We start from the raw sequence: 72,089 nt of genomic DNA on the forward strand, positions 1-72,089 counted from the left end.
CACGGCAAGTCCGGAGAAGGGATCTCGCCAATAACCGCTGAACTGGATAGCCTACTGTGGTGGGGGAGCTACGTCTACCTGTCTATCAGGACCTGCAGCACGACATGCAGCGTCCACAAATAAAAAGGACATCAGTACGAATAAAGTACTGAGTATGTGAGGCAAGAAAGCATAAGTAAGAACAGTAATGTAAACAGGGATAGAGAATATACAACCTGTGACATCTGGGTACCTCTGAGGGCTACTGACATGAAATACATGATACATACATATATATATACATAAACGTTTAAAACATACGCCTTTGTGGGCATCACTATCATCATATCGTATCCGGCCATAATAGGCTCGGTAAAACGTACCCGGCCATCATAGGGCTCGGTAGAATCATACCCGGCCACGTGGAGCTTGGTAAAACCCAACTGATCAGTGGTTGCACAATAGGTGCCGTACCCGGCCGACTATAGCGCGGCTCGGTAGAGTAAAATAGATACATATATATGATGCATGCTGGACTCATTAGAATCACATTTTGAACCTTTCGGAGTGACATAAGGTTGGTATCCTTCGTACACGTTATTAGGATTAACTCTTCATCAAGAATCTTATAAGAATCAGAAGTACCAACAACATTGATAATATAAGAATAAGAGAAGTAACATCAATATCAATCGTTTCATAAGAAGGGCAGCAATGTAAGTACTACTAGCTTCTAAGAGTAGAGTATCTTTGGGAGCTCGTTCATTACATTATGTACAATCGGAGTCGTGCAAAAGAATGAAGGGGATAGCCTCACGTACCTTGTATATACTGCCCAACCTCAAGCTATGCAAATGTCACGACTCCTTAGTCTACAATAAGACAAATGACACAATAATTATCATTTAAGCGTCGTAACTATTATGTATCGACCACAACCTATTTTACGATGAAACGGACAGCACCTCCCCTATTTATATGACTTCCCACAAGTCAATACAATCACCAAACAGCCCAAACAACATCATTAATAATCATATTGAGCCTCCAAAACAGTCCACCAACCAACAACATTACTACCAAGCCTTTCGATATATATTTCACAAGTTCTAGCTTCAACGACTTAGCTGCAACTTGGATAATCTTAAATATATATAGAGTAAGAGGTTCCTTACCTTTAAACAGAAAGAACAACTCCAATTTGACCTTAATTTTCCACGAAATATCCCTTCAATTCTGCCACAAGAACAAGGAAGCGAAACTAGCAATTAATTCGGGTTTTTCGGCACTAGAATTACTTTAGAAGACTTGAAATCACCTAGGGTTGATATTAAAAACTTGAAGGTGTATTTACAGGACATAAAACACTTAAAACAACCTCCCACACGAGCTGGAACAACACAAAAATCAGCAACAACAAGAAGAACAAGAAACTTACTAGCGCCACGGGATTCCCGACATTTGATTTGTGTTGTTTGCCCTTTGTTTGGGTCTTGGATCATGAGAGAACCTTGAGAGACTGTTTTTAGGGTTATAAGGTCTTAATATACTGAAAAATAATGACTTAAAACGGGGTTGAGGTATCTTATATATGTTCATATGTCTTAAACCGCCTTTGTGAGCCCCATAGAGAGCAGCTTGGCGTACTCTCGCGAAAATGCGAATATCTCTCTATTCCGAGATCGTATCGATGAACGGTTTAATGCGTTGGAAACTAGACTCATAGATCTTCAATTTGATAGGTAGATCAACCCATAATTCCAGGCACATTGGGAGAAAATTGCAGTAACATTTGACCTAAAGTTTAAGTAAAATTATAAACCTAAGTTGCGACAACTTTTATCGACTTTTGTTTCATAACTCGCTTGACTTCAAGACTTATGATGCGGATATTATATGATTCAAATACATTAAAACAATACCTCTTGGGACAACTAATCACCTCTAGTGTTACCCGAAAATACGGGTTACAACATCCTTGATTCGTTTAACTTCAAATACTTGTTAACCACTCTTATACACCCTTGTATCGTTTAAGACCAATAGGATTAACTTCTTATCATCTCAAAGATAATCTCTTCTTGGATTTACGTCGACTAACTTACGGCGTGATCTATGGTATGCGAATTTGGGTTGTAACACCCTCTCCCCCTTAGGAACATTCGTCCTCGAATGTAAGGGTTTATGGGGTGTCTAACTCATTGTGGATTCCGACGGAGATTTCCGGCTGAGTTTCCCCTATAAAATGGACACTAGCCAAACTTGCAAGCAGTTAAACCTAACCTATGGCCTTACAAGACTATACAAAGCATTATGGATATGTACATTATCTGCATATTACCATTTTGTATTAAAAAAAAGAGTATTCACAAGCTATTGCTTACCTCATAGAGCCGTTTCACCTTATAATGCGTCCTTCTTTCCCCCGGCATCCTCGTTATCTTCACTCTGGAATAGGTAAGGGTATTTAGACTTCATCTCCTCTTCTGCTTCCCATGTCATTTCTTCTATATTCTTGTTCCTCCATAATACTTTCACGGAAGCTACATCCTTTGTTCTCAGCTTGCGGACTTGTCGATCTAATATAGCCACTGGCACTTCATCATATGATAGATCCTTTGTAACTTGTACATCTTTGATAGGGACGACCCGAGAAGGGTCTCCAATACATTTCCTCAACATAGATACATGGAATACCGGGTGGACAAATTCCAATTCAGATGGCAATTCTAACTCGTAAGCAACCTGTCCAATTCGTCGAAGAATTTTGTACGGCCCAATATACCGCGGACTCAACTTACCCTTCTTCCCAAAACGCATAACACCCTTCATCGGCGAGATCTTCAGGAAAACCCAATCACCAACCTCAAATTCCAGATCACGACGTCGGACGTCGGAATAAGACTTTTGCCTGCTTTGTGCCGTCCTCAGTCGCTCTTGTATCACTTTCACCTTCTCAATGGCTTGGTGAATCAAATCTAGCCCATATAATTCTGTCTCACCGACTTTGAACCATCCAACTGGTGATCTACATCTCCTCCCGTACAGTACCTCATACGGGGCCATTTTAATACTGGAATGGTAGCTATTATTGTAGGCAAATTCTATAAGAGCCAGATGGTCATCCCAATTCCCCTTGAAATCTAGAACACATGCTCGTAGCATATCTTCAAGCGTCTGGATGGTACGTTCAGCCTGCCCGTCAGTCTGCGGATAGAATGCAGTGCTGAGATTTACTTGTGTGCCTAAACCCTTCTGAAAAGACCTCCAAAAGTTAGCCATAAATTGAGCTCCTCGGTCTGATATAATAGATACCGGCACACCATGAAGCCTAACAATCTCCTTGATATACAACTTCGCATAATCTTCAGCCGTGTAAGTTGTCTTAACTGGCAGAAAATGGGCAGATTTTGTAAGTCGATCAACTATCACCCAGATGGAGTCAAACTTATGATAAGAGCGAGGTAATCCAATAATGAAGTCCATATTAATCACCTCCCATTTCCAGGTCGGAATCTCTGTATTCTGAATCAATCCACTAGGTTTCTGATGCTCGATCTTTACTTGTTGACAATTAGGACACTGGGCTACAAATTCTGCAATAGACTTCTTCATGTTATCCCACCAATACTGCTCCTTAACTTCATGATACATCTTTGTTGAGCCAGGATGGATAGAATATCGGGACTGGTGAATCTCAATCATAATCTTCTCTCGCAACCCTGCCACACTAGGTACACATAATCGGCCATGGTATCTCAGTGTCCCATCTCCTCCGATCTTGAAAGCTGTAATCTTACACTGCTGAATTCCCTCTCTCAATCTTACTAAGGTAGGATCTTCATATTGCCGTGCTTTTACCTCGGCTACCAAAGATGATTTTGCTGTATTCTGTACAGTAACACCTCCGTCATCAGAGTCCAACAATCTGATTCTCATATTGGCCAGCTGGTGAAGCTCTTTGGTCAACCCTTGTCTACCTGCCTCAATATGTATTAAGCTTCCCATTGACTTACGGCTGAGAGCGTCTGCCACAACATTAGCTTTACCGGGATGGTACAATATCTCGACATCGTAGTCTTTCAGTAATTCAAGCCACCTACGCTGCCTCAAATTCAACTCCTTCTGCTTGAAGATGTATTGTAAACTCTTGTGATCTGTGTAGATGTCAACATGGACGCCGTATAAGTAGTGCCGCCATATCTTCAAAGCATATATTACTGCAGCCAATTCCAAATCATGAGTCGGGTAATTCTTTTCATGCTTCTTCAATTGTCTTGATGCATAAGCAATCACCTTCCCACGTTGCATCAATACGCACCCCAAACCTATACCTGAGGCATCACAATATACCACATAACCTTCTGTTCCTTCTGGGAGAGTGAGCACTGGCGCGGATGTCAATCGATTCTTTAGCTCCTGAAAACTATGTTCACAAGCATCAGACCACTGGAACTTGGTAGCTTTCTGTGTTAACTTAGTCAATGGTGCTGATATAGAGGAAAACCCTTCTACAAACCGCCTATAATATCCTGCTAGCCCCAGGAAGCTGCGGACTTCTGACGGTGTTGTAGGTCTCGGCCAATTCTTCACTGCATCGATCTTCTGAGTGTCGACACTAATACCCTCATCAGATATCACTTGGCCAAGGAATGCTACTGAGTTCAGCCAGAATTCATATTTAGAGAGCTTAGCATATAAGTTATGATCCTGAAGGGTCTGTAATACTATTCGCAAGTGGCCCGCATGTTCCGCCTCCGAACGAGAATACACCAGAATGTCATCAATGAATACGATCACAAACACATCAAAATAGGGCCTGAATACACTATTCATGAGATCCATAAAAGCTGTTGGGGCATTTGTTAGCCCGAACGACATCACCAAGAACTCAAAATGCCCATATCTTGTCCGGAAGGCCGTCTTTGGAATATCCTTCTCCTTAACCCTCACCTGATGATACCCTGAACGCAAGTCAATCTTGGAGAAATACTTGGCACCCTGGAGTTGGTCAAACAGGTCATCAATTCTTGGAAGTGGATACTTGTTCTTTATTGTAAACTTATTCAACTGTCGATAATCGATACACATCCTTAACGACCCATCTTTCTTCCGCACGAACAAGACTGGCGCACCCCAAGGTGAAGTGCTAGGCCTAATGAAACCCTTATCCAGCAAGTCCTTCAACTGTGCCTTCAACTCTCACAACTCTGCCGGGGCCATCCTGTATGGAGGGATAGAGATCGGTTGAGTGTCAGGCAATGCATCAATGCTAAACTCAATCTCCCTTTCAGGAGGAAGGCCTGGGAGTTCATCTGGGAAAACATCTGGAAATTCATTGACCATGGGGATTAATTGTAGAGTAGGCGGCTTCGCCTCCGCATCCCTAACGCGAACAAGATGATAAATGTAACTTTTTGAGATCATCTTCCTTGCCTTAAGATAGGAAATAAACCTACCTTTCGGCGTAGCAATGTTCCCCTTCCATTCAATGGCGGGTTCACAAGGAAACTGAAACTTAACCATCTTCGTACGACAGTCAACATTTGCATAGCATGAGGCCAACCAGTCCATTCCCATTATCACATCGAAATCAACCATTTCTAACTCAAATAAATTTGCCGAGGTTTGACGACTACAAATCATCACGGTGCAACCTTTATATACCCTTCTAACAATCACAGAATCTCCTATCGGAGTGGATACCGCAAGTGGTTTACTTATCAATTCAGGTTCAATGCCAAACTTATTAGCCACAAAGGGTGTAACATATGATAAGGTAGATCCTGGATCAATTAGCGCATATACATCATAAGAAAACACAGACAATATACCTGTAACAACATCCGGAGATGACTCGAGATCTTGTCGACCTACTAGAGCATAGGTTCGATTTTGAGCACCACTCGAACTCGGCACTGAACCTCTACCTCTACCACGACCTGTCGACTGTTGAAAACCTTGTGCTGGAGGTCGAACTGATGAGGAAGAACCAGACACAGATCCAGTCGGTTGAGCCATACCACCACCTCCTCTGTTAGGACAATCCCACATCATATGGCCACGCTGTTCGCAAGAATAGCACGCATCGGAACCTCGACGGCACAGTCCAAAGTGGGCCTTGCCGCACTGATCACAACGAGGTGTTGGGGGTCTCGTCTGACTAGTCTCTATGAAATTGTGAGCCTGATGCCCTCAAACTCTGACCTGAACCAGAATAGGTAAATTGATCATACCGAGGCCTCTGAAACTTTGGAGGAGCACTAGCTACAGGTGGCGCCGAACTCCTCGAAGATTGGGGCCTGATACTACCTCTGAACTCATCAGAATACCCTGCAAATCTCGCCCTCTTGTGCTGGCCCCTATCCTGCTCCCTATCTGCCCTTTGCTGGCGCTTACGATCCTCTAGGGTCTGGGCATAAGCCTGAATACGTGAAATATCCATGCCCTCTACCAAGGAGGCTGTTGTGCACTCATTTATCAGATGTGGTCCCAACCCGTTCATGAACAGATGCACCCTATCACTCATCTCGGCCACCATATGGGGAGCATACCTTGTTAAAGAATCAAACTGTATACTATACTCTCGTACACTCATATTACCGTGTCGAAGGTTCAAGAACTTATCAGCTCTAGCTCGTCGTATCTCAACTGGCAAGTAGTGACGAAGAAAGGCCTCAAAAAATTCCTTCCACACGGCTGGAGGAGCGTTCGGACCCTAGATCTCTCCCAACTATCATACCAGAAAACCGCTAAATCCAGTAACCGATAAGAAGCCAACTCTACTGCCTCCGTATCACTAGCATGCATAACCCGCAATGTACAATGAACCTGATCAATAAATGTTTGCGGGTCCTCCTTGGGGCTTGATCCGGTAAACACTGGAGGGTCTAGATTAATAAAATCACGAACTCCTGCACTAACCGGTTTATCAGCAGCACCGGTATTCTGCCTCTGAGCCTGAGCAGCTACTAAGCTACTCAACAACTGCACTGCACTGCGCATATCGTGGTCTGTAGTGCCAGACGGAGGAACTGGATGTACTGGGTGCCTCCTAATATCCTCTGGAGGAGACAGAGAGGTATGAGACGGCATCTCACTCTGAGGCTCACTTTGGCCTGCTATGGCTGGAGGCACCTGAATGTTACCCTCTCCTACAGCTGTATCAAGCCGTTTACTAATCGCTTGCTTCCTAGTCGAAGGCATCGCTAAAAGAAAACAAGGTGAATATTAGATATGAACACTTACGACTCAACTCTACGCACGATCTAGATTCAGGAAGAAGGTAACAACCCTAGATGTCACGTAGCCTCCTGATTATAAATGTGGCGCGCTACACATCCATAATCAAAACTCTACTAGACACGGCTCATAGACAACCCCTAGGACAGACTTGCTCTGATACCAAGTTTGTCACGACCCAACTGGAGGGTCATGACTAGCACCCGGGCCATACTTGCCGAGCACCAACGTACATTTTATCTAACCTTCCTTATTATCTTTAAGGGCCGACAAGATCAATATAAATAGTAGACATGGATCATGAACATCCAACAATGAAAGATAATGTCATGAACATACATAACATGGGACGACAAGACTGTCAAGAAACTATATATAAGGTACGAGCTATCATGATGCCATGAAAGACTATACAACAAAAATCAGCCGAAAAGGCATTCTAAACCATACATAAGTCGACACCTGTCTATGAGCCTCTAAAGGAACATAAGTGCTACAACATTGCCGGAACAGGGCCCCGACATACCCATAATGTCTATAACAAAAATGCATACCAAGACCACGGCAAGTCCGGAGAAGGGATCTCGCCAATAACCGCTGAACTGGACAGCCTACTGTGGTGGGGGAGCTACGTCTACCTGTCTATCAGGACCTGCAGCACGACATGCAGCGTCCACAAATAAAAAGGACGTCAGTACGAATAAAGTACTGAGTATGTGAGGCAAGAAAGCATAAGTAAGAACAGTAATGTAAACAGGGATAGAGAATATACAACCTGTGACATCTGGGTACCTCTGAGGGCTACTGACATGAAATACATGATACATACATATATATACATAAACTTTTAAAACATACGCCTTTGTGGGCATCACCATCATCATATCGTACCCGGCCATAATAGGCTCGGTAAAATGTACCCGGCCATCATAGGGCTCGGTAGAATCGTACCCGGCCACGTGGAGCTCGGTAAAACCCAACTGATTAGTGGTTGCACAATAAGTGCCGTACCCGGCCGACTATAGCGCAGCTCGGTAGAGTAAAATAGATACATATATATGATGCATGCTGGACTCATTGGAATCACATTTTGAACCTTTCGGAGTGACATAAGGTTGGTATCCTTCGTACACGTTATTAGGATTAACTCTTCATCAAGAATCTTATAAGAATCAGGAACTACCAACAACATTGATAATATAAGAATAAGAGAAGTAACATCAATATCAATCGTTTCATAAGAAGGGCAGCAATGTAAGTACTGCTAGCTTCTAAGAGTAGAGTATCTTTGGGAGCTCGTTCATTACATTATGTACAATCGGAGTCGTGCAAAAGAATGAAGGGGATAGCCTCACATACCTTGTATATACTGCCCAACCTCAAGCTATGCAAATGTCACGACTCCTTAGTCTACAATAAGACAAATGACACTATCATTATCGTTTAAGCGTCGTAACTATTATGTATCGACCACAACCTATTTTACGATGAAACAGACAACACCTCCCCTATTTATATGACTTCCCACAAGTCAATACAATCACCAAACAGCCCAAACAACATCATTAATAATCATATTGAGCCTCCAAAATAGTCCACCAACCAACAACATTACTACCAAGCCTTTCGATATATATTTCACAAGTTCTAGCTTCAACGACTTAGCTGCAACTTGGATAATCTTAAATATATATAGAGTAAGAGGTTACTTACCTTTAAACAGAAAGAACAACTCCAATTTGACCTTAATTTTCCACGAAATATCCCTTCAATTCTGCCACAAGAACAAGGAAGCGAAACTAGCAATTAATTCGGGTTTTTCGGCACTAGAATTACTTTAGAAGACTTGAAATCACCTAGGGTTGATATTAAAAACTTGAAGGTGTATTTACAGGACATAAAACACTTAAAACAACCTCCCACACGAGATGGAACAACACAAAAATCAGCAACCACAAGAAGAACAAGAAACTTACTAGCGCCACGGGATTCCCGACATTTGATTTGTGTTGTTTGCCCTTTGTTTGGGTCTTGGATCATGAGAGAACCTTGAGAGACTGTTTTTAGGGTTATAAGGTCTGAATATACTGAAAATTAATGACTTAAAACGGGGTTGAGGTATCTTATACATGTCCATATGTCTTAAACCGCCTTTTTTGGCCCCATAGAGAGCAGCTTGGCGCACTCTCGCAAAAATGCAAATATCTCTCTATTCCGAGATCGTATCGACGAACGGTTTAATGCGTTGGAAACTAGACTCATAGATCTTAAATTTGATAGGTAGATCACCCCATAATTCATAGAACATTGGGAGAAAAATGCAGTAACATTTGACCTAAAGTTTAAGTAAAATTATAAACCTAAGTTGCGACAACTTTTATCGACTTTTGTTTCCTAACTCGCTTGACTTCAAGACTTATGATGCGGATATTATATGATTCAAATACATTAAAACAAGACCTCTTGGGACAATTAATCAACTCTAGTGTTACCCGAAAATACGGGTTACAACATCCTTGATTCGTTTAACTTCAAATACTTGTTAACCACTCTTATACACCCTTGTATTGTTTAAGACCAATAGGATTAACTTCTTATCATCTCAAAGATAATCTCTTCTTGGATTTACGATGACTAACTTACGGCGTGATCTATGGTATGCGAATTTGGGTTGTAACAGAAATTGACATCAAAAAAGCCCCAGAAAACTGCCTCACTCCACGACCAATCTGCGGTCTGTAGAGTGGTTCTGCGGCCGCAGAACGGGGCACAAAAATGCCTACTTCTGCCCAACATTTTCCTTTAAATCACCAGGCACTATTCAATCCAAAAAGTCCGAACCTCCCTTCGTAAAAGTCTAAGGATGACTGTGCGACCAAAGTGCGGCCCGCGAAACGGTTATATGATCGCAGAAATAGCCGCGAAATCGACATAAAAAATGCCCCAGAAAACTGCCTCACTTTGCGACCATTCTACGGTCCGCAGAGAGGTTCTGCGGCCGCAGAACGGGCCACTGAAATGCCTACTTCTGCCCAACATTTTCCTTTAAATCACCAAGCACTATTCAATCCAAAAAGTCTAAAACTCCCTTTGCAAAAGTCTAAGGATGACTATGCGACCAAAGTGCAGCCCGCGAAACGGTTACGCGATCGCAAAAATAGCCTCGAAATCGACATAAAAAAGGGCCCTGAAAACAACCTCACTCTACGACCATTCTGCGGTCCGAAGAGTGGTTCTGCGGCCGCAGAACGGGGCACAAAAATGCCTACTTCTACCCAACATTTTCCATTAAATCACCAAGCGCTATTCAATTCAAAAAGTCCGAACCTCCCTTCGTAAAAGTCTAAGGATGACTGTGCGACCAATGTGCGGCCCGCGAAACGGTTATGCGATCGCAGAAATAGCCGCGAAATCGACATCAAAAACTCCCCAAAAAACTGCCTCACTCTGCGACCATTCTGCGGTCCGAAGAGAGGTTCTGCGGTCGCAAAACGGGGCACAGAAATGCCTACTTCTGCCCAACATTTTCCTTTAAATCACCAGGCACTATTCAATCCAAAAAGTCCGAACCTCCCTTCGCAAATGTCTAAGGATGACTGTGCGACCAAAAGTGCGGCCCGCGAAATGGTTATGCGATCGCTGAAATTGACCACGAAATCGACATCAAAAAAGCCCCAGAAAACTGCCTCACTCCGCGACCAATCTGCGGACTATAGAGTGGTTCTGCGGCCGCAGAACGGGGCACAAAAATGCCTACTTCTGCCCAACATTTTCCTTTAAATCACCAGGCACTATTCAATCGTAAAAAAGTCTGAACCTCCTTTCGTAAAAGTCTAAGGATGACAGTGCGACCAAAGTGCGGCCCGCGAAACGGTTATGCGATCGCAGAAATAGCCGCGAAATTGACATCAAAAATGCCCCAGAAAAATGCCTCACTTTGCGACCATTCTACGGTCCGCAGAGAGGTTATGCGGCCGCAGAACGGGCCACTGAAATGCCTACTTCTGCCCAACATTTTCCTTTAAATCACCAGGCACTATTCAATCCAAAAAGTCTGAAACTCCCTTTGCAAAAGTCTAAGGATGACTATGCAACGAAAGTGCGGCCCGCGAAATGGTCACGCAATCGCAAAAATAGCCTCGAAATCGACATAAAAAATGCCCTTGAAAACTACCTCATTCTACGACCATTCTGCGGTCCGAATAGTGGTTCTGCGGCCGCAGTACGGGGCACAGAAATGCCTACTTCTGCCCAACATTTTCCTTTATATCACCAGGCACTATTAAATCCAAAAAGTCCGAACCTCCCATCGTAAAAGTCTAAGGATGACTGTGCGACCAAAAGTGCGGCCCGTAAAACGGTTATGCGATCGTAGAAATTGACCACGAAATCGACATCAAAAAAGCCCGGGAAAACTACCTCACTCCGCGACCAATCTGCGGTCCGTAGAGTGGTTCTGCGGCCGCAGAACGGGGCACAAAAATCCCTACTTCTACCAAACATTTTCCTTTAAATCACCAGGCACTATTCAATCCAAAAAGTCCGAACCTCCCTTCGCAAAAGTCAAAGATGACTGTGCGACCAAAAGTGCGGCCCGCGAAACGGTTATGCGATCGTAGAAATTGACCACGAAATTGACATCAAAAAAGCCCCATAAAACTGCCTCACTCCGCGACCAATCTACGGTCCGTAGAGTGGTTCTGCGGCCGCAGAACGGGGCACAAAAATGCCTACTTCTACACAACATTTTCTTTTAAATCACCAGACACTATTCAATCCAAAAAGTTCGAACCTCCCTTCGTAAAAGTCTAAGGATGACTGTGCGACCAAAGTGTGGCCCACAAAACAGTTATGCGATCGCAGAAATTGGCCCGAAATCGACATCAAAAATGCCCTAGAAAACTGCCTCACTCTGCGACCATTCTGCGGTCCGTAGAGTGGTTCTGCGGCCACACAACGGGGCACAGAAATGCCTACTCCTGCCCAACATTTTCCTTTAAATCACCACGCACTATTCAATCCAAAAAGTCCGAACCTCCCTTCGTAAAAGTCTAAGGATGACTGTGCAACCAAAGTGCAGCCCGCGAAACAGTTATGCGATCGCAAAAATAGCCGCGAAATCGACATAAAAAATGCCCCAGAAAACTTCCTCACTTTGCGACCATTCTACGGTCCGTAGAGAGGTTCTGCGGCCGCAGAACGGGCCACTAAAATGCCTACTTCTACCCAACATTTTCCTTTAAATCACCAGGCACTATTCAATCCAAAAAGTCTAAAACTCCCTTTGCAAAAGTCTAAGGATGACTATGCGACCAAAGTGCAGCCCGCGAAACGGTTACGCGATCGCAAAAATAGCCGCAAAATCGACATAAAAAATGGCCCTGAAAACTGCCTCACTCTACGACCATTCTGCAGTCCGAAGAGTGGTTCTGCGGCCGCAGAACGGGGCACAAAAATGCCTACTTCTACCCAACCTTTTCCATTAAATCACCAGGCACTATTCAATCTAAAAACTCCGAACCTCCCTTCGTAAAAGTCTAAGGATGACTGTGCGACCAAAGTGCGGCCCGCGAAACGGTTATGCGATCGCAGAAATAGCCGCGAAATCGACATCAAAAACTCCCCAGAAAACTGCCTCACTCTGCGACCATTCTGCGGTCCAAAGAGAGGTTCTGCGGTCGCAAAACGGGGCACAGAAATGCCGACTTCTGCCCAACATTTTCCTTTAATTCACCAGGCACTATTCAATCCAAAAAGTCCGAACCTCCCTTCGCAAAAGTCTAAGGATGACTGTGTGACCAAAAGTGCGGCCCGCGAAATGGTTATGCGATCGCTGAAATTGACCACGAAATCGACATCAAAAAAGCCCCAGAAAACTGCCTCACTCCGCGACCAATCTGCGGACTGTAGAGTGGTTCTGCGGCCGCAGAACGGGGCACAAAAATGCCTACTTCTGCCCAACATTTTCCTTTAAATCACCAGGCACTATTCAATCGTAAAAAAGTCCGAACCTCCCTTCGTAAAAGTCTAAGGATGACAGTGCGACCAAAGTGCGGCCCGCAAAACGGTTATGCGATCGCAGAAATAGCGTCCGCAGAGAGGTTATGCGGCCGCAGAACGGGCCACTGAAATGCCTACTTCTGCCCAACATTTTCCTTTAAATCACCAGGCACTATTCAATCCAAAAAGTCTGAAACTCCCTTTGCAAAAGTCTAAGGATGACTATGCAATGAAAGTGCGGCCCGCGAAACGGTCACGCAATCGCAAAAATAGCCTCGAAATCGACATAAAAAACGCCCTTGAAAACTACCTCACTCTACGACCATTCTGCGGTCCGAAGAGTGGTTCTGCGGCCGCAGTACGGGGCACAGAAATGCCTACTTCTGCCCAACATTTTCCTTTATATCACCAGGCACTATTAAATCCAAAAAGTCCGAACCTCCCATCGTAAAAGTCTAAGGATGACTGTGCGACCAAAAGTGCGGCCCGTAAAACGGTTATGCGATCGTAGAAATTGACCACGAAATCGACATCAAAAAAGCCCCAGAAAACTGCCTCACTCCGCGACCAATCTGCGGTCCGTAGAGTGGTTCTGCGGCCGCAGAACGGGGCACAAAAATGCCTACTTCTACCAAACATTTTCCTTTAAATCACCAGGCACTATTCAATCCAAAAAGTCCGAACCTCCCTTCGCAAAAGTCTAAAGATGACTGTGTGACCAAAAGTGCGGCCCGCGAAATGGTTATGCGATCGCTGAAATTGACCCCGAAATCGACATCAAAAAAGCCCCTGAAAACTGCCTCACTCCGCGACCAATGTGCGGTCCGTAGAGTGGTTCTGCGGCCGCAGAACGGGGCACAAAAATGCCTACTTCTACACAACATTTTCCTTTAAATCACTAGGCACTATTCAATCCAAAAAGTCCGAACCTCCCTTCGCAAAAGTCTAAGGATGACTGTGCGACCAAAAGTGCGGCCCGCGAAATGGTTATGCGATCGCTGAAATTGACCACGAAATCGACATCAAAAAAGCCCCAGAAAATTGCCTCACTCCGCGACCAATCTGCGGACTGTAGAGTGGTTCTGCGACCGCAGAACGGGGCACAAAAATGCCTACTTCTGCCCAACATTTTCCTTTAAATCACCAGGCACTATTCAATCCAAAAAGTCCGAACCTCCCTTCGTAAAAGTCTAAGGATGACAGTGCGACCAAAGTGCAGCGCGCGAAACGGTTATGCGATCGCAGAAATAGCCGCGAAATTGACATCAAAAATGCCCCAGAAAAATGCCTCACTTTGCGACCATTCTACGGTCCGCAGAGAGGTTCTGCGGCCGCAGAACGGGCCACTGAAATGCCTACTTCTGCCCAACATTTTCCTTTAAATCACCAGGCACTATTCAATCCAAAAAGTCTGAAACTCCCTTTGCAAAAGTCTAAGGATGACTATGCAACGAAAGTGCGTCCCGCGAAACGGTCACGCGATCGCAAAAATAGCCTCGAAATTGACATAAAAAACGCCCCTGAAAACTGCCTCACTCTACGACCATTCTGCGGTCCGAAGAGTGGTTCTGCGGCCGCAGTACGGGGCACAGAAATGCCTACTTCTGCCCAACATTTTCCTTTATATCACCAGGCACTATTAAATCCAAAAAGTCCGAACCTCCCATCGTAAAAGTCTAAGGATGACTGTGCGACCAAAAGTGCGGCCCGTAAAACGGTTATGGGATCGCAGAAATTGACCACGAAATCGACATCAAAAAAGCCCTAGAAAACTACCTCACTCCGCGACCAATATGCGGTCCGTAGATTGGTTCTGCGGCCGCAGAATGGGGCACAAAAATGCCTACTTCTACCAAACATTTTCCTTTAAATCACCAGGCACTATTCAATCCAAAAAGTCCGAACCTCCCTTCAAAAAAGTCTAAGGATGACTGTGCGACCAAAAGTGCGGCCCGCGAAACGGTTATGCGATCGTAGAAATTGACCACGAAATTGACATCAAAAAAGCCCCAGAAAACTGCCTCACTCCGCGACCAATCTACGGTCCGTAGAGTGGTTATGCGGCCGCAGAACGGGGCACAAAAATACCTACTTCTACACAATATTTTCTTTTAAATCACCAGGCGCTATTCAATCCAAAAAGTTCGAACCTCCCTTCGTAAAAGTCTAAGGATGACTGTGCGACCAAAGTGTGGCCCCCAAAACAGTTATGCGATCGCAGAAATTGACCCGAAATCGACATCAAAAATGCCCCAGAAAACTGCCTCACTCTACGACCATTCTGCGGTCCGTAGAGTGGTTCTGCGGCCACACAACGGGGCACAAAAATGCCTACTTCTGCCAAACATTTTCCTTTAAATCACCACGCACTATTCAATCCAAAAAGTCCGAACCTCCCTTCGTAAAAGTCTAAGGATGACTGTGCGACCAAAGTGCAGCCCGCGAAACGGTTATGCGATCGCAAAAATAGCCGCGAAATCGACATCAAAAATGCCCCAGAAAACTTCCTCACTTTGCGACCATTCTACGGTCCGTAGAGAGGTTCTGCGGCCGCAGAACGGGCCACTGAAATGCCTACTTTTGCCCAACATTTTCCTTTAAATCACCAGGCACTATTCAATCCAAAAAGTCTAAAACTCCCTTTGCAAAAGTCTAAGGATGACTATGCGACCAAAGTGCAGCCCGCGAAACGGTTACGCGATCGCAAAAATAGCCGCGAAATCGACATAAAAAACGGCCCTGAAAACTGCCTCACTCTACGACAATTCTGCGGTCCGAAGAGTGGTTCTGCGGCCGCAGAACGGGGCACAAAAATGCCTACTTCTACCCAACATTTTCCATTAAATCACCAGGCACTATTCAATCCAAAAAGTCCGAACCTCCCTTCGTAAAAGTCTAAGGATGACTGTGCGACCAAAGTGCGGCCCGTGAAAGGGTTATGCGATCGCAGAAATAGCTGCGAAATCGACATCAAAAACTCCCCAGAAAACTGCCTCACTCTGCGACCATTCTGCGGTCCGAAGAGAGGTTCTGCGGTCGCAAAACGGGGCACAGAAATGCCTACTTCTGCCCAACATTTTCCTTTAAATCACCAGGCACTATTCAATCCAAAAAGTCCGAACCTCCCTTCGCAAAAGTCTAAGGATGACTGTGCGACCAAAAGTGCGGCCCGCGAAATGGTTATGCGATCGCTGAAATTGACCACGAAATCGACATCAAAAAAGCCCCAGAAAACTGCCTCACTCCGCGACCAATCTGCAGTCTGTAGAGTGGTTCTGCGGCCGCAGAACGGGGCACAAAAATGCCTACTTCTGCCCATCATTTTCCTTTAAATCACCAGGCACTATTCAATCCAAAAAGTCCGAACCTCCCTTCGTAAAAGTCTAAGGATGACAGTGCGACCAAAGTGCGGCCCGCGAAACGGTTATGCGATCGCAGAAATAGCCGCGAAATCGACATCAAAAATGCCCCAGAAAAATGCCTCACTTTGCGACCATTCTACGGTCCGCAGAGAGGTTCTGCGGCCGCAGAACGGGCCACTGAAATGCCTACTTCTGCCCAACATTTTCCTTTAAATCACCAGGCACTATTCAATCCAAAAAGTCTGAAACTCCCTTTGCAAAAGTCTAAGGATGACTATGCGACGAAAGTGCGGCCCGCAAAACGGTCACGCGATTGCAAAAATAGCCTCGAAATCGACATAAAAACGCCCCTGAAAACTTCCTCACTCTACGACCATTCTGCGGTCCGAAGAGTGGTTCTGCGGCCGCAGTACGGGGCACAGAAATGCCTACTTCTGCCCAACATTTTCCTTTATATCACCAGGCACTATTAAATCCAAAAAGTCCGAACCTCCCATCGCAAAAGTCTAAGGATGACTGTGCGACCAAAAGTGCGGCCCGCGAAACGGTTATGCGATCGCAGAAATTGACCACAAAATCGACATCAAAAAAGCCCTAGAAAACTACCTCACTCCGCGACCAATCTGCGGTCCGTAGAGTGGTTCTGCGGCCGCAGAACGGGGCACAAAAATGCCTACTTCTACCAAACATTTTCCTTTAAATCACCAGGCACTATTCAATCAAAAAAGTCCGAACCTCCCTTCGCAAAAGTCTAAGGATGACTTTGTGACCAAAAGTGCGGCCCGCGAAATGGTTATGCGATCGCTGAAATTGACCCCGAAATCGACATCAAAAAAGCCCCTGAAAACTGCCTCACTCCGCGACCAATCTGCGGTCCGTAGAGTGGTTTTGCGGCCGTAGAACGGGGCACAAAAATGCCTACTTCTACACAACATTTTCCTTTAAATCACCAGGCACTATTCAATCCAAAAAGTCCGAACCTCCCTTCATAAAAGTCTAAGGATGACTGTGCAACCAAAGTCCGGCCCGCGCAACGGTTATGCGATAACAAAAATAGCCGCGAAATCGAAATCAAAAACTCCCCAGAAAACTGCCTCACTCTGCGACCATTCGACGGCCCGCAGAGAGGTTCTGCAGCCGCAGAACGGGCCACTGAAATGCCTACTTTTGCCCAACATTTTCCTTTAAATCACCAGGCACTATTCAATCCAAAAAGTCTGAAACTCCCTTTGCAAAAGTCTAAGGATGACTATGCGACCAAAGTGAGGCCCGCGAAACGGTTACGCGATCGCAAAAATAGCCGCGAAATCGACATAAAAAACACCCCTGAAAACTACCTCACTCTACGACCATTCTGCGGTCCGAAGAGTGGTTCTGCGGCCGCAGAACGGGGCACAGAAATGCCTACTTCTGCCCAACATTTTCCTTTAAATCACCAGGCACTATTCAATCCAAAAAGTCCGAACCTCCCTTTGCAAAAGTCTAAGGATGACTGTGCGACCAAAAGTGCGGCCCGCGAAATGGTTATGCGATCGTAGAAATTGACCACGAAATTGACATCAAAAAAGCCCCAGAAAACTGCCTCACTCCGCGACCAATCTACGGTCCATAGAGTGGTTCTGCGGCCGCAGAACGGGGCACAAAAATGCCTACTTCTACACAATATTTTCCTTTAAATCACCAGGCACTATTCAATCCAAAAAGTTCGAACCTCTCTTCGAAAAAGTCTAAGGATGACTGTGCGACCAAAGTGTGGCCCGCAAAACGGTTATGCGATCGCAAAAATAGCCGCGAAATCGACATAAAAAATGCCCCTGAAAACTGCCTCACTCTGCGACCATTCTGCGGTCCGAAGAGTGGTTCTGCGGTCACAGAACGGGGCACAGAAATGCCTACTTCTGTCCAACATTTTCCTTTAAATCACCAGGCACTATTCAATCCAAAAAGTCCGAACCTCCCTTCGTAAAAGGCTAAGGATGACTGTGCGACCAAAGTGCGGCCCGCGAAATGGTTATGCGATCGCAGAAATAGCCGTGAAATCGACAACAAAAATGCCTCAGAAAACTGCCTCACTTTCCGACCATTCTACGGTCTGCAGAGAGGTTCTGCGGCCGCAGAACGGGCCACTGAAATGCCTACTTCTTCCCAACATTTTCCTTTAAATCACCAGGCACTATTCAATCCAAAAAGTCCGAACCTTCCTTCGTAAAAGTGTAAGGATGACTGTGCGACCAAAGTGCGGCCAGCGAAACGGTTATGCGATCGCAGAAATTGACCGCGAAATCGACATCAAAAAAGCCCCAGAAAACTGCCTCACTCCGCGACCAATCTGCGGTCCGTAGAGTGGTTCTGCGGCCGCAGAACGGGGCACAGAAATGCCTACTTCTGCCTAACATTTTCCTTTAAATCACCAGGCACTATTCAATCCAAAAAGTCCGAACCTTCCTTCGTAAAAGTGTAAGGATGACTGTGCGACCTAAGTGCGGCCAGCGAAACGGTTATGCGATTGCAGAAATTGACCACGAAATCGACATCAAAAATGCCCCAGAAAACTGCCTCACTCCGCAACCAATCTGCGGTCCGTAGAGTGGTTCTGCGGCTGCAGAACGGGGCACAAAAATGCCTACTTCTACCCAACATTTTCCTTTAAATCACCAGGCACTATTCAATCCAAAAAGTCTGAACCTCCCTCCGTAAAAGTCTAAGGATGACTGTGCGACCAAAGTGCGGTACGCGAAACGGTTATGCGATCACACAAATAGCCGCAAAATCGACATAAAAAACGCCCCTGAAAACTGCCTCACTCCGCGACCAATCTGCGGTCCGTAGAGTGGATCTGCGGCTGCAGAACGGGGCACAAAAATGCCTACTTCTACCCAACATTTTCCTTTAAATCACCAGGCACTATCCAATCCAAAAAGTCCGAGCCTCCCTTCGTAAAAGTCTAAGGATGACTGTGCGACCAAAGTGCGGCCCGTGAAACGGTTACGCGATCGCAAAAATAGCCACGAAATCGACATAAAAAATGCCCCTGAAAACTGCCTCACTCTACGACCATTCTGCGGTCCGAAGAGTGGTTCTGCGGCCGCAGAACGGGGCACAGAAATGCCTTCTTCTGCCCAACATTTTCTTTTAAATCACCAGGCACTATTCAATCCAAAAAGTCCGAACCTCCCTTGGCAAAAGTCTAAGGATGACTGTGCGACCAAAAGTGCGGCCCGCGAAACGGTTATGCGATCGTAGAAATTGACCACGAAATCGACATCAAAAAAGCCCCTGAAAACTGCCTCACTCCGCGACCAATCTACGGTCCGTAGAGTGGTTCTGCGGCCGCAGAACGGGGCACAAAAATGCCTACTTCTACACAACATTTTCCTTTAAATCACCAGGCACTATTCAATCCAAAAAGTCCGAACCTCCCTTCGTAAAAGTCTAAGGATGATTGTGCGACCAAAGTGCGGCCCGCAAAACGGTTATGCGATCGCAGAAATTACTGCGAAATCGACATCAAAAATCCCCCAGAAAACTGCCTCACTCTGCGACCATTCTGCGGTCCGTAGAGTGGTTTTGTGGCCTTAGAACGGGGCACAGAAATGCCTACTTCTACCCAACATTTTCCTTTAAATCACCAGGCACTATTCAATCCAAAAAGTCCGAACCTCCCTTCGTAAAAGTCTAAGGATGATTGTGCGACCAAAGTGCGGCCCGCAAAACGGTTATGCGATCGCAGAAATTGCCGCGAAATCGACATCAAAAATCCCCCAGAAAACTGCCTCACTCTGCGACCATTCTGCGGTCCGTAGAGTGGTTCTGCGGCTGCACAACGGGGCACAGAAATGCCTACTTCTGCCCAACATTTTCCGTTAAATCACGAGGCATTGTTCAATCCAAAAAGTCCGAACCTCCCTTCGTAAAAGTCTAAGGATGACTGTACGACCAAAGTGCGGCCTGCGAAACGGTTATGCGATCGCAGAAATAGCCGCGAAATCGACATCAAAAACGCCCCAGAAAACTCCCTCACTTTGCGACCATTCTACGGCCCGTAGAGAGGTTCTGCGGCCGCAGAACGGGCCACTGAAATCCCTACTTCTGACCAACATTTTCCTTTAAATCACCAGGTACTATTCAATCCAAAAAGTTTGAAACTCCCTTTGCAAAAGTCTAAGGATGACTATGCGACCAAAGTGTGGCCCGCAAAATGGTTACGCGATCGCAAAAATAGCCGCGAAATCGACATAAAAAATGCCCCTGAAAATCGCCTCACTCTGCGACCAATCTGCGGTCCGTAGAGTGGTTCTGCGGCCGCAGAACGGGGCACAAAAATGCCTACTTCTGCCCAACATGTTCCTTTAAATCACCAGGCACTATTCAATCAAAAAAGTCCGAACCTCCCTTCGTAAAAGTCTAAGGATGACTGTGCGACAAAAGTGCTGCACGCGAAACGGTTATGCGATCGCAGAAATAGCCGCGAAATCGACATCAAAAATGCCCCAGAAAACTGCCTCACTCTGCGACCATTCTACGGTCCGCAGAGAGGTTCTGCGGCCGCAGAACGGGCCACTAAAATGACTACTTCTGCCCAACATTTTCCTTTAAATCACCAGGCTTTATTCAATCCAAAAAGTCTGAAACTCCCTTTGCAAAAGTCTAAGGATGACTATGCGACCAAAGTGCGGTCCGCGAAACGGTCACGCGATCGCAAAAATAGCCTCGAAATAGACATAAAAAACACCCCTGAAAACTGCCTCACTCTACGACCATTCTGCGGTCCGAAGAGTGGTTCTGCGGCCGCAGTACGGGGCACAGAAATGCCTACTTCTGCCCAATAGTTTCCTTTAAATCACCAGGCACTATTCAATCCAAAAACTCCGAACCTCCCTTCGCAAAAGTCTAAGGATGACTGTGCGACCGTTATACGGCCCGCGAAACGGTTATGCGATCGTAGAAATTAACCACGAAATAGACATCAAAAAAGCCCCAGAAAACTGCCTCACTCCGCGACCAATCTGTGGTCCGTAGAGTGGTTCTGTGGCTGCAGAACGGGGCACAAAAAATGCCTACTTCTACCCAACATTTTCCTTTAAATCACCAGGCACTATTCAATCCAAAAAGTCCGAACCTCCCTTAGTAAAAGTCTAAGGATGACTGTGCGACCAAAGTGCGGCCCGCGAAATGGTTATGCGATCGCAGAAATAGCCGCAAAATCGACATCAAAAACTCCCCAGAAAACTGCCTCACTCTGCGATGATTCTGCGGTCCGAAGAGAGGTTCTGCGGCCGCAAAACGGGGCACAGAAATGCCTACTTCTGCCCAACATTTTCCTTTAAATCACCAGGCACTATTCAATCCAAAAAGTCTGAACCTCCCTTCGCAAAAGTCTAAGGATGACTGTGCGACCAAAAGTGCGACCCGCGAAATGGTTATGCGATCGCTGAAATTGACCACGAAATCGACATCAAAAAAGCCCCAGAAAACTGCCTCACTCCGCGATCAATCTGCGGTCTGTAGAGTGGTTCTGCGGCCGCAGAACGGGGCACAAAAATGCCTATTTCTGCCCAACATTTTCCTTTAAATCACCAGGCACTATTCAATCCAAAAAGTCTGAACCTCCCTTCGTAAAAGTCTAAGGATGACTATGCGACCAAAGTGCGGCCCGCGAAACGGTTATGCGATCGCAGAAATAGCCGCAAAATTGACATCAAAAATGCCCCAAAAAACTGCCTCACTTTGCAACCATTCTACGGTGCGCAGAGAGGTTCTGCGACCGCAGAACGGGCCACTGAAATGCCTACTTCTGCCCAACATTTTCCTTTAAATCACCAGGCACTATTCAATCCAAAAAGTCTGAAACTCCCTTTGCAAAAGTATAAAGATGACTATGCGACCAAAGTGCAGCCCGCGAAACGATTACGCGATCGCAAAAATAGACGCGAAATCGACATAAAAAACGCCCTTGAAAACTGCCTCACTCTACGACCATTCTGCGGTCCGAAGAGTGGTTCTGCGGCCGCAGAACGGGGCACAAAAATGCCTACTTCTGCCCAACATGTTCCTTTAAATCACCAGGCACTATTCAATCAAAAAAGTCCGAACCTCCCTTCGTAAAAGTCTAAGGATGACTGTGCGACCAAAGTGCTGCACGCGAAACGGTTATGCGATCGCAGAAATAGCCGCGAAATCGACATCAAAAATGCCCCAGAAAACTGCCTCACTCTGCGACCATTCTACGGTCCGCAGAGAGGTTCTGCGGCCGCAGAACGGGCCACTAAAATGCCTACTTCTGCCCAACATTTTCCTTTAAATCACCAGGCTTTATTCAATCCAAAAAGTCTGAAACTCCCTTTGCAAAAGTCTAAGGATGACTATGCGACCAAAGTGCGGTCCGCGAAACGGTCACGCGATCGCAAAAATAGCCTCGAAATCGACATAAAAAACACCCCTGAAAACTGCCTCACTCTACGACCATTCTGCGGTCCGAAGAGTGGTTCTGCGGCCGCAGTACGGGGCACAGAAATGCCTACTTCTGCCCAATAGTTTCCTTTAAATCACCAGGCACTATTCAATCCAAAAACTCCGAACCTCCCTTCGCAAAAGTCTAAGGATGACTGTGCGACCATTATACGGCCCGCGAAACGGTTATGCGATCGTAGAAATTAATCACGAAATAGACATCAAAAAAGCCCCAGAAAACTGCATCACTCCGCGACCAATCTGTGGTCCGTAGAGTGGTTCTGTGGCTGCAGAACGGGGCACAAAAAATGCCTACTTCTACCCAACATTTTCCTTTAAATCACCAGGCACTATTCAATCCAAAAAGTCCGAACCTCCCTTCGTAAAAGTCTAAGGATGACTGTGCGACCAAAGTGCGGCCCGCGAAATGGTTATGCGATCGCAGAAATAGCCGCAAAATCGACATCAAAAACTCCCCAGAAAACTGCCTCACTCTGCGATGATTCTGCGGTCCGAAGAGAGGTTCTGCGGCCGCAAAACGGGGCACAGAAATGCCTACTTCTGCCCAACATTTTCCTTTAAATCACCAGGCACTATTCAATCCAAAAAGTCTGAACCTCCCTTCTCAAAAGTCTAAGGATGAATGTGCGACCAAAAGTGCGACTCGCGAAATGGTTATGCGATCGCTGAAATTGACCACGAAATCGACATCAAAAAAGCCCCAGAAAACTGCCTCACTCCGCGATCAATCTGCGGTCTGTAGAGTGGTTCTGCGGCCGCAGAACGGGGCACAAAAATGCCTATTTCTGCCCAACATTTTCCTTTAAATCACCAGGCACTATTCAATCCAAAAAGTCTGAACCTCCCTTCGTAAAAGTCTAAGGATGACTATGCGACCAAAGTGCGGCCCGCGAAATGGTTATGCGATCGCAGAAATAGCCGCAAAATTAACATCAAAAATGCCCCAAAAAACTGCCTCACTTTGCAACCATTCTACGGTGCGCAGAGAGGTTCTGCGACCGCAGAACGGGCCACTGAAATGCCTACTTCTGCCCAACATTTTCCTTTAAATCACCAGGCACTATTCAATCCAAAAAGTCTGAAACTCCCTTTGCAAAAGTATAAAGATGACTATGCGACCAAAGTGCGGCCCGCGAAACGGTTACGCGATCGCAAAAATAGCCGCGAAATCGACATAAAAAATGCCCTTGAAAACTGCCTCACTCTACGACCATTCTGTGGTCCGAAGAGTGGTTCTGCGGGCGTAGAACGGGGCACAGAAATGCCTACTTCTGCCCAACATTTTCCTTTAAATCCCCAGGCACTATTCAATCCAAAAAGTCCGAACCTCCCTTCGCAAAAGTCTAAGGATGACTGTGCGACCAAAAGTGCGGCCCGCGAAACGGTTATGCGATCACAGAAATAGCCGCGAAATCAACATAAAAAATGCCCCAAAAAACTGCCTCACTCTGCGACCATTCTGTGGTCCACAGAAAGGTTCTGCCGCCGCAGAACGGGGCACAGAAATGCCTACTTCTGCCCAATATTTTCCTTTAAATCACCAGGCACTATTCAATTCAAAAAGTCCGAACCTCCCTTCGTAAAAGTCTAAGGATGATTGTGCGACCAAAGTGCGGCTCGCGAAATGGTTATGCGATCGCAGAAATAGCCGCGAAATCGACATCAAAAACTCCCCAGAAAACTGCCTCACTCTGCGACCATTCTACGGCCCGCAGAGAGGTTCTGCGGCCGCAGAACGGGGCACAGAAATGCCTACTTCTGCCCAACATTTTTCTTTAAATCACCAGGCACTATTCAATCCAAAAAGTCTGAACCTCCCTTTGCAAAAGTATAAGGAAGACTGTGCGACCAAAGTGCGGCCCGCGAAACGATTACGCGATCGCAAAAATAGCCGCGAAAATCGACATAAAAAATACCCCTGAAAACAACCTCACTCTACGACCATTCTGCGGTCCGAAGAGTGGTTCTGCGGCCGCAGAACGGGGCACAGAAATGCCTACTTCTTCCCAACATTTTCCTTTAAATCACCAGGCACTATTCAATCAAAAAAGTCCGAACCACCCTTCGCAAAAGTCTAAGGATGACTGTACGACCAAAAGTGCGGCCTGCGAAACGGTTATGCGATCGCAGAAATTGACCACGAAATCGACATTAAAAAAGCCCCAGAAAATTGCCTCACTCCGCGACCAATATGCGGTCCGTAGAGTGGTTCTGCGGCCGCAGAACGGGTCACAAAAATGCCTACTTCTACCCAACATTTTCCTTTAAATCACCAGGCACTATTCAATCCAAAAAGTCCGAACCTCCCTTCGTAAAAGTCTAAGGATGACTGTGCGACCAAAGTGCGGTCCGCGAAACGGTTATGCGATCGCAGAAATAGCCGCAAAATCGACATCAAAAACTCCCCAGAAAACTGCCTCACTCTGCGACCATTCTACGGCCCGCAGAGAGGTTCTGCGGCAGCAGAACGGGGCACAGAAATGCCTACTTCTGCCCATCATTTTTCTTTAAATCACCAGGCACTATTCAATCCAAAAAGTCTGAACCTCCCTTCGCAAAAGTCTAAGGATGACTGTGCGACCATAGTGCAGCCTGCGAAATGGTTATGTGATCGCAGAAATTGCCGCAAAATTGACATAAAAAATGCCCCAGAAAATTGCCTCACTCTGCGACCAATCTGCGGTCCGTAGAGTGGTTCTGCAGCCGCAGAACGGGGCACAAAAATGCCTACTTCTACCCAACATTTTCCTTTAAATCACGAGGCACTATTCAATCCAAAAAGTCTGAACCTCCCTTCGTAAAAGTCTAAGGATGACTGTGCGACCAAAGTGCGGTCCGCAAAACGGTTATGCGATCGCAGAAATAGCCGCGAAATCGACATAAAAAATGCCCCTGAAAACTGCCTCACTCTACGACCATTCTGCGGTCCGAAGAGTGGTTCTGCGGCCGCAGAACGGGGCACAGAAATGCCTACTTCTGCCCAACATTTTCCTTTAAATCACCAGGCACTATTCAATCCAAAAAGTCCGAACCTCCCTTCGCAAAAGTCTAAGGATGACTGTGCGACCAAAAGTGCGGCCCGCGAAACGGTTATGCGATCGCAAAAATTGACCACGAAATCGACATCATAAAAGCCCTAGAAAACTGCCTCACTCCGTGACCAATCTGCGGTCCGTAGAGTGGTTCTGCGGCCGCAGAACGGGGCACAAAAATGCCTACTTCTACCCAACATTTTCCTTTAAATCACGAGGCACTATTCAATCCAAAAAGTCTGAACCTCCCTTCGTAAAAGTCTAAGGATGACTGTGCGACCAAAGTGCGTTCCGCAAAACGGTTATGTGATCGCAGAAATAGCCGCGAAATCGACATCAAAAACTCCCCAGAAAACTGCCTCACTTTGCGACCATTATACGGCCCGCAGAGAGGTTCTGCGGCCGCAGAACGGGGCACAGAAATGCCTACTTCTGCCCATCATTTTTCTTTAAATCACCAGGCACTATTCAATCCAAAAAGTCTGAACCTCCCTTCGCAAAAGTCTAAGGATGACTGTGCGACCATAGTGCAGCCTGCGAAATGGTTATGTGATCGCAGAAATTGCCGCAAAATCGACATCAAAAATGGCCCAGAAAATTGCCTCACTCTGCGACCATTCTGCGGTCCGTAGAGTGGTTCTGCGGCCGCACAACGGGGCACAGAAATGCCTACTTCTTCCTAACATTTTCCTTTAAATCACTAGGCATTGTTCAATCCAAAAAGTCTGAAACTCCCTTTGCAAAAGTCTAAGGATGACTGTGCGACCAAAGTGCGGCCTGCGAAACGGTTATGCAATCGCAAAAATAGCCGCGAAATCCACATCAAAAATGCCCCAGAAAACTGCCTCACTCTGCGGCCATTCTGCAGTCCACAGAGGAAGTTCTTCGACCGCAGAACGGGGCACTGAAATCCCTACTTCTGCCCAACATTTTCCTTTAAATCACCAGGTACTATTCAATCCAAAAAGTCTGAAACTCCCTTTGCAAAAGTCTAAGGATGACTATGCGACCAAAGTGTGGCCCGCGAAAATGTTACGCGATCTCAAAAATAGCCGCGAAATCGACATAAAAAATGCCCCTGAAAACTGCCTCACTCTACGACCATTCTGCGGTACGAAGAGTGGTTTTGCGGCCGCAGAACGGGGCACCGAAATGCCTACTTCTGCCCAACATTTTCCTTTAAATTACCAGGCACTATTCAATCCATAAAGTCTGAACCTCCCTTCGCAAAAGTCTAAGAATGACTGTGCGACCAAAAGTGTGGCCCGCGAAACGGTTAAGCGATCGCTGAAATTGACCACGAAATCGACATCAAAAAAGCCCCAAAAAACTGCCTCACTCCGTGACCAATCTGCGGTCCGTAGAGTGGTTCTGCAGCCGCAGAACGGGGCACAAAAATGCCTACTTCTACCCAACATTTTCCTTTAAATCACGAGGCACTATTCAATCCAAAAAGTCTGAACCTCCCTTCGTAAAAGTCTAAGGATGACTGTGCGACCAAAGTGCGGCCCGCGAAACGGTTATGCGATCGCAGAAATAGAGGCGAAATCAACATAAAAACGCCCCTGAAAACTGCCTCACTCTACGACCATTCTATGGTCCGAATAGAGGTTCTGCAGCAGCAGAACGGGCCACTGAAATGCCTACTTCTGCCCAATATTTTCCTTTAAATCACCAGGTACTCTTCTATCCAAAAAGCCCGAACCTCCCTTCGCAAAAGTCTAAGGATGACAGTGTGACAAAAGTGCAGCCCGCGAAACAGTTATGCGATCGCAGAAATTGACCGCAAAATCAAAATCAAAAAAGCCCCAGAAAACTGCCTCAATCCGCGACCAATCTGCGGTCCGTAGTGTGGTTCTGCGGCCGCAGAATGGGGCACAAAAATGCCTACTTCTGCCCAACAATTTCCTTTAAATCACCAGGCACTATTTAATACAAAAAGTTCGAACATCCCTTCGTAAAAGTCGAAGGATGATTGTGCGACCAAAGTGCGGTCCGCAAAACGGTTATGCGATCGCAGAAATAGCCGCGAAATCGACATCAAAAACTCCCCAGAAAACTGCCTCACTTTGCGACCATTATACGGCCCGCAGAGAGGTTCTGCGGCCGCAGAACGGGGCACAGAAATGCCTACTTCTGCCCATCATTTTTCTTTAAATCACCAGGCACTATTCAATCCAAAAAGTCTGAACCTCCCTTCGCAAAAGTCTAAGGATGACTGTGCGACCATAGTGCAGCCTGCGAAATGGTTATGTGATCGCAGAAATTGCCGCAAAATCGACATAAAAAATGCCCCAGAAAATTGCCTCACTCTGCGACCATTCTGCGGTCCGTAGAGTGGTTCTGCGGCCGCACAACGGGGCACAGAAATGCCTACTTCTTCCTAACATTTTCCTTTAAATCACTAGGCATTGTTCAATCCAAAAAGTCTGAAACTCCCTTTGCAAAAGTCTAAGGATGACTGTGCGACCAAAGTGCGGCCTGCGAAACGGTTATGCGATCGCAAAAATAGCCACGAAATCGACATCAAAAATGCCCCAGAAAACTGCCTCACTCTGCGGCCATTCTGCAGTCCACAGAGGAAGTTCTTCGACCGCAGAACGGGGCACTGAAATCCCTACTTCTACCCAACATTTTCCTTTAAATCACCAGGCACTATTCAATCCATAAAGTCCGAACCTCCCTTCGCAAAAGTCTAAGGATGACTGTGCGACCAAAAGTGTGGCCCGCGAAACGGTTAAGCGATCGCTGAAATTGACCACAAAATCGACATCAAAAAAGCCCCAAAAAACTGCCTCACTCCGTGACCAATCTGCGGTCCGTAGAGTGGTTCTGCAGCCGCAGAACGGGGCACAAAAATGCCTACTTCTACCCAACGTTTTCCTTTAAATCACGAGGCACTATTCAATCCAAAAAGTCTGAACCTCCCTTCGTAAAAGTCTAAGGATGACTGTGCGACCAAAGTGCGGTCCGCAAAACGGTTATGCGATCGCAGAAATAGCCGCGAAATCGACATAAAAAATGCCCCTGAAAACTGCCTCACTCTACGACCATTCTGCGGTCCGAAGAGTGGTTCTGCGGCCGCAGAACGGGGCACAGAAATGCCTACTTCTGCCCAACATTTTCCTTTAAATCACCAGGCACTATTCAATCCAAAAAGTCCGAACCTCCCTTCGCAAAAGTCTAAGGATGATTGTGCGACCAAAAGTGCGGCCCGCGAAACGGTTATGCGATCGCAAAAATTGACCACGAAATCGACATCATAAAAGCCCTAGAAAACTGCCTCACTCCGTGACCAATCTGCGGTCCGTAGAGTGGTTCTGCGGCCGCAGAACGGGGCACAAAAATGCCTACTTCTACCCAACATTTTCCTTTAAATCACGAGGCACTATTCAATCCAAAAAGTCTGAACCTCCCTTCGTAAAAGTCTAAGGATGACTGTGCGACCAAAGTGCGGTCCGCAAAACGGTTATGCGATCGCAGAAATAGCCGCGAAATCGACATCAAAAACTCCCCAGAAAACTGCCTCACTTTGCGACCATTATACGGCCCGCAGAGAGGTTCTGCGGCCGTAGAACGGGGCACAGAAATGCCTACTTCTGCCCATCATTTTTCTTTAAATCACCAGGCACTATTCAATCCAAAAAGTCTGAACCTCCCTTCGCAAAAGTCTAAGGATGACTGTGCGACCATAGTGCAGCCTGCGAAATGGTTATGTGATCGCAGAAATTGCCGCAAAATCGACATCAAAAATTTCCCAGAAAATTGCCTCACTCTGCGACCATTCTGCGGTCCGTAGAGTGGTTCTGCGGCCGCACAACGGGGCACAGAAATGCCTACTTCTTACTAACATTTTCCTTTAAATCACTAGGCATTGTTCAATCCAAAAAGTCTGAAACTCCCTTTGCAAAAGTCTAAGGATGACTGTGCGACCAAAGTGCGGCCTGCGAAACGGTTATGCAATCGCAAAAATAGCCGCGAAATCGACATCAAAAATGCCCCAGAAAACTGCCTCACTCTGCGGCCATTCTGCAGTCCACAGAGGAAGTTCTTCGACCGCAGAACGGGGCACTGAAATCCCTACTTCTGCCCAACATTTTCCTTTAAATCACCAGGTACTATTCAATCCAAAAAGTCTGAAACTCCCTTTGCAAAAGTCTAAGGATGACTATGCGACCAAAGTGTGGCCCGCGAAAATGTTACGCGATCTCAAAAATAGCCGCGAAATCGACATAAAAAATGCCCCTGAAAACTGCCTCACTCTACGACCATTCTGCGGTACGAAGAGTGGTTCTGCGGCCGCAGAACGGGGCACCGAAATGCCTACTTCTGCCCAACATTTTCCTTTAAATCACCAGGCACTATTCAATCCATAAAGTCTGAACCTCCCTTCGCAAAAGTCTAAGAATGACTGTGCGACCAAAAGTGTGGCCCGCGAAACGGTTAAGCGATCGCTGAAATTGACCACGAAATCGACATCAAAAAAGCCCCAAAAAACTGCCTCACTCCGTGACCAATCTGCGGTCCGTAGAGTGGTTCTGCAGCCGCAGAACGGGGCACAAAAATGCCTACTTCTACCCAACATTTTCCTTTAAATCACGAGGCACTATTCAATCCAAAAAGTCTGAACCTCCCTTCGTAAAAGTCTAAGGATGACTGTGCGACCAAAGTGCGGCCCGCGAAACGGTTATGCGATCGCAGAAATAGAGGCAAAATCAACATAAAAAACGCCCCTGAAAACTGCCTCACTCTACGACCATTCTATGGTCCGAATAGAGGTTCTGCAGCAGCAGAACGGGCCACTGAAATGCCTACTTCTGCCCAATATTTTCCTTTAAATCACCAGGTACTCTTCTATCCAAAAAGCTCGAACCTCCCTTCGCAAAAGTCTAAGGATGACAGTGTGACAAAAGTGCAGCCCGCGAAACAGTTATGCGATCGCAGAAATTGACCGCAAAATCAAAATCAAAAAAGCCCCAGAAAACTGCCTCAATCCGCGACCAATCTGCGGTCCGTAGTGTGGTTCTGCGGCCGCAGAATGGGGCACAAAAATGCCTACTTCTGCCCAACAATTTCCTTTAAATCACCAGGCACTATTTAATACAAAAAGTTCGAACATCCCTTCGTAAAAGTCGAAGGATGATTGTGCGACCAAAGTGCGGTCCGCAAAACGGTTATGCGATCGCAGAAATAGCCGCGAAATCGACATCAAAAACTCCCCAGAAAACTGCCTCACTTTGCGACCATTATACGGCCCGCAGAGAGGTTCTGCGGCCGCAGAACGGGGCACAGAAATGCCTACTTCTGCCCATCATTTTTCTTTAAATCACCAGGCACTATTCAATCCAAAAAGTCTGAACCTCCCTTCGCAAAAGTCTAAGGATGACTGTGCGACCATAGTGCAGCCTGCGAAATGGTTATGTGATCGCAGAAATTGCCGCAAAATCGACATAAAAAATGCCCCAGAAAATTGCCTCACTCTGCGACCATTCTGCGGTCCGTAGAGTGGTTCTGCGGCCGCACAACGGGGCACAGAAATGCCTACTTCTTCCTAACATTTTCCTTTAAATCACTAGGCATTGTTCAATCCAAAAAGTCTGAAACTCCCTTTGCAAAAGTCTAAGGATGACTGTGCGACCAAAGTGCGGCCTGCGAAACGGTTATGCGATCGCAAAAATAGCCGCGAAATCGACATCAAAAATGCCCCAGAAAACTGCCTCACTCTGCGGCCATTCTGCAGTCCACAGAGGAAGTTCTTCGACCGCAGAACGGGGCACTGAAATCCCTACTTCTACCCAACATTTTCCTTTAAATCACCAGGCACTATTCAATCCATAAAGTCCGAACCTCCCTTCGCAAAAGTCTAAGGATGACTGTGCGACCAAAAGTGTGGCCCGCGAAACGGTTAAGCGATCGCTGAAATTGACCACGAAATCGACATCAAAAAAGCCCCAAAAAACTGCCTCACTCCGTGACCAATCTGCGGTCCGTAGAGTGGTTCTGCAGCCGCAGAACGGGGCACAAAAATGCCTACTTCTACCCAACATTTTCCTTTAAATCACGAGGCACTATTCAATCCAAAAAGTCTGAACCTCCCTTCGTAAAAGTCTAAGGATGACTGTGCGACCAAAGTGCGGCCCGCGAAACGGTTATGCGATCGCAGAAATAGAGGCGAAATCAACATAAAAAACGCCACTGAAAACTGCCTCACTCTACGACCATTCTATGGTCCGAATAGAGGTTCTGCAGCAGCAGAACGGGCCACTGAAATGCCTACTTCTGCCCAATATTTTCCTTTAAATCACCAGGTACTCTTCTATCCAAAAAGCCCGAACCTCCCTTCGCAAAAGTCTAAGGATGACAGTGTGACAAAAGTGCAGCCCGCGAAACAGTTATGCGATCGCAGAAATTGACCGCAAAATCAAAATCAAAAAAGCCCCAGAAAACTGCCTCAATCCGCGACCAATCTACGGTCCGTAGAGTGGTTCTACGGCCGCAGAATGGGGCACAAAAATGCCTACTTCTGCCCAACAATTTCCTTTAAATCACCAGGCACTATTTAATACAAAAAGTTTGAACATCCCTTCGTAAAAGTCGAAGGATGATTGTGCGACCAAAGTGCGGCCCGCAAAACGGTTATGCGATCGCAGAAATTGCCGCGAAATCGACATAAAAAATTCCCCAGAAAACTGCCTCACTCTACGACCATTCTGCGGTCCGTAGAGTGGTTCTGTGGCCACACAACGGGGCACAGAAATGCCTACTTCTACCCAACATTTTCCTTTAAATCACCAGGTACTATTCAATCCAAAAAGTCCGAACCTCTCTTCGCAAAAGTCTAAGGATTATTGTGCAACCAAAGTGCAGCCCGCGAAACGGTTATTCTATCGCAGAATTTGACCGCAAAATCGACATCAAAAAAGCCCCAGAAAACTGCCTCACTCCGCGACCAATCTGCGGTCCGTAGAGTGGTTCTGCGGCCGCAGAACGGGGCACAAAAATGCCTACTTCTGCCCAACAATTTCCTTTAAATCACCCGGCACTATTCAATCCAAAAAGTCTGAACCTCCCTTCGCAAAAGTCTAAGGATGACTGTGCGACCATAGTGCAGCCAGCGAAATGGTTATGTGATCGCAGAAATTGCCGCAAAATCGACATCAAAAATGCCCTAGAAAATTGCCTCACTCTGCGACCATTCTGCGGTCCGTAGAGTTGTTTTGCGGCCGCAGAACGGGGCACAGAAATGCCTACTTCTACCCAACATTTTCCTTTAAATCACCAGGTACTATTCAATCCAAAAAGTCTGAAACTCCCTTTGCAAAAGTCTAAGGATGACTATGCGACCAAAGTGTGGCCTGCGAAAATGTTACGCGATCGCAAAAATAGCCGCGAAATCGACATAAAAAATGCCCCTGAAAACTGCCTCACTCTACGACCATTCTGCGGTCCGAAGAGTGGTTCTGCGGTCACAGAACGGGGCACAGAAATGCCTACTTCTGCCCAACATTTTCCTTTAAATCACCAGGCACTATTCAATCCAAAAAGTCCGAACCTCCCTTCACAAAAGTCTAAGGATGACTGTGCGACCAAAAGTGCGGCCCGCGAAACGGTTATGCGATCGCAAAAATTGACCACGAAATCGACATCAAAAAAGCCCTAGAAAACTGCCTCACTCCGTGACCAATCTGCGGTCCGTAGAGTGGTTCTGCGGCCGCAGAACGGGGCACAAAAATGCCTACTTCTACCCAACATTTTCCTTTAAATCACGAGGCACTATTCAATCCAAAAAGTCTGAACCTCCCTTCGTAAAAGTCTAAGGATGACTGTGCGACCAAAGTGCGGTCCGCGAAACGGTTATGCGATCGCAGAAATAGCCGCGAAATCGACATCAAAAACTCCCCAGAAAACTACCTCACTTTGTGACCATTCTACGGCCCGCAGAGAAGTTCTGCGGCCGCAGAATGGGGCACAGAAATGCCTACTTCTGCCCATTATTTTTCTTTAAATCACCAGGCACTATTCAATCCAAAAAGTCTGAACCTCCCTTCGCAAAAGTCTAAGGATGACTGTGCGACCATAGTGCAGCCTGCGAAATGGTTATATGATCGCAGAAATTGCCGCAAAATCGACATCAAAAATGCCCCAGAAAATTGCCTCACTCTGCGACCATTCTGCGGTCCGTAGAGTGGTTCTGCGGCCGCACAACGGGGCACAGAAATGCCTACTTCTGCCTAACATTTTCCTTTAAATCACTAGGCATTGTTCAATCCAAAAAGTCTGAAACTCCCTTTGCAAAAGTCTAAGGATGACTGTGCGACCAAAGTGCGGCCTGCAAAACGGTTATGCGATCGCAAAAATAGCCGCGAAATCGACATCAAAAATGCCCCAGAAAACTGCCTCACTCTGCGGCCATTCTGCAGTCCACAGAGGAAGTTCTTCGACCGCAGAACGGGGCACTGAAATCCCTACTTCTGCCCAACATTTTCCTTTAAATCACCAGGTACTATTCAATCCAAAAAGTCTGAAACTCCCTTTGCAAAAGTCTAAGGATGACTACGCGACCAAAGTGTGGCCCGCGAAAATGTTACGCGATCTCAAAAATAGCCGCGAAATCGACATAAAAAATGCCCCTGAAAACTGCCTCACTCTACGACCATTCTGCGGTCCGAAGAGTGGTTCTGCGGCCGCAGAACGGGGCACAGAAATGCCTACTTCTCCCCAACATTTTCCTTTAAATCACCAGGCACTATTCAATCCATAAAGTCCGAACCTCCCTTTGCAAAAGTCTAAGGATGACTTTGCGAGCAAAAGTGTGGCCCGCGAAACGGTTAAGCGATCGCAGAAATTGACCACGAAATTGACATAAAAAAAGCCCCAGAAAACTGCCTCACTCCGTGACCAATCTGCGGTCCGTAGAGTGGTTCTGCGGCCGCAGAACGGGGCACAAAAATGCCTACTTCTACCCAACATTTTCCTTTAAATCACGAGGCACTATTCAATCCAAAAAGTCTGAACCTCCCTTCGTAAAAGTCTAAGGATGACTGTGCGACCAAAGTGCGGCCCGCAAAACGGTTATGCGATCGCAGAAATAGAGGCGAAATCAACATAAAAAACGCCCCTGAAAACTGCCTCGCTCTACGACCATTCTTTGGTCCGCATAGAGGTTCTGCAGCAGCAGAACGGGCCACTGAAATGCCTACTTCTGCCCAATATTTTCCTTTAAATCACCAGGTACTATTCTATCCAAAAAGTCCGAACCTCCCTTCGCAAAAGTCGAAGGATGACAGTGTAACAAAAGTGCGGCCCGCGAAACAGTTATGCGATCGCAGAAATTGACCGCAAAATCAAAATCAAAAAAGCCCCAGAAAATTGCCTCAATCCGCGACCAATCTGCGGTCCGTAGAGTGGTTCTGCGGCCGCAGAATGGGGCACAAAAATGCCTACTTCTTCCCAACAATTTCCTTTAAATCACCAGGCACTATTTAATACAAAAAGTTCGAACCTGCCTTCGTAAAAGTCGAAGGATGATTGTGCGACCAAAGTGCGGCCCGCAAAACGGTTATGCAATCGCAGAAATAGCCGCGAAATCGACATAAAAAATTCCCCAGAAAACTGCCTCACTCTGCGACCATTCTGCGGTTCGTAGAGTGGTTCTGCGGCCACACAACGGGGCACAGAAATGCCTACTTCTACCCAACATTTTCCTTTAAATCACCAGGTACTATTCAATCCAAAAAGTCCGAACCTCTCTTCGCAAAAGTCTAAGGATTATTGTGCAACCAAAGTGCAGCCCGCGAAACGGTTATTCTATCGTAGAAATTGACCGCAAAATCGACATCAAAAAGCCCCAGAAAACTGCCTCACTCCGCGACCAATCTGCGGTCCGTAGAGTGGTTCTGCGACCGCAGAATGGGGCACAAAAATGCCTACTTCTGCCCAACAATTTCCTTTAAATGACCAGGCACTATTCAATCCAAAAAGTTCAAACCTCCCTTCGTAAAAGTCTAATGATGATTGTGCGACCAAAGTGCGGCCCGCAAAATGGTTATGCGATCGCAGAAATTGCCGTGAAATCGACATCAAAAAATCCACCGAAAACTGCCTCACTCTGCGACCATTCTGCGGTCCGTAGAGTGGTTCTGCGGCCGAACAACGGGGCACAGAAATGCCTACTTCTGCCTAACATTTTCCTTTAAATCACGAGGCATTGTTCAATACAAAAAGTCTGAACCTCCCTTCGTAAAAGTCTAAGGATGACTGTGCGACCAAAGTGCGGCCTGCGAAACGGTTATGCGATCGTAGAAATAGCCGCGAAATCGACATCAAAAATGCCCCAGAAAACACCCTTACTTTGCGACCATTCTGCGGTCCGAAGAGTGGTTCTGCGGCCGCAGAACGGGGCACCGAAATGCCTACTTCTGCCCAACATTTTCCTTTAAATCACCAGGCACTATTCAATCCATAAAGTCCGAACCTCCCTTCGCAAAAGTCTAAGGATGACTGTGCGACCAAAAGTGTGGCCCGCGAAATGGTTAAGCGATCGCAGAAATTGACCACGAAATCGACATAAAAAAAGCCCCAGAAAACAGCCTCACTCCGTGACCAATCTGCGGTCCGTAGAGTGGTTCTGCGGCCGCAGAACGGGGCACAAAAATGCCTACTTCTGCCCAACATTTTCCTTTAAATCACCAGGCACTATTCAATCAAAAAAGTCTGAATCTCCCTTCGCAAAAGTCTAAGGATGATTGTGCGACCAAAGTGCGGCCCGCGAAATGGTTATGCGATTGCAGATATAGCCGCGAAATCGACATAAAAAATGCCCCAAAAAACTGCCTCACTTTGCGACCATTCAGCGGTCCACAGAGGAAGTTCTTCGACCGTAGAACGGGGTACAGAAATGCCTACTTCTGTCCAACATTTTCCTTTAAATCACCAGGCACTATTCAATCCAAAAAGTCCGAACCTCCCTTCGCAAAAGTCTAAGGATGACTGTGCGACCAAAAGTGCGGCCCGCGAAACGGTTATGCGATTGCAAAAATTAACCACGAAATCGACATCAAAAAAGCCCTAGAAAACTGCCTCACTCCGTGTCCAATCTGCGGTCCGTAGAGTGGTTCTGCGGCCGCAGAACGGGGCACAAAAATGCCTACTTCTACCCAACATTTTCCTTTAAATCACGAGGCACTATTCAATCCAAAAAGTCTGAACCTCCCTTCGTAAAAGTCTAAGGATGACTGTTCGACCAAAGTGTGGTCCGCGAAACGGTTATGCGATCGCAAAAATAGCCGCGAAATCGACATCAAAAACTCCCCAGAAAACTGCCTCACTTTGCGACCATTCTACGGCACGCAGAGAGGTTCTGCGGTCGCAGAACGGGGCACAGAAATTCCTACTTCTGCCCATCATTTTTCTTTAAATCACCAGGCACTATTCAATCCAAAAAGTCTGAACCTCCCTTCGCAAAAGTCTAAGGATGACTGTGCGGCCATAGTGCAGCCTGCGAAATGGTTATGTGATCGCAGAAATTGCCGCAAAATCGACATCAAAAATGCCCCAGAAAATTGCCTCACTCTGCGACCATTCTGCGGTCCGTAGAGTGGTTCTGCGGCCGCACAACGGGGCACAGAAATGCCTACTTCTGCCTAACATTTTCCTTTAAATCACTAGGCATTGTTCAATCCAAAAAGTCTGAAACTCCCTTTGCAAAAGTCTAAGGATGACTGTGCGACCAAAGTGCGGCCTGCGAAACGGTTATGCGATCGCAAAAATAGCCGCGAAATCGACATCAAAAATGCCCCAGAAAACTGCCTCACTCTGCGGCCATTCTGCAGTCCACAGAGGAAGTTCTTCGACCGCAGAACGGGGCACTGAAATCCCTACTTCTGCCCAACATTTTCCTTTAAATCACCAGGTACTATTCAATCCAAAAAGTCTGAAATTCCCTTTGCAAAAGTCTAAGGATGACTATGCTACCAAAGTGTGGCCCGCGAAAATGTAACGCGATCTCAAAAATAGCTTCGAAATCGACATAAAAAATGCCCCTGAAAACTGCCTCACTCTACGACCATTCTGCGGTCCGAAGAGTGGTTCTGCGGCCGCAGAACGGGGCACCGAAATGCCTACTTCTGCCCAACATTTTCCTTTAAATCACCAGGCACTATTCAATCCATAAAGTCCGAACCTCCCTTCGCAAAAGTCTAAGGATGACTGTGCGACCAAAAGTGTGGCCCGCGAAACGGTTAAGCGATCGCAGAAATTGACCACGAAATCGACATAAAAAAAGCCCCAGAAAACTGCCTCACTCCGTGACCAATCTGCGGTCCGTAGAGTGGTTCTGCGGCCGCAGAACGGGGCACAAAAATGCCTACTTCTACCCAACATTTTCCTTTAAATTTACGAGGCACTATTCAATCCAAAAAGTCTGAACCTCCCTTCGCAAAAGTCTAAGGATGACTGTGCGACCAAAGTGCGGCCCGCGAAACGGTTATGCGATCGCAGAAATAGAGGCGAAATCAACATAAAAACGCCCCTGAAAACTGCCTCACTCTACGACCATTCTATGGTCCGCATAGAGGTTCTGCAGCAGCAGAACGGGCCACTGAAATGCCTACTTCTGCCCAATATTTTCCTTTAAATCACCAGGTACTATTCTATCCAAAAAATCCGAACCTCCCTTCGCAAAAGTCGAAGGATGACAGTGTGACAAAAGTGCGGCCCGCGAAACAGTCATGCGATCGCAGAAATTGACCGCAAAATCAAAATCAAAAAAGCCCCAGAAAACTGCCTCAATCCGCGACCAATCTGCGGTCCATAGAGTGGTTCTGCGGCCGCAGAATGGGGCACAAAAATGCCTACTTCTTCCCAACAATTTCCTTTAAATCACCAGGCACTATTTAATACAAAAAGTTCGAACCTCCCTTCGCAAAAGTCGAAGGATGACAGTGTGACAAAAGTGCGGCCCGCGAAACAGTTATGCGATCGCAGAAATTGACCGCAAAATCAAAATCAAAAAAGCCCCAGAAAACTGCCTCAATCCGCGACCAATCTGCGGTCCGTAGAGTGGTTCTGCGGCCGCAGAATGGGGCACAAAAATGCCTACTTCTTCCCAACAATTTCCTTTAAATCACCAGGCACTATTTAATACAAAAAGTTCGAACCTCCCTTCGTAAAAGTCGAAGGATGATTGTGCGACCAAAGTGCGGCCCGCAAAACGGTTATGCAATCGCAAAAATTGCCGCGAAATCGACATAAAAAATTCCCCAGAAAACTGCCTCACTCTGCGACCATTCTGCGGTTCGTAGAGTGGTTCTGCGGCCACACAACGGGGCACAGAAATGCCTACTTCTACCCAACATTTTCCTTTAAATCACCAGGTACTATTCAATCCAAAAAGTCCGAACCTCTCTTCGCAAAAGTCTAAGGATTATTGTGCAACCAAAGTGCAGCCCGCGAAACGGTTATTCTATCGTAGAAATTGACCGCAAAATCGACATCAAAAAAGCCCCAGAAAACTGCCTCACTCCGCGACCAATCTGCGGTCCGTAGAGTGGTTCTGCGGCCGCAGAATGGGGCACAAAAATGCCTACTTCTGCCCAACAATTTCCTTTAAATCACCAGGCACTATTCAATCAAAAAAGTTCGAACCTCCCTTCGTAAAAGTCTAATGATGATTGTGCGACCAAAGTGCAGCCCGCAAAATGGTTATGCGATCGCAGAAATTGCCGCAAAATCGACATCAAAAAATCCACAGAAAACTGCCTCACTCTGCGACCATTCTGCGGTCCGTAGAGTGGTTCTGCGGCCGCACAACGGGGCACAGAAATGCCTACTTCTGCCTAACATTTTCCTTTAAATCACGAGGCATTGTTCAATACAAAAAGTCCGAACCTCCCTTCGTAAAAGTCTAAGGATGACTGTGCGACGAAAGTGCGGCCTGCGAAACGGTTATGCTGTCGTAGAAATAGCCGCGAAATCGACATCAAAAATGCCCCAGAAAACACCCTCACTTTGCGACCATTCTACGGTCCGTAGAGAGGTTCTGCGGCCGCAGAACGGGCCACTGAAATCCCTACTTCTGCCCAACATTTTCCTTTAAATCATCAGGTACTATTCAATCCAAAAAGTCTGAAACTCCCATTGCAAAAGTCTAAGGATGACTATGCGACCAAAGTGTGGCCCGCAAAACAGTTACGCGATCGCAAAAATATCCGCGAAATCGACATAAAAATGCCCCTGAAAACTGCCTCACTCTACGACCATTCTGCGGTCCACAGAGAGGTTCTGCGGCCGCAAAACGTGTCACAGAAATGCCTCATTCTGCCCAACATTTTCCTTTAAATCACCAGGCACTATTCAATCCAAAAAGTCTGAATGTCCCTTCGCAAAAGTCTAAGGATGATTGTGCGACCAAAGTGCGGCCCGCGAAATGGTTATGCGATTGCAGATATAGCCGCAAAATCGACATAAAAAATGCCCCAAAAAACTGCCTCACTTTGCGACCATTCAGCGGTCCACAGAGGAAGTTCTTCGACCGCAGAACGGGGCACAGAAATGCCTACTTCTGCCCAACATTTTCCTTTAAATCACCAGGCACTATTCAATCCAAAAAAACCGAACCTCCTTCGTAAAAGTCTAAGGATGATTGTGCGACCAAAGTGCGGCCCGCGAAACGGTTATGCGATCACAGAAATAGCCGCGAAATCGACATCAAAAATGCCCCAGAAAACTGTCTCACTTTGCGACCATTCTACGGTCCGCAGAGAGGTTCTACGGCCGCAGAACGGGCCATGAAATGCCTACTTCTACCCAACATTTTCCTTTAAATCACCAGACACTATTCAATCTAAAAAGTCTGAAACTCCCTTTGCAAAAGTCTAAGGATGACTATGCGGCCCGCGAAACAGTTACGCGATAGCAAAAATAGCCGCGAAATCGACATAAAAAATGCCCCAGAAAACTGCCACCATTCTGCGGTCCACAGAGAGGTTCTGCGGCAGTAGAACGGGGCACATAAATGCCTACTTCTGCCCAACATTTTCCTTTAAATCATCAGGCACTATTCAATCCAAAAAGTCTGAACCTCCCTTCGCAAAAGTCTAAGGATGACTGTGCGACCAAAGTGCGGCCCACGAAACGGTTATGCGATCGCAGAAATTTACCACGAAATTGACATCAAAAAAGCCCCAGAAAACTGCCTCACTCCACAACCAATCTGCGGTCCGAAGAGTGGTTCTGCGGCTGCAGAACGGGGCACAAAAATGTCTACTTCTTCCCAACATTTTACTTTAAATCACCAGGCACTATTCAATCCAAAAAGTCCGAACCTCCCTTCACAAAAGTCTAAGGATGACTGTGCGACCAAAGTGCGGCCCGCGAAATGGTTATGCGATCACAGAAATTTACAACGAAATCGACATCAAAAAAGCTCCAGAAAACTGCCTCACTCCGCGACCAATCTGCGGTCCGTAGAGTGGTTCTGCGGCAGCAGAACGGGGCACAAAAATGCCTACTTCTGCACAACATTTTCCTTTAAATCACCAGGCACTATTCAATCCAAAAAGTCCGAACCTCCCTTCGTAAAAGTCTAAGGATAATTGTGCGACCAAAGTGCGGCCCGCGAAACAGTTATGCGATCGCAGAAATAGCCGCGAAATCGATATCAAAAATGCCCCAGAAAACTGCCTCACTTTGCGACCGTTCTACGGTTCGCAGAGAGGTTCTGCGGCCGCAGAACGGGCCACTGAAATGCCTACTTCTTCCCAACATTTTCCTTTAAATCACTAGGCACAATTCAATCCAAAAAGTCTGAAACTCCCATTGCAAAAGTCTAAGGATGACTATGCGACCAAAGTACGGTCCGCGAAATTGTTATGCGATCGCAAAAATAGCTGCAAAATCGACATCAAAAATGCCCCAGAAAACTGCCTCACTCTGTGACCATTCTGCGGTCCACAGAGAGGTTTTGCGGCCGCAGAACGGGGCACAAAAATGCCTACTTCTGCCCAACATTTTCCTTTAAATCACCAGGTACTATTCAATCCAAAAAGTCCGAACCTCCCTTCGCAAATGTCTAAGGATGACTGTGCGACCAATGTGCGGCCTGCGAAATGGTTATGCGATCGCAGAAATTGACCGCAAAATCGACATCAAAAAAGCCCCAGAAAACTGCCTCACTCCGCGACGAATCTGCGGTCCGTAGAGTGGTTCTGCGGCCGCAGAACGAGGCACAAAAATGACTACTTCTGCCCAACAATTTCCTTTAAATCACCAGGCACTATTACATCCAAAAAGTCCGAACCTCCCTTCGTAAAAGTCTAAGGATGATTGTGCGACCAAAGTGCGGCCCGCGAAACGGTTATGCGATCGCAGAAATTGCCGCGAAATCGACATCAAAAAATCCACAGAAAACTGCCTCACTCTGCGACCATTCTGCGGTCCGTAGAGTGGTTCTGCGGCCGCACAACGGGGCACAGAAATGCCTACTTCTGCCTAAAATTTTCCTTTAAATCACTAGGCATTGTTCAATCCAAAAAGTCTGAAACTCCCTTTGCAAAAGTCTAAGGATGACTGTGCGACCAAAGTGCGGCCTGCGAAACGGTTATGCGATCGCAAAAATAGCCGCAAAATCGACATCAAAAATGCCCCAGAAAACTGCCTCACTCTGCGGCCATTCTGCAGTCCACAGAGGAAGTTCTTCGACCGCAGAACGGGGCACTGAAATCCCTACTTCTGCCCAACATTTTCCTTTAAATCACCAGGTACTATTCAATCCAAAAAGTCCAAACCTCCCTTCGCAAAAGTCTAAGGATGACTGTGCCACCAATGTGCGGCCCGCGAAACGGTTATGCGATCGCAGAAATTGACCGCAAAATCGACATGAAAAAAGCCCCAGAAAACTGCCTCACTCCGCGACCAATCTGCGGTCCGTAGAGTGGTTCTGCGGCCGCAGAACGGGGCACAGAAATGCCTACTTCTACCCAATAATTTCCTTTAAATCACCAGGCACTATTACATCAAAAAAGTCCAAACTTCCCTTCGTAAAAGTCTAAGGATGACTGTGCGACCAAAGTGCGGAGCGCGAAACGGTTATGCGATCGCAGAAATAGCCACGAAATTGACATCAAAAACGCCCCAGAAAACTGCCTCACTCTGCGACCATTCTATGGTCCGCAGAGAGGTTCTGCGGGAGTAGAACGGGCCACTGAAATGCCTACTTTTGCCCAACATTTTCCTTTAATTCACCAGGCATTATTCAATCCAAAAAGTCTGAAACTCCCTTTGCAAAAGTCTAAGGATGACTATGCGACCAAAGTGCGGCCCGCAAAACGGTTACGCGATCGCAAAAATAGCCGCGAAATCGACATCGAAAATGCCCCAGAAAACTGCCTCACTCTACGACCAATCTGCGGTCCGTAGAGTGGTTCTGCGGCCGCAGAACGGGGCACAAAAATGCCTACTTCTACCCAACAATTTCCTTTAAATCACCAGGCACTATTACATCCAAAAAGTCCGAACCTCCCTTCGTAAAAGTCTAAGGATGACTGTGCGACCAAAGTGCGGAGCGCGAAACGGTTATGCGATCGTAGAAATAGCCGCGAAATCAACATAAAAAACGCCCCAGAAAACTACCTCACTCTGCGACCATTCTAAGGTCCGCAGAGAGGTTCTGCTGCCGCAGAACGGGCCACTGAAATGCCTACTTCTGCCCAACATTTTCCTTTAATTCACCAGGCATTATTCAATCCAAAAAGTCTGAAACTCCCTTTGCAAAAGTCTAAGGATGACTATGCGACCAAAGTGCGGTCCGCGAAATTGTTATGGGATCGCAAAAATAGCCGCAAAATCGACATCAAAAATGCCCCAGAAAACTGCCTCACTCTGCGACCATTCTGCGGTCCACAGAGAGGTTTTGCGGCCGCAGAACGGGGCACAGAAATGCCTACTTCTGCCCAACATTTTTCTTTAAATCACCAGGTACTATTCAATCCAAAAAGTCCGAACCTCCCTTCGCAAAAGTCTAAGGATGACTGTGCGACCAATGTGCGGCCCGCAAAACGGTTATGCGATCGCAGAAATTGACCGCAAAATCGACATCAAAAAAGCCCCAGAAAACTGCCTCACTCCGCGACCAATCTGCGGTCCGTATAGTGGTTCTGCGGCCGCAGAACGGGGCACAAAAATGGCTACTTCTGCCCAACAATTTCCTTTAAATCACCAGGCACTATTACACCCAAAAAGTCCGAACCTCCCTTCGTAAAAGTCAAAGGATGACTGTGCGACCAAATTGCGGCCCGCGAAACGGTTATGCGATCGCAGAAATAGCAACGAAATCGACATCAAAAATGCCCCAGAAAACTGCCTCACTTTGCGACCATTCTATGGTCCGCAGAGAGGTTCCACGGAAGCAGAACGGGCCACTGAAATGCCTACTTTTGCCCAACATTTTCCTGTAATTCACCAGGCATTATTCAATCCAAAAAGTCTGAAACTCCCTTTGCAAAAGTCTAAGGATGACTATGCGACGAAAGTGCGGCCGGCAAAACGGTTACGCAATCGCAAAAATAGCCGCGAAATCAACATCGAAAAAGCCCCAGAAAACTGCCTCACTCTGCGACCATTATGCGGTCCACAGAGGAAGTTCTTCGACCGCAGAACGGGGCACAGAAATGCCTACTTCTGCCCAACATTTTCCTTTAAATCACCAGGCACTATTCAATCCAAAAAGTTCAAACCTCCCTTCGTAAAAGTCTAAGGATGATTGTGCGACCAAAGTGCGGCCCGCAAAACGGTTATGCGATCGCAGAAATAGCCGCAAAATCGACATCAAAAATGCCCCAGAAAACTGCCTCACTTTGCGACCGTTCTACGGTTCGCAGAGAGGTTCTGCGGCCGCAGAACGGGCCACTGAAATGCCTACTTCTGCCCAATATTTTCCTTTAAATCACCAGGCACTATTCAATCCAAAAAGTCTGAAACTCCCTTTGCAAAAGTCTAAGGATGACTATGCGACGAAAGTGCGGCCCGTGAAATGGTTACGCGATCGCAAAAATAGCCGCAAAATCGACATCAAAAATGCCCCAGAAAACTGCCTCACTCTGCGACCATTCTGCGGTCCACAGAGAGGTTTTCGGCCGCAGAACGGGGCACAGAAATGCCTACTTCTGCCCAACATTTTCCTTTAAATCACCAAGTACTATTCAATCCAAAAAGTCCGAACCTCCCTTCGCAAAAGTCTAAGGATGACTGTGCGACCAATGTGCGGCCCGCGAAATGGTTATGCGATCGCAGAAATTGACCGCAAAATCGACATCAAAAAAGCCCCAGAAAACTGCCTCACTCCGCGGCCAATCTACGGTCCGTAGAGTGGTTCTGCGGCCGCAGAACGGGGCACAAAAATGCCTACTTCTGCCCAACAATTTCCTTTAAATCACCAGGCACTATTACATCCAAAAAGTCCAAACCTCCCTTCGTGAAAGTCTAAGGATGACTGTGCGACCAAAGTGCGGCTCGCGAAACGGTTATGCGATCGCAGAAATAGCCACGAAATCGACATCAAAAACGCCCCAGAAAACTGCCTCACTTTGCGACCATTCTATGGTCCGCATAGAGGTTCTGCGCCAGCAGAACGGGCCACTGAAATGCCTACTTTTGCCCAACATTTTCCTTTAATTCACCAGGCATTATTCAATCCAAAAATTCTGAAACTCCCTTTGCAAAAGTCTAAGGATGACTATGCGACCAAAGTGCGGCCCGCAAAACGGTTACGCGATCGCAAAAATAGCCGCAAAATCGACATCGAAAATGCCCCAGAAAACTGCCTCACTCTGCGACCATTCTGCGGTCCACAGAGGAATTTCTTCGACCGCAGAACGGGGCACAGAAATGCCTACTTCTGCCCAACATTTTCCTTTAAATCACCAGCCACTATTCAATCCAAAAAGTTCGAACCTCCCTTCGTAAAAGTCTAAGGATGATTGTGCGACGAAAGTGCGGCCCGCAAAACGGTTATCCGATCGCAGAAATAGCCGCGAAATCGACATCAAAAATGCCCCAGAAAACTGCCTCACTTTGCGACCATTCTATGGTCCGCAGAGAGGTTCTGCGGAAGCAGAACGGGCCACTGAAATGCCTACTTTTGCCAATCATTTTCCTGTAATTCACCAGTCATTATTCAATCCAAAAAGTCTGAAACTCCCTTTGCAAAAGTCTAAGGATGACTATGCAACCAAAGTGCGGCCCGCAAAACGGTTACGCAATCGCAAAAATAGCTGCGAAATCAACATCGAAAATGCCCCAGAAAATTGCCTCACTCTGCGACCATTCTGCGGTCCACAGAGGAAGTTCTTCGACCGCAGAACGGGGCACATAAACGCCTACTTCTGCCCAACATTTTCCTTTAAATCACCAGGCACTATTCAATCCAAAAAGTTCGAACCTCCCTTCGTAAAAGTCTAAGGATGATTGTGCGACCAAAGTGCGGCCCGCGAAACGATTATGCGATCGCAGAAATAGCCGCGAAATCGACATCAAAAATGCCCCAGAAAACTGTCTCACTTTGCGACCATTTTACGGTCCGCAGAGAGGTTCTGCGGCCGCAGAACGGGCCACTGAAATGCCTACTTATGCCCAACATTTTCCTTTAAATAACTAGGCACTATTCAATCCAAAAAGTCTGAAACTCCTTTTGCAAAAGTCTAAGGATGACTATGCGACCAAAGTGCGGCCCGCGAAATGGTTACGCGATCACAAAAATAGCCGCAAAATCGACATCAAAAATGCCCCAGAAAACTGCCTCACTCTGCGACCATTCTGCGGTCCACAGAGAGGTTTTGCGGCCGCAGAACGGGGCACAGAAATGCCTACTTCTGCCCAACATTTTCCTTTAAATCATCAGGTACTATTCAATCCAAAAAGTCCGAACCTCCCTTCGCAAAAGTCTAAGGATGACTGTGCGACCAATGTGCGGCCCGCGAAACGGTTATGCGATCGCAGAAATTGACCGCAAAATCGACATCAAAAAAGCCCCAGAAAACTGCCTCACTCCGCGACCAATCTACGGTCCGTAGAGTGGTTCTGCTGCCGCAGAACGGGGCACAAAAATGCCTACTTCTATCCAACAATTTCCTTTAAATTACCAGGCACTATTACATCCAAAAAGTCCAAACCTCCCTTCGTAAAAGTCAAAGGATGACTGTGCGACCAAAGTGCGGCTCGCGAAACGGTTATGCGATCGCAGAAATAGCCACGAAATCGACATAAAAAATGCCCCAAAAAACTGCCTCACTTTGCGACCATTCTATGGTCCGCATAGAGGTTCTACGGCAGCAGAACGGGCCACTGAAATGCCTACTTTTTCCCAACATTTTCCTTTAATTCACCAGGCATTATTCAATCCAAAAAGTCTGAAACTCCCTTTGCAAAAGTCTAAGGATGACTATGCGACCAAAGTGCAGCCCACAAAACGGTTACGCGATGGCAAAAATAGCCGCGAAATCGACATCGAAAATGCCCAAGAAAACTGCCTCACTCTGTGACCATTCTGCGGTCCACAGAGGAAGTTCTTCAACCGCAGAACGGGGCACAGAAATGCCTACTTCTGCCCAACATTTTCCTTTAAATCACCAGGTACTATTCAATCCAAAAAGTTTGAACCTCCCTTCGTAAAAGTCTAAGGATGATTGTGCGACCAAAGTGCGGCCCGCGAAACGGTTATGCGATCGCAGAAATAGCCGCGAAATCGACATAAAAAATGCCCCAGAAAACTACCTCACTTTGCGACCATTCTACGGTCCGCAGAGAGGTTCTGCGGCCGTAGAAGGGGCCACTGAAATGCCTACTTCTGCCCAACATTTTCCTTTAAATCACTAGGCACTATTCAATCCAAAAAGTCTGAAACTCCCTTTGCAAAAGTCTAAGGATGACTATGCGACCAAAGTGCGGCCCGCGAAATGGTTACGCGATCGCAAAAATAGCCGCAAAATCGACATCAAAAATGCCCCAGAAAACTGCCTCACTCTGCGACCATTCTGCGGTCCACAGAGAGGTTTTGCGGCCGCACAACGGGGCACAGAAATGCCTACTTTTGCCCAACATTTTCCTTTAAATCACCTGGTACTATTCAATCCAAAAGGTCCGAACCTCCCTTGGCGAAAGTCTAAGGATGACTGTGCGGCCAATGTGCGGCCCGCGAAACGGTTATGCGATCGCAGAAATTGACCGCAAAATCGACATCAATAAAGCCCCAGAAAACTGCCTCACTCCGCGACCAATATGCAGTCCGTAGAGTGGTTCTGCGGCCGCAGAACGGGGCACAAAAATTCCTACTTCTACCCAACAATTTCCTTTAAATCACTAGGCACTATTACATCCAAAAAGTCCAAACCTCCCTTCGTAAAAGTCTAAGGATGACTGTGCGACCAAATTGCAGCCCGCGAAACGGTTATGCGATCGCAGAAATAGCCACGAAATTGACATCAAAAATGCCCCAGAAAACTGCCTCACTTTGCGACCATTCTATGGTCCGCAGAGAGGTACTGCGGCAGCAGAACGAGCCACTGAAATGCCTACTTTTGCCCAACATTTTCCTTTAATTCACCAGGCATTATTCAATCCAAAAAGTCTGAAACTCCCTTTGCAAAAGTCTAAGGATGACTATGCGACCAAAGTGCGGCCCGCAAAACGGTTACGCGATCGCAAAAATTGCCGCGAAATCGACATCGAAAATGCCCCAGAAAACTGCCTCACTCTGCGACCATTCTGCGGTCAACAGAGGAAGTTCTTAGACCGCAGAACGGGGCACATAAATGCCTACTTCTGCCCAACATTTTCCTTTAAATCACCAGGCACTATTTAATCCAAAAAGTTCGAACCTCCCTTCGTAAAAGTCTAAGGATGATTGTGCGACCAAAGTGCGGCCCGCGAAACGGTTGTGCGATCGCAGAAATAGCCGCAAAATCGACATCAAAAATGCCCCAGAAAACTGCCTCACTTTGCGACCATTCTACGGTCCGCAGAGAGCTTTTGCGGCCGCAGAACGGGCCACTGAAATGCCTACTTCTGCCTAACATTTTCCTTTAAATCACTAGGCACTATTCAATCCCAAAAGTAAGAAACTCTCTTTGCAAAAGTCTAAGGATGACTATGCGACCAAAGTGCGGCCCGCGAAATGGTTACGCAATCGTAAAAATAGCCGCAAAATTGACATCCAAAATGCCCTAGAAAACTGCCTCACTCTGCGACCATTCTGCGGTCCACAGAGAGGTTTTGCGGCCGCAGAACGGGGCACAGAAATGCCTACTTCTGCCCAACATTTTCCATTAAATCACCAGGTACTATTCAATACAAAAAGTCCGAACCTCCCTTCGCAAAAGTCTAAGGATGACTGTGCGGCCAATGTGCGGCCCGCGAAACGGTCATGCGATCGCAGAAATTGACCGCAAAATCGACATCAATAAAGCCCCAGAAAACTACCTCACTCCTCGACCAATCTGCAGTCCGTAGAGTGGTTCTGCGGCCACAGAACGGGGCAGGAAAATGCCTACTTCTACCCAACAATTTCCTTTAAATCACCAGACACTATTACATCCAAAAAGTCCAAACCTCCCTTCGTAAAAGTCTAAGGATGACTGTGCGGCCCGCGAAACGGTTATGCGTCGCAGAAATAGCCACGAAATCGACATAAAAAATGCCCCAGAAAACTGCCTCACTTTGCGACCATTCTATGGTCCGCAGAGAGGTTCTGTGGCAGCAGAACGGGCCACTGAAATGCCTACTTTTGCCCAATATTTTCCTTTAATTCACCAGGCATTATTCAATCCAAAAAGTCTGAAACTCCCTTTGCAAAAGTCTAAGGATGACTATGCGACCAAAGTGCGGCCCGCAAAACGGTTACGCGATCCCAAAAATAGCCGCAAAATCGACATCGAAAATGCCCCAGAAAACTGCCTCACTCTACGACCATTCTGCGGTCCACAGAGGAAGTTCTTCGGCCGCAGAACGGGGCACAGAAATGCCTACTTCGGCCCAACATTTTCCTTTAAATCACCAGGCACTATTCAATCCAAAAAGTCCGAACCTCCCTTCGTAAAAGTTTAAGGATGACTGTGCGACCAAAGTGCGGCCCGCGAAATGGTTATGCGATCGCAGAAATAGCCGCGAAATCGACATCAAAAACGCCCTAGAAAACTGCCTCACTCTGCGACCATTCTGCGGTCCAAAGAGAGGTTCTGCGACAGCAGAACGGGCCACAGAAATGCCTGCTTTTGCCCAACATTCTCCTTTAACTCCCCATGCATTGTTCAATCCAAAAAGTCCGAACCTTCATTCCCAAAAGTCTAAGGTTGACTATGCGACCAAAGTGTAGCCTGCGAAATGGTTATGTGGTCGCATAATTGACCGTGAAATCAACATTTAAAAAGCCCCGAAAAACTGCCTCACTCTGCATCCATTCTGCGGTCCAAAGAGTGGTTCTGCGGTAGTAGAACGGACCGCAGAAATGCCTACTTTGCGACCATTCAACGGTCCGCAAAGAGGTTTTGCCCAACATTCTCCTTCAACTCCCCAGGCACTGTTCAATCCAAAAAGTCCAAACCTCCCTTCGCAAAAGTCTAAGGATGACTATGTGACAAAAGTGCGACCCGCGAAATGCTTATGCGATCACATTATTGCCTCGAAATCGACCTAAAAAATGCCCCAGAAAACTGCCTCACGCCCCGACCAATCTGAGGTCCACAGAGAGGTTCTACGGCCGCAGAACAAGTCACAGAAATGCCTACTCCTGCCCAATATTTTCCTTTAAATCACCAGGTGCTATTCAATCCAAAAAGTCTGAACCTCCCTTCGCAAAAGTCTAAGGATGACTGTGCGACCAAAGTGCAGCCCGCGAACTGGTTATGCGATCGCAGATATAGCCGCGAAATCGACATAAAAAATGCCCCAGAAAAATGCGGCACTTTGCGACCATTCTACGGTACGCAGAGAGGTTCTGCGGCCGCAAAACGGGCCACTGAAAATTCCTACTTCTGCCCAACATTTTCTTTAAATCACCAGGCACTATTCAATCCAAAAGGTCCGAACCTCCCTTCTAAAAGTCTAAGGATGACGGTGCGACCAAAGTGCGGCCCGTGAAATGGTTATGCGATCGCAGAAATAGCCGCGAAATTGACATCAAAAATTCCCCAAAAAAGTACCTCACTTTGTGACCATTCTTCGGTCCGCAGAGAGGTTCTACGGCAGCAGAACGGGACACTGAAATGCCTACTTCTACCCAACATTTTCTTTAAATCACCAGACACTATTCAATCCAAAAAGTCTAAAACTCCCTTTGCAAAAGTCTAAGGATGACTATGCGACCAAAATGCGGCCCGCAAAACGGTTACGCGATCCCAAAAATAGCCGCGAAATCGACATCGAAAATGCCCCAGAAAACTGCCTCACTCTATGACCATTCTACGGTCCACAGAGGAAGTTCTTCGGCTGCAGAACGGGGCACAGAAATGCCTACTTCGGCCCAACATTTTCCTTTAAATCACCGGGCACTATTCAATCCAAAAAGTCCGAACCTCCCTTCGTAAAAGTTTAAGGATGACTGTGCGACCAAAGTGCGGCCCGCGAAATGGTTATGCGATCGCAGAAATAGCCGCGAAATCGACATCAAAAACTCCCTAGAAAACTGCCTCACTCTGCGACCATTCTGCGGTCCACAGAGAGGTTCTGCGACAGCAGAACAGGCCACAGAAATGCCTGCTTTTGCCCAACATTCTCCTTCAACTCCCCATGCATTGTTCAATCCAAAAAGTCCGAACCTTCATTCCCAAAAGTCTAAGGTTGACTATGCGACCAAAGTGTATCCTGCGAAATGGTTATGTGGTCGCATAATTGACCGTGAAATCAACATTTAAAAAGCCCCGAAAAACTGCCTCACTCTGCATCCATTCTGCGGTCCGAAGAGTGGTTCTGCGGTAGTAGAACGGACCGCAGAAATGCCTACTTTGCGACCATTCAACGGTCCGCAAAGAGGTTTTGCCCAACATTCTCCTTCAACTCCCCAGGCACTGTTCAATCCAAAAAGTCCAAACCTCCCTTCGCAAAAATCTAAGGATGACTATGTGACCAAAGTGCGACCCGCGAAATGCTTATGCTATCGCATTATTGCCTCGAAATCGACCTAAAAAATGCCCCAGAAAACTGCCTCATGCCCCGACCAATCTGCGGTCCACAGAGAGGTTCTACGGCCGCAGAACAGGTCACAGAAATGCCTACTCCTGCCCAATATTTTCCTTTAAATCACCAGGTGCTATTCAATCCAAAAAGTCTGAACCTCCCTTCGCAAATGTCTAAGGATGACTGTGCGACCAAAGTGCGGCCCGCGAACTTGTTATGCGATCGCAGATATAGCCGCGAAATCGACATAAAAAATGCCCCAGAAAAATGCGGCACTTTGCGACCATTTTACGGTACGCAGAGAGGTTCTGCGGCCGCAAAACGGGCCACTGAAAATTCCTACTTCTGCCCAACATTTTCTTTAAATCACCAGGCACTATTCAATCCAAAAGGTCCGAACCTCCCTTCGTAAAAGTCTAAGGATGACAGTGAGACCAAAGTGCGGCCCGTGAAATGGTTATGCGATCGCAGAAATAGCCGCGAAATCGACATCAAAAATTCCCCAAAAAACTGCCTCACTTTGTGACCATTCTTCGGTCCGCAGAGAGGTTCTACGGCAGCAGAACGGGCCACTGAAATGCCTACTTCTACCCAACATTTTCTTTAAATCACCAGACACTATTCAATCCAAAAAGTCTGAAACTCCCTTTGCAAAAGTCTAAGGATGACTATGCGGCCCGCGAAACGGTTACGCGACCGCAAAATTAGCCACGAAATCGACATAAAAAATGCCCTAGAAAACTGCCTCACTCTGCCACCATTCTGCGGTCCACAGAGAGGTTCGGCGGCAGTAGAACGGGGCACAAAAATGCCTACTTCTGCCCAACATTTTCCTTTAAATCATTACGCACTATTCAATCCAAAAAGTCCGAACCTCCCTTCGCAAAAGTCTAAGGATGACTGTGTGACCAAAGTGCGGCCCGCGAAACGGTTACGCGATCGCAGAAATTGACCACGAAATCGACATCAAAAAAGCCCCAAAAAACTACCTCACTCCGCAACCAAACTGCGGTCTGAAGAGTGGTTCTGCGGCTGCAGAACGGGGCTCAAAAATGCCTACTTCTGCCTAACATTTTACTTTAAATAACCAGGCACTATTCAATCCAAAAAGTCCGAACCTTCCTTCGCAAAAGTCTAAGGATGACTGTATGACCAAAGTGCGGCACGCGAAATGGTTGTGCGATCGCAGAAATTGACCACGAAATAGACATCAAAGAAGCTCCAGAAAACTGCCTCACTTCGCCACCAATCTGCAGTCCGTAGTGTGGTTCTGCGGCCACAGAACGGGGCACAAAAATGCCTACTTCTGCCCAACACTTTCCTTTAAATCACCAGGCACTATTCAATCCAAAAAGTCCGAACCTCTCTTCGTAAAAGTCTAAGGATGAATGTGCGACCAAAGTGCAGCCCGCGAAACGGTTATGCGATTGCAGAAATAGCCGCGAAATCGACATCAAAAATGCCCCAAAAAACTGCCTCACTTTGCGACCATTCTACGGCCCGCAGAGAGGCTCTGCGGCTGCAGAACGGGCCACTGAAATGCCTACTTCTGCCCAACATTTTCCTTTAAATTACCAGGCACTATTCAATCCAAAAAGTCTGAAACTCCCTTTGCAAAAGTCTAAGGATGACTGTGCGACCAAAGTGCTTCCCTCAAAATGGTTACGCGATCGTAAAATTAGCCGCGAAATTGACATCAAAAACGCCCCAGAAAACTGCCTCACTCTGCGACCATTCTACGGTCCATAGAGTGGTTCTGCGGCCGCAGAACGGGGCACAGAAATGCCTACTTCTGCCCAACATTTTTCTTTTAAATCACCAGGCACTATTCAATCCAAAAAGTCCGAACCTCCCTTTGCAAAAGTCTAAGGATGACTGTGCGAACAAAGTGCGGCCCGCGAAACGGTTATGCGATCACAGAAATAGCCGCGAAATCAACATAAAAAATGCCCCAAAAAACTGCCTCACTCTGCGACCATTCTGTGGTCCACAGAAAGGTTCTGCCGCCGCAGAACGGGGCACAGAAATGCCTACTTCTGCCCAATATTTTCCTTTAAATCACCAGGCACTATTCAATCCAAAATGTCCGAACCTCCCTTCCTAAAAGTTTAAGGATCACTGTGCGACCAAAGTGCGGCCCGCGAAACGGTTATGCGATCGCAGAAATAGCCGCAAAATGGACATAAAAAAGGCCCCAGAAAACTGCCTCACTCTGCGACCATTCTACAGTCCACAGAGAGGTTCTACGGCCGCAGAACGGGCCACTGAAAAGCCTACTTTTGCCCAACATTTTCTTTTAAATCACCAGGCACTATTCAATCCAAAAAGTCTGAACCTCCCTTCGCAAAAGTCTAAGGATAACTGCGCGACCAAAGTGCGGCCTGCGAAATAGTTATGAGATCGCTGAAATTGAACACGAAGATGACATCAAAAATGCCCCAGAAAACTTCCTCACTCCGCGACCAATCTGCGGTCCGTAGAATGGTTCTGCAGCCGCAGAACGGGGCAAAAAAATGCCTACTTCCGCCCAACATTTACCTTTAAATCACCAGGCATTATTCAATCCAAAGAATCCGAACCTCCCTTCGTAAAAGTCTAAGGATGACTGTACGACAAAAGTGCGGCCCGTGAAATGGTTATGCTATCGTAGAAATAGCCGCAAAATCGACATCAAAAATGCCCCAGAAAACTGCCTCACTTTGCGACCATTCTACGGTCCGCAGAGAGGTTCTGCGGCCGCAGAACGGGGCACAGAAATGCCTACTTCTACCCAACATTTTCCTTTAAATCACCAGGCACTATTCAATCCAATAAGTCCGTACCTTCCTTCGTAAAAGTTTAAAGATGACTATGCGACCAAAGTGCAGCCCGCGAAACGGTTATGCGATCGCAGAAATAGCCGTGAAATCGACATAAAAAAAGCCCCAGAAACCTGCCTCACTCTGCGACTATTCTGCGGTCCACTGAGAGGTTCTGCGGCCTCAGAACGGGCCACAGAAATGCCTACTTTTGCCCAACATTCTCCTTCAACTCCCCAGGCATTGTTCAATCCAAAAAGTCCGAACCTTCATTCCCAAAAGTCTAAGGTTGACTATGCGACCAAAGTGCAGCCAGCAAAATGGTTTTGTGGTCGCATAATTGACCGTGAAATCAACATTAAAAAAGCCCCAAAAATCTGGCTCACTCTGCGTCCATTCTGCGGTCCAAAGAGTGGTTCTGCGGCCATAGAACGGACTGCAGAAATGCCTACTTTGCGACCATTCTACGGTCCGCAGAGAGGTTCTGCGGCTGTAGAACGGGCCACAAAAATGCCTACTTTTGCCCAACATTCTCCTTCAACTCCCCAGAAAACTGCCTCACTCCCCGACAAATCTGCGGTCCGTAGAGTGGTTTTGCGGCCGCATAATGGGTCACAGAAATGCCTGCTTCTGCCCAACATTTTCCTTTAATTCACCAGGCACTATTCAATCCAAAAGGTCTGAACCTCCCTTCGCAAAAGTCTAAGGATGACTGTGCGACCAAAGTGCGGCCCGCGAAATGGTTATGTGTTCGCAGAAATTGCCGCGAAATCGACATCAAAAACGCCCCAGAAAACTACCTCACTTTGCGACCATTCTGCGGTCCGTAGAGAGGTTCTGCGGCAGCAAAACGGGCCACTGAAATGCCTACTTCTGCCCAACATTTCCCTTTAAATCACCAGGCACTATTTAATCCAAAAAGTCTGAACCTCACATCGCAAAAGTCTAAGGATGATTGTGTGACCAAAGTGTGGACCGCGAAACGGTTATTCGATCGCAAAAATAGCCGCGAAATCGACATCAAAAACTCCCAGAAAACTGCCTCACTCTGCGACCATTCTACGGTCCACAGAGAGGTTTTGCGGCCACAGAACGGGGCACAGAAATGCCTACTTCTGCCCAACATTTTCCTTTAAATCACCAGGAACTATTCAATCCAAAAAGTTTGAACCTCCCTTCACAAAAGTCTAAGGATGACTGTGCGACCAAAGTGCGTGCCCGCGAAATAGTTATGCGATCGTAGAAATTGCCGCGAAATCGACATCAAAAATGCCCCAGAAAATTGCCTCACTCCGCGACCATTCTGCAGTCCGTAGAGAGGTTTTGCGGCCGCAGAACGGGGCACATAAATGCCTACTTCTGCCCAACATTTTTCTATAAATCACCAGGCACTATTCAATCCAAAAAGTCTGAACCTCCCTTCGCAAAAGTCTAAGGATGACTGTGCGACCAAAGTGCGGCCCGCAAAATAGCTATGCGATCACAGAAATTGCCGCGAAATCGACATCAAAAATGCCCTAGAATACTGCCTAACTCCCCGACCATTCTGCAGTCCGTAGAGTGGTTTTGCGGCCGCAGAACGGGGCACAGAAATGCCTACTTCTGCCCAACATTTTCCTTTAAATCACAAGGCACTATTCAATCCAAAAAGTCCAAACCTTGCTTCGTAAAAATTCTAAGGATGACTGTGCGACCAAAGTGTGGCCCGCGAAATGGTTATGCGATAGCAAAAAATGTCGCGAAATTGACATAAAAAATGCGCCCGAAAACTGCCTCACTCTGTGACCATTCTTCGGTCCGTAGAGAGGTTCTGCGGCCGTAGAACGGGTCACAGAAATGCCTACTTCTGCCCAACATTTTCCTTTAAATCACCAGGCACTATTTAATCCAAAAAGTCCGAACCTCCCTTCGTAAAAGTCTAAGGATGACTGTGCGACCAAAGTGCGGCCCGCGAAACGGTTATGCGATCGCAGAAATAGCAGCAAAATTGACATCAAAAATGCCCCAGAAAACTGCCTCACTCTACGACCATTCTACGGTCCGCAGAGAGGATCTGCGGCCGTAGAACGGGGCACAGAAATGCCTAATTCTGCCCAACATTTTCCTTTAAATCACTAGGCACTATTCAATCCAAAAAGTCCGAACCTCCCTTCGTAAAAGTCTAAGGATGACTGTGCGACCAAAGTGCGGCCCGCGAAATGGTTATGCGATCGCAGAAATAGCAGCGAAATCGACATCAAAAATGCCCCAGAAAACTGCCTCACTCTGCGACCATTCTGCGGTTTGTAGAGTGGTTCTACGGCCGCAGAACAGGGCACAGAAATGCCTACTTCTGCCCAACATTTTCCTTTAAATCACCAGGAAATATTCAATATAAAAAGTCCGAACCTCCCTTCGTAAAAGTCTAAGGATGACTGTGCGCCCAAAGTGCGGCCCGCGAAACGGTTATGCAATCGCAAAAATAGCCGCGAAATCGACAACAAAAATGCCTCAGAAAACTGCCTCACTTTCCGACCATTCTACGGTCTGCAGAGAGGTTCTGCGGCCGCAGAACGGGCCACTGAAATGCCTACTTCTTCCCAACATTTTCCTTTAAATCACCAGGCACTATTCAATCCAAAACGTCCGAACCTTCCTTCGTAAAAGTGTAAGGATGACTGTGCAACCAAAGTGCGGCCAGCGAAACGGTTATGCGATCGCAAAAATAGCCGCAAAATCGACATCAAAAATGCCCCAGAAAACTGCCTCACTCTGCGACCATTATGCGGTCCGTAGAGTGGTTCTGCGGCCGCAGAATGGGGCACAGAAATGCCTACTTCTGCCCAACATTTTCCTTTAAATCACCAGGCACTATTCAATCCAAAACGTCCGAACCTTCCTTCGTAAAAGTGTAAGGATGACTGTGCGACCAAAGTGCGGCCAGCGAAACGGTTATGCGATCGCAGAAATTGACCGCAAAATCGACATCAAAAAAGCCCCAGAAAACTGCCTCACTCCGCGACCAATCTGCAGTCCGTAGAGTGGTTATGCGGCCGCAGAACGGGGCACAGAAATGCCTACTTCTTCCCAACATTTTCCTTTAAATCACCAGGCACTATTCAATCCAAAAAGTCCGAACCTTCCTTCGTAAAAGTGTAAGGATGACTGTGCGACCAAAGTGCGACCAGCGAAACGGTTATGCGATCGCAGAAATTGACCGCGAAATCGACATCAAAAAAGCCCAAGAAAATTGCCTCACTCCGCGACCAATCTGCGGTCCGTAGAGTGGTTCTGCGGCCGCAGAACGGGGCATAGAAATGCCTACTTCTACCCAACATTTTCCTTTAAATCACAAGGCACTATTCAATCCAAAAAGTCCGAACCTACCTTCGTAAAAGTCTAAGGATGACTGTGCGACCAAAGTGCGGCTAGCGAAACGGTTATGCGATCGCAGAAATAGCCGCGAAATCAACAATAAAAATGCTCCAGAAAACTGGCTCACTCTTCGACCATTCTACGGTCCGCAGAGAGGTTCTGCGGCCGCAGAACGGGCCACAGAAATGCCTACTTCTGCCCAACATTTTCCTTTAAATCACCAGGCACTATTCAATCCAAAAAGTCCGAACCTTCCTTCGTAAAAGTGTAAGGATGACTGTGCGACCAAAGTGAGGCCAGCGAAATGGTTATGCGATCGCAGAAATAGCCGCAAAATCGACATCAAAAATGCCCCAGAAAACTTGCCTCACTCTGCGACCATTCTTCGGTCTGTAGAGTGGTTCTGTGGCCGCAGAACGGGGCAAAGAAATGCCTACTTCTGCCCAACATTTTCCTTTAAATCACCAGGCACTATTCAATCCAAAAAGTCCGAACCTCCCTTCGTAAAAGTATAAGGATGACTATGCGACCAAAGTACGGCCCGCGAAACAATTATGCTATCGCAGAAATAGCCGCGAAATCGACATAAAAATGCCCCAGAAAACTGCCTCACTCTGCGACCATTCTACGGTCCGTAGAGAGGTTCTGCGGCCGCAGAACGGGCCACTGAAATGCCTACTTCTTCTTAACATTTTACTTTAAATCACCAGGCACTATTCAATCCAAAAAGTCCGAACCTTCCTTCGTAAAAGTGTATGGATGACTATGCGACCAAAGTGCGGCCAGCGAAACGGTTATGCGATCGCAGAAATTGACACGAAATCGACATCAAAAAAGCCAAGAAAACTGCCTCACTCTGCGACTAATCTGCGGTCCGTAGAGTGGTTCTGTGGCCGCAGAACGGGGCACATAAATGCCTACTTCTGCCCAACATTTTCCTTTAAATCACCAGGCACTATTCAATCCAAAAAGTCCGAACCTCCCTTCGTAAAAGTCTAAGGATGACTGTGCGACCAAAGTGTGGCAAGCGAAATTGTTATGCGATCGCAAAAATAGCCGCAAAATCGACAATAAAAATGCCCCAGAAAACTGCCTCTCTCTGCGACCATTCTACGGTCCGCAGAGAGGTTCTGCGGCCGCAGAACGGGCCACTGAAATGCCTACTTCTGCCCAACATTTTCCTTTAAATCACCAGGCACTATTCAATCCAAAAAGTCCGATCCTTCCTTCGTAAAAGTCTAAGGAAGACTGTGCGACCAAAGTGCGGCCAGCAAAACGGTTATGCGATCGCAGAAATAGCCGCAAAATCGACATCAAAAATGCCCCAGAAAACTGCCTCACTCTGCGACCATTCTTCGGTCCGTAGAGTGGTTTTGCGGCCGCAGAACGGGGCAAAGAAATGCCTACTTCTGCCCAACATTTTCCTTTAAATCACCAGGCACTATTCAATTTAAAATGTCCGAACCTCCCTTCATAAAAGTATAAGGATGACTATGCGACCAAAGTGCGGCCCGCGAAACAGTTATGCGATCGCAGAAATAGCCGCGAAATTGACATAAAAAATGCCCCAGAAAACTGCCTCACTCTGCGACCATTCTACGGTCCGCAGAGAGGTTCTGCAGCAGCAGAACGGACCACTAAAATGCCTACTTCTGCCCAACATTTTCCTTTAAATCACCAGGCACTATTCAATCCAAAAAGTGAAATAGCCGCGAAATCGACATGAAAAACGATCCAAAAAATTGCCTCACTTTGCGACCATTCTGCGGTCCATAGAGAGGTTCTGCGGCCGCAGAACGGGGAACAGAAATGCCAACTTCTGCCCAACATTTTCCTTTAAATCACTAGGCACTATTCAATCCAAAAAGTCCGTACCTTCCTTCGCAAATGTCTAAGGATGACTGTGCGACAAAGTGCGGCTAGCAAAACGGTTATGCGATTGCAGAAATTGACCGCGAAATCGACATCAAAAAAGCCCCAGAAAACTGCCTCACTCTGCGACCAATCTGCGGTCCGTAGAGTGGTTCTGCGGGCGCAGAACGGGGCACAGAAATGCCTACTTCTGCCCAACATTTTCCTTTAAATCACCAGGCACTATTCAATCCAAAAAGTCCGAACCTCCCTTCGTAAAAGTCTAAGGATGACTGTGCGACCAAAGTGCGGCCCGCGAAACGGTTATGCGATCGCAGAAATAGCCGTGAAAGCGACATCAAACGCACCAGAAAACTGGCTCACTTTGCGACCATTCTTCGGTCCGCAGAGAGGTTCTGCGGCCGCAGAACGGGCCACTGAAATGCCTACTTCTGCCCAACATTTTCCTTTAAATCACCAGGCACTATTCAATCCAAAAAGTCCGAACCTTCCTTCGTAAAAGTCTAAGGATTACTGTGCGACCAAAGTGCGGCCAGCAAAACGGTTATGTGATCGCAGAAATAGCCGCGAAATCGACATAAAAAACGACCCAGAAAACTGCCTCACTCTGCGACCATTCTGCGGTCCGTAGAGTGGTTCTGCGGCCGCAGAACGGGGCACATAAATGCCTACTTCTGCCCAACATTTTCCTTTAAATCACCAGGCACTATTCAATCCAAAAAGTCCGAACCTCCCTTCTCAAAAGTCTAAGGATGAATGTGCGACCAAAGTGCGGCCCGCAAAACGGTTATGCGATCGCAGAAATAGCCGCGAAATCGACATAAAAAATGCCCCAGAAAACTGCCTCACTCTGCGACCATTCTACGGTCCGCAGAGAGGTTCTGCGGCCGCAGAACGGACCACTGAAATGCCTACTTCTTCCCAATATTTTCCTTTAAATCACCAGGCACTATTCAATCCAAAAAGTATAAAACTCCCTTTGCAAAAGTCTAAGGATGACTGTGCGACCGAAGTGTGGCTCGCAAAACGGTTAGCGATCGCCAAAATAGCCGCGAAATCAACATCAAAAATGCCCCAAAAAATTGCTTCACTCTGCGACCATTCTGCGGTCCATAGAGAGGTTCTGCGGCCGCAGAACGGGGAACAGAAATGCCAACTTCTGCCCAACATTTTCCTTTAAATCACCAGGAACTATTCAATCCAAAAAGTCCGAACCTTCCTTCGTAAAAGTCTAAGGAAGACTGTGCGACCAAAGTGCGGCCAGCAGAACGGTTATGCGATCGCAGAAATAGCCGCAAAATCGACATCAAAAATGCCCCAGAAAACTGCCTCACTCTGCGACCATTCTTCGGTCCGTAGAGTGGTTTTGCGGCCGCAGAACGGGGCAAAGAAATGCCTACTTCTGCACAACATTTTCCTTTAAATCACCAGGCACTATTCAATCCAAAAAGTGAAATAGCCGCGAAATCGACATCAAAAACGATCCAAAAAATTGCCTCACTTTGCGACCATTCTGCGGTCCATAGAGAGGTTCTGCGGCCGCAGAACGGGGAACAGAAATGCCAACTTCTGCCCAACATTTTCCTTTAAATCACTAGGCACTATTCAATCCAAAAAGTCCGTACCTTCCTTCGCAAATGTCTAAGGATGACTGTGCGACAAAGTGCGGCTAGCGAAACGGTTATGCGATTGCAGAAATTGACCGCGAAATCGACATCAAAAAAGCCCCAGAAAACTGCCTCACTCTGCGACCAATCTGCGGTCCGTAGAGTGGTTCTGCGGGCGCAGAACGGGGCACAGAAATGCCTACTTCTGCCCAACATTTTCCTTTAAATCACCAGGCACTATTCAATCCAAAAAGTCCGAACCTCCCATCGTAAAAGTCTAAGGATGACTGTGCGACCAAAGTGCGGCCAGCGAAACGGTTATGCGATCGCAGAAATAGCCGCAAAATCGACAATAAAAATGCCCCAGAAAACTGCCTCACTCTGCGACCCTTCTACGGTCCGCAGAGAGGTTCTGCGGCCGCAGAACGGGCCACTGAAATGCCTACTTCTGCCCAACATTTTCCGTTAAATCACTAGGCACTATTCAATCCAAAAAGTCCGAACCTTCCTTAGTAAAAGTCTAAGGATGACTGTGCGACCAAAGTGCGGCCAGCGAAACGGTTATGCGATCGCAGAAATTGACCGCGAAATCGACATTAAAAATGCCCCAGAAAACTTCCTCACTCTGCGACCATTCTTCGGTCCGTAGAGTGGTTTTGCGGCCGCTGAACGGGGCACCGAAATGCCTACTTCTGCCAGACATTTTCCTTTAAATCACCAGGCACTATTCAATCCAAAAAGTCCGTACCTCCCTTTGTAAAAGTCTAAGGATGACTGTGCGACCAAAGTGCAGCCCGCGAAACGGTTATGCGATCGCAGAAATAGCCGCGAAATTGACATAAAAAATGCCCCAGAAAACTGCCTCACTCTGCGACCATACTACGGTCCGCAGAGAGGTTCTGTGGCCGCAGAACGGACCACTGAAATGCCTAATTCTGCCCAACATTTTCCTTTAAATCACCAGGCACTATTCAATCCAAAAAGTCTAAAACTCCCTTTGCAAAAGTCTAAGGATGAATATGCGACCAAAGTGCGGCTTGCGAAACGGTTACGCGATCGCCAAAATAGCCGCGAAATCGACATCAAAAATGCCCCAAAAAATTGCCTCACACTGCGACCATTCTGCGGTCCATAGAGAGGTTCTGCGGCCGCAGAACGGGGCACAGAAATGCCAACTTCTGCCAAACATTTTCCTTTAAATCACCAGGCACTATTCAATCCAAAAAGTCCGAACCTCCCTTCTCAAAAGTCTAAGGATGACTGTGCGACCAAAGTGCGGCCAGCGAAACGGTTATGCGATCGCAGAAATAGCCGCGAAATCGACATCAAAAATGCCCCAGAAAACTACCTCACTCTGCGACCATTCTGCGGACCGTATAGTGGTTCTACGGCCGCAGAACAGGGCGCAGAAACGCCTACTTCTGCACAACATTTTCCTTTAAATCACCAGGCACTATTCAATCCAAAAAGTCCGAACCTTCCTTCGTAAAAGTGTAAGGATGACTGTGCGACCAAAGTGCGGCCAGCGAAACGGTTATGCGATCGTAGAAATTGACACGAAATCGACATAAAAAAAGACAAGAAAACTGCCTCACTCCACGACCAATCTGCGGTCCGTAGAGTGGTTCTGCGGCCGCAGAACGGGGCACAGAAATGCCTACTTCTACCCAAAATTTTCATTTAAATCACCAGGCACTATTCAATCCAAAAAGTCCGAACCTTCCTTCGTAAAAGTGTAAGGATGACTGTGCGACCAAAGTGCGGCCAGCGAAACGGTTATGCGATCGCAGAAATTGACACGAAATCGACATAAAAAAAGACCAGAAAACTGCCTCACTCCGCGACCAATCTGCGGTCCGTAGAGTGGTTCTGCGGCCGCAGAACGGGGCACAGAAATGCCTACTTCTACCCAAAATTTTCATTTAAATCACCAGGCACTATTCAATCCAAAAAGTCCGAACCTCCCTTCGTAAAAGTCTAAGGATGACTGTGTGACCAAAGTGCGACCAGCGAAACGGTTATGCGATCGCAGAAATAGCCGCAAAATCGACAATAAAAATGCCCAAGAAAACTGCCTCACTCTGCGACCATTCTATGGTCCGCAGAGAGGTTCTGCGGCAGCATAACGGACCACTAAAATGCCTACTTCTGCCCAACATTTTCCTTTAAATCACTTGGCACTATTCAATCCAAAAAGTTAAATAGCCGCGAAATCGACATCAAAAATGCCCCAGAAAACTGCCTCACTCCGCGACCAATCTGCGGTCCGTAGAGTGGTTCTGCGGCCACAGAACAGAGCAAAGAAATGCCTACTTCTGCCCAACATTTTCCTTTAAATCACCAGGCACTATTCAATCCAAAAAGTCCGAACCTCCCTTCGTAAAAGTCTAAGGATGACTGTGCGACCAAAGTGCGGCTCGCGAAACGGTTATGCGATCGCAAAAATAGCCGTGAAATCAACATCAAAAATGCCTCAGAAAACTGCCTCACTTTGCGACCATCCTACGGTCCGCAGAGAGGTTCTGCGGCCGCATAACGGGCCACTGAAATGCCTACTTCTGCCTAACATTTTCCTTTAAATCACCAGGCACTATTCAATCGGAAAAGTTTGAACCTTCCTTCTTAAAAGTGTAAGGATGACTGTGCGACAAAGTGCGGCGAGCAAAACGGTTATGCGATTGCAGAAATTGACCGCGAAATCAACATCAAAAAAGCCCCAGAAAACTGCCTCACACCTCGACCAATCTGCGGTCCGTAGAGTGGTTCTGCGGCCGAAGAACGGGGCACAGAAATGCCTACTTCTGCCCAACATTTTCCTTTAAATCACCAGGCACTATTCAATCCAAAAAGTCCGAACCTCCCTTCGTAAAACTCTAAGGATGACTGTGCGACCAAAGTGCGGCTCGCGAAACGGTTATGCGATCGCAGAAATAGCCGCGAAAGCGACATCAAACGCACCAGAAAACTGGCTCACTTTGCGACCATTCTACGGTCCGCAGAGAGGTTCTGCGGCCGCAGAACGGGCCACTGAAATGCCTACTTCTGCCCAAAATTTTCCTTTAAATCACCAGGCACTATTCAATCCAAAAAGTCCGAACCTTCCTTCGTAAAAGTCTAAGGATGACTGTGCAACCAAAGTGCGGCCAGCGAAACGGTTATGCGATCGCAGAAATAGCCGCAAAATCGACATTAAAAATGCCCCAGAAAACTTCCTCACTCTGCGACCATTCTTCGGTCCGTAGAGTGGTTCTGCGGCCGCAGAACGGGGCACAGAAATTCCTACTTCTGCCCAACATTTTCCTTTAAATCACCAGGCACTATTTAATCCAAAAAGTCCGTACCTCCCTTTGTAAAAGTCTAAGGATGACTGTGCGACCAAAGTGCAGCCCGCGAAACGGTTATGCGATCGCAAAAATAGTCGCGAAATCGACATAAAAAATGCCCCAAAAAACTGCCTCACTCTGCGACCATACTACGGTCCGCAGAGAGGTTCTGCGGCCGCAGAAAGGACCACTGAAATGCCTACTTCTGCCCATCATTTTCCCTTAAATCACCAGGCAGTATTCAATCCAAAAAGTCTAAAACTCCCTTTGCAAAAGTGTAAGGATGACTGTGCGACCAAAGTGTGGCTCGCGAAACGGTTACGCGATCGCCAAAATAGCCGCGAAATCGACATCAAAAATGCCCCAAAAAATTGCCTCACTCTGCGACCATTCTGCGGTCCATAGAGAGGTTCTGCGGCCGCAGAACGGGGCACAGAAATGCCAACTTCTGCCCAACATTTTCCTTTAAATCACCAGGCACTATTCAATCAAAAAAGTCCGAACCTCCCTTCTCAAAAGTCTAAGGATGACTGTGCGACCAAAGCGCGGCCAGCGAAACGGTTATGCGATCGCAGAAATAGCCGCGAAATCGACATCAAAAATGCCCCAGAAAACTGCCTCACTCTGCGACCATTTTGCGGTCTGTAGAGTGATTCTACGGCCTCAGAACAGGGCACAGAAATGCCTACTTCTGCCCAACATTTTCCTTTAAATCACCAGGCACTATTCAATCCAAAAAGTCCGAACCTCCCTTCGTAAAAGTCTAAGGATGACTGTGCGACCAAAGTGCGGAACGCGAAACGGTTATGCGATCGCAAAAATAGCCGCGAAATTGACATCAAAAACACCTCAGAAAATTGCCTCACTTTGCGACCATTCTACGGTCCGCAGAGAGGTTCTGCGACCGCAGAAAGGGCCACTAAAATGCCTACTTCTGCCCAACATTTTCCTTTAAATCACCAGGCACTATTCAATATAAAAAGTCCGAACCTCTCTTCGTAAATGTGTAAGGATGACTGTGCGACCAAAGTGCGGCCAGCGAAACGGTTATGCGATCGCAGAAATAGCTGCGAAATCGACAACAAAAATGCCCCAGAAAACTGCCTCACTCTGCGACCATTCTGCGGTCCGGAGAGTGGTTCTACGGCCGCAGAACAGGGCACAGAAATGCCTACTTCTGCCCAACATTTTCCTTTAAATCACCAGGCACTATTCAATCCAAAAAGTCCGAACCTCCCTTCGTAAAAGTCTAAGGATGACTGTGCGACCAAAGTGCGGCCCGCGAAACGGTTATGCGATCGCAGAAATAGCCCCGAAATCGACATAAAAAATGCCCCAAAAAACTGCCTCACTCTGCGACCATTCTACGGTCCGCAGAGAGGTTCTGCGGCCGCAGAACGGACCACTGAAATGCCAACTTTTGCCCAACATTTTCCTTTAAATCACCAGGCACTATTCAATCCAAAAATTCCGAACCTCCCTTCTCAAAAGTCTAAGGATGACTGTGCGACCAAAGTGCGGCCAGCGAAACGGTCATGCGATCGCATAAATAGCCGCAAAATCGACATCAAAAACGCCCCAGAAAACGGTCATGCCTCACTCTGCGACCATACTACGGTCCGCAGAGAGGTTCTGCGGCCGCAGAAAGGACCACTGAAATGCCTACTTCTGCCCATCATTTTCCTTTAAATCACCAGGCATTATTCAATCCAAAAAGTCTAAAACTCCCTTTGCAAAAGTGTAAGGATGACTGTGCGACCAAAGTGTGGCTCGCGAAACGGTTACGCGATCGCCAAAATAGCCGCGAAATCGACATCAAAAATGCCCCAAAAAATTGCCTCACTCTGCTGTCACGCCCCGAACCTAGGAGCGAGACAAGCACCCCGTGCCTCACCTAACCTGGCGTACCAAATTGCGACTAAGGGACTCTGAACACATAATGTCATACTTTGGCCATGGGGCCACCTTGCAAGACAATTTGCGAAGCAAAATATAAAACTGAATGGAAACTAGCACTAACTAAATATCAATATAAAGCTAGGCCGACAAGGCCGTCATAGCTACTACAGCTGACAAACCACCAATTTATACAAACCCAACATACTGCACTAACCAACAGGATATGCCTACAAGCCTCTACTGATAGATGTACTGTGATCGGAACAGGGCCCCGACCTACCCATAACATATATACAGATATACATAAGATGTACACAAAACTCTAGTCCTGGCAACTCCGAAAGACGTGGAGCTTACCGATCAGGCGGAACTCGGAAAACACCTACTGAGGAGGTCTACCCGTCTGTCTGTCTGAACCTGCACGCATGAAATGCAGCGCCCCAAAAAGGGACGTCAGTACGAAATAATGTACCGAGTATGTAAGGCAATAAAATAACTGAAATCTGAAACTGAACTGATAATATGATAACTGAAATTAACTGGGAGTCAAAGATGATCTGGAGATATACTTACCTGCTGATACTGACTCAACTCCTTCAATATAGTAAGTAAAATAATTGTACGGCCTTATAAGGCTCGGTATATATAACTGCTCTGCCATAGTAGGCTCGCTTATAGGCGCTCGGCCATACTAGGCTATGTATCTCGACCATGCTGGGCTCACTCATAGGCGCTCGGCCACAGTAGGCTCGGTATATAACTTTCCATCTGATCAGAGGTTGCCCAATAGGGGCCTGCCCATCGATTATAGCTCGATGGTAATGAAAATACTGTAATACTGTATATATAGGCTTGCTGCTCTCTTGAATGAAAGAAGACAATACTAAAATTGAATATAGAGTCTCGATAAGGAATAATATTGTAACTTATGAGACTAGAATAGTGTGAATAAATTCATGAATATGAACTTCTCTTTTGTCTCATTACTAACACATGTAGCTACGAGATCATGCCAAAATGAAGGAAGGCTTAGCCTTAACATACCTTATCACAATCTTTTCAATCACCAAGTTGAACTCACCTCTTCGCACCTTAATATACAAGAATGATAATAATACTATCGTTAAGTTACGAAAGGTACAACTATCGCACAACGAACGACAAACCTATTTTGTATTAAAACGGGCAGCATCTCCCCAATAATATGCCCTTCCTCCAACTTCAAGATAACACCAAAAATACAAGGACAGAACAATAACAACATATATACATCATTTTCCAGCCCTATATACACCATCAAATACTACAAAACAGCCCAACACACCCCAATCTCTTCGTACACGAAACGACCACCGTAGTAGTGTCAAACGACCCGAAAATGTTATGACGAACGACCAGCCAACCACCCTACATTTATATGGTGTTTATAAACCCCCTTCCTCCTCCAAAACTCCACAAAATAGTAATAAAACACGCAGCCCAACAGCAACACAAAACAGTCCACAAAACAGTCCGCTACAAGTGAATAACTCGAACTCACGGCTTCCGATCACCATCCCGTGAGTTCTTACAAGTATAGAACGACTTACCATGAATTTACAGAAGAAAAAATGGATGAAAGAGAGCAGTAAACTCACCTTATTTGTTGGATAACTCAGCTCCTATCTTGGTTCTTCAAACTCTAAGTTTTACCTCCAATTGGAACTTGAAAGGGAGAGAAAATCAATTAGGGTTTGTGGGAAATTTTTGGGAGGATTCTTTGCAGAGCTTATGTCTGGTTATTATGCTCTATTTTAAGTCTAATATATGAAGAAAATAGGCCCTTAAAAGGCCTCTTTGGACGACCCGAAATGGCCCATTTTTGGGCTTTCATTTAAGCAAGTAGGTGACACACCTACTTGTCACCTAGCAGCTTGCGCAGTATCGCAAAAATGCACATATCTCTCTACTCCGATGTCGTATTGACAAATGGTTTAATGCGTTGGAAAATAGACTCATAGATCTTTAATTTGATGGGTGGAACACACCATAACTCTAAGTATATTGGGAGAAAATTGCAGTTACATTTGACCTAAAGTTTCAGTAAAACTTATGAATGTAACTTGTGATGACTTTCATCGACTTTTGTTCCACAACTCGCTTGACTTAAAAACATAACACACGGATGTAATACGACTAATATAAATCATAACATAATCTCTTTATCATGTTAATCACCCTAGTCTCACCCCAAAGGTACATGTTATAACATTCCCAACTTGTCGACTTTCGATGAAACATTGTTTTATTTAATTGCTTTAGCTTCTGAACTGTCCAACCCTCTTTGTACTTGTTGTTCATGATCTTCAATATTTGTAACCTCAGAGGTAACATGATTAACTTACTTTATATACTTTTAAATATTATCTCATTTTTTTGTCCTACATTAGTTTGCTTACGACGCATTTTTACATACGAAAATATAGGGTGTAACATCACTCCCCCTTGGGAACATTCGTCCTCGAATGTTTACTCTTGGAGACTTTGGAAACTTTTTCCAGAGTATCCTTTGTACACTAGGTTAAAACCAACCTGCACGTAGCCAGAAACATACTATGCATGCCACACATGGCCAATCTTTATAAATAGCAGCAATTTGCCTCACCGACCGTAAATCATAAATATTGAAAGTGAAAAATAAAAGCTTACCTGATGACCTGCTAGCCTACATAGAGCTATGTTGTAGCGTCCCATCTCGAACCATATCTTCATTTTGAAATAGGTGGGGGTATTTAGACTTCATTTCTTCCTCCGATTCCCACGTCATCTCTTCTACATTCTTGCTCCTCCATAAAACCTTTACGGAAGCTACCTCCTTATTTCGTAGATTGCGGATTTGTCGGTCTAGGATGGCAACTGGAATTTCCTCATATGACAAGTCCTTTGTAATCTGTACATCATCCGTGGGCACCACTCGGGTAGGATCGCCAATGCACTTCCGTAGCATAGATACGTGAAAAACCGGATGGACAGACTCCAATTCTGAGGGCAACTCTAACTCATAAGCTAGTTGGCCCACTCTCCGAATGATCCTATAAGGCCCAATATACCGTGGGCTAAGCTTTCCTTTCTTGCCAAACCTCATCACGCCCTTCATAGGTGATACCTTTAAGAATACCCAGTCATTAATCCTGAACTCTAAGTCTCGTCGCCGCACGTCAAAATATGACTTCTGACGACTCTGAGCTGTCAACAGTCGCTCCCGGATAACCTTTACTTTCTCTATGGCCTGCTGAACCAGGTCTGGCCCATGTAACCCAGATTCTCCAACATCAAACCACCCTATAGGAGATCTGCACTTACGCCCATACAAAGCCTCGTACGGAGCCATCTGGATACTGGAGTGGTAACTGTTATTATATGCAAACTCGATAAGAGGTAGATGTTCATCCCAACTTCTTTTAAAATCCAACACACATACTCGTAACATATCCTCGAGCGTCTGAATTGTGCGCTCGGCTTGTCCATCAGTCTGTGGATGAAAAGCTGTGCTGAGATTCACCTGAGTCCCTAGACCTCTCTGAAATGACCTCCAAAAATGTGCTGTAAACTGAGCCCCACGGTCAGATATAATAGAAACTGGTACTCCGTGTAGCCGCACTATCTCCTTAATATATAACTTTGCATAATCTTCTGCTGTATATGTAGATCTGACCGGTAGGAAGTGAGCTGATTTCATGAGCCTATCGACTATCACCCATATGGAATCGAACTTACGATTAGAACGAGGTAAACCCATGATAAAGTCCATGTTTATCGCCTCCCATTTCCATGTCGGGATCTCTATAGTCTGCATTAGCCCTCCGGGCTTCTGGTGTTCTACCTTCACTTGCTGGCAACTAGTACATTGGGCGACAAACTCAGCAATGTTCTTCTTCATATCATTCCACCAGTACATATCCTTAATGTCATGATACATCTTCGTCGATCCAGGGTGGATGGAATACCATGAATAATGTGCCTCTGACATAATCCTGTCTCGTAGCCCTGCTACATCTGGAACACACAAACGACCCTTGTATCTGAGAACCCCATCTCCCTTGAGCTCTAACAATGGCTTCTTCTGCTGCGGAACTCGCTCTCTCAACTCGACCAACTCTGGGTCCTCGTACTGCCTTTCCTTGACTTCAGCTATGAGGGATGATTTTGCAGTGTTTTGGATTACAACTCCACCATCCTCAGAATCTACTAACCGAACCCCCAACGAAGCCAATTGATGAATATCTCTAGCTAATTGTCTTTTCTCGGGCTCTACATGTGCTAAGCTACCCATAGATCGGCGACTTAAGGCATCTGCTACAACATTAGCTTTCCCTGGATGGTAGAGAATGTTAACATCGTAATCTTTCAATAACTCAAGCCATCGCCTCTGTCGCAAATTCAACTCTTTCTGCTTGAAAATATATTGTAGGCTTTTATGATCAGTAAATATATCAACATGAACACCATATAAATAATGCCGCCATATCTTAAGTGCATGGACAACCGCAGCTAACTCGAGGTCGTGGGTCGGATAATTCCTCTCGTGCTTCCTCAACTGCCTTGAAGCATATGCAATTACCTTCCCATGTTGCATCAGGACACATCCTAACCCGACACCTGATGCATCACAATACACGGCATAACCCTCTAGACCCTCTGGAAGTGTTAGAACTGGAGCTGAGGTCAACTTGTTCTTAAGCTCTTGGAAACTCCGCTCACAAGCCTCTGTCCATTGAAACTTAGTTTCTTTCTGTGTCAACTTCGTCAATGGTGCCGAAAGGGAAGAAAAACCCTCTACGAACCTCCGATAGTATCCTGCTAAGCCTAGAAAGCTACGAACCTCTGTCGGAGTGGTAGGTCTAGGCCAAGATTTCACGGCCTCAATCTTCTGAGTGTCCACCTTTATCCCTTCATCTGATACAATATGCCCCAAGAATGCTACAGACTTCAACCAGAACTCACATTTAGA

This window comes from Nicotiana tomentosiformis, chromosome 11 (genome assembly GCF_000390325.3).
Source record: "Nicotiana tomentosiformis chromosome 11, ASM39032v3, whole genome shotgun sequence".
Classification (NCBI taxonomy): domain Eukaryota; kingdom Viridiplantae; phylum Streptophyta; class Magnoliopsida; order Solanales; family Solanaceae; genus Nicotiana; species Nicotiana tomentosiformis.